The 72,089-nt window shown below is 30.5% G+C and overlaps 1 protein-coding gene, 1 long non-coding RNA gene, 1 other non-coding gene and 1 pseudogene across 3 annotated transcripts; 1 reads left to right on the top strand and 3 right to left on the bottom strand.

Moving 5' to 3' along the window:
* Positions 1-5,998: 5,998 nt before the first annotated feature.
* On the bottom strand, positions 5,999-6,130 carry LOC119369990 (U6atac minor spliceosomal RNA). Its single transcript, XR_005177533.1, has one exon. It is a non-coding gene; the product is annotated as a U6atac minor spliceosomal RNA (small nuclear RNA).
* Positions 6,131-7,133: 1,003 nt separating this feature from the next.
* Positions 7,134-10,713, bottom strand: DHAR (glutathione S-transferase DHAR2-like). Its single transcript, NM_001308749.1, is given in 6 exon segments — positions 7,134-7,365; positions 8,699-8,839; positions 8,929-9,046; positions 9,649-9,792; positions 10,399-10,489; positions 10,631-10,713. Coding segments are annotated over 6 exon segments (639 nt in total). The 5' UTR covers positions 10,689-10,713; the 3' UTR covers positions 7,134-7,278.
* A 27,274-nt stretch (positions 10,714-37,987) lies between these two features.
* LOC149495740 (uncharacterized) lies at positions 37,988-40,262 on the bottom strand. Its single transcript, XR_016321107.1, has 2 exons — positions 39,684-40,262; positions 37,988-39,062 (listed from the first exon to the last, which is right to left on the bottom strand). It is a non-coding gene; the product is annotated as an uncharacterized LOC149495740 (long non-coding RNA).
* A 1,420-nt stretch (positions 40,263-41,682) lies between these two features.
* Positions 41,683-45,318, top strand: LOC149495741 (WAT1-related protein At1g25270-like; annotated as a pseudogene).
* Positions 45,319-72,089: the final 26,771 nt, after the last annotated feature.

The raw sequence follows: 72,089 nt of genomic DNA on the forward strand, positions 1-72,089 counted from the left end.
ATATTTTACATATAAAAACTAAAAAGTCCAAAAACTATTGCTATTAGTATGGAAAAGTGTGCAATATTATAAAAATTTACAAGTTTAAGTGCATGATAGGTTATTCACAAAATTTAAAGTGTCATAATGTTAAAGTTGCATAGTTTATGGATAAATTTATATATTTAGATTGTATTGTAGAAGGCCTAATGCACGAAATCACCTTGAACTTTTCCTCTTATTGCAATTTTACCGCATTTTGACTTTTGTGTCAATTTTAACATAATTGTGACCTTTTGTCACAATAACACTGTAAAACTCAATTAGGGTTTCGATTTATTATTAAAAAATATTATGTGGGATCCATTTAAGAGCTTTGATTAACTTAACTCAAGCTTAATTTATCAAGCTATTCACAAAAATAGCAACACCAAAGTGGGTGAATAATTCTCAAATGGTTTTGTTTATTGCAAAGTGAGAAGTGAGATTTGAAATTAATGCTCTTATCCTCAAGGATTTTTCCATGGTTGTTTTTGTTGTCATTTGTTTTGTTGTCCTTAGAGAGAAAAGAATATTATAGAATTGCTTAAAATATAATAAAGAGAGAGCCCTAGATTCTAAGGAACCTTAAGTAAAATTAACTCATGGTAAGAGTGGGCAAAAATAATTTTATATACTAAATTCAAACCTCAATTTTGATTTAGAGTACAATTGCAAAACAATATCATAATCGGAATAAAATTGATATAAAAATTAAAATAGAGTGAAATTGCAATAAAATGTACCCTTTATTTGGAAAAGCGAGGAAGGAAAATATTAGAAGAAGAAAAATAATAAGAAATTATTAACTTTCTTTCTATATTTATTTTTCACCCTTGTGTTTGAATACAATGAAGGAAAGAAAATAAATTTATTTTTCTTTGTTAGAAAAGAACAAAATTTTGGAGAAAAGAAAATATTATTATTAAAAATTGACAATTATGTCCTCACTTAAATAATAATTTATTAATTAACTAGAGCATTTGAGTAATTTAATGAAAATAAGTCGAATTTTCAGCTTTCCTCCATTATTTTCTCTCCAAATTAGAGATCCAAAACATGTAGATCAAGATGAAAAATAAGTGAAATATTACTTCTTTTTCTTCAATATTTTCTTCCCCTTTCCCAAACAAAAGAATTACCTTTTGCTAGATATTTTTCATAACTATTTTTTCTTTCTTCAAAAAAAATACTCTAGTAAATGCATTAGGCCATTGTAGATTGAGCTTGATGACATGTCGGATAGTTATTGGCTTAGAAATGAAAGTAAGATTAATAATAAGCCTAGTACTTTTGTCCTTTACTTAATTAGTCCTATTTGATTTCGCATGAGACAAACTACCAAAAGACATAGAAGAGCAAAGATGAAGCCCAGTTGGCTTGCTACCTGAAACATGTTTCCATCAACCATGGTCAGCTCAATCTACATCTCATTAGATGTAAAAACCAAAAAAAAATATATATATATTGCACCAAACAGAAATTACTTATTTTATAAATTAAATTAATTAATATTTCATAAGATTACATATAATATTCTGGCCTAGTTGGAGCCTCAATACCTATGCTTTGCCGGCCTATGTACAAACATTTAACTTATTTTTTCCTCTGTGTGGGAAAGAAGGACAATAATTAAGAAAGAAAACGTTTCACCGGCACTCATATATTTAGAATTTCTTCAACGTAGAAAGAAAATTAGCTTTAAAAAAATGAAAATTTCATCATTTCTCTATTATTTTCCTTCCTATCTTTTCTAAACAAAGCCATAGGGAGAATGACATTTGGATGTGCTTTTTTTTTTTTACTTCGAAAAATTTTATGTAATTTTCTAATATTTGAGATCAAACTCTACTTATATTTTTTGTCCCCTAGATTTTGTTTGGGTGAGAGTATTTATTTTGCAGGAAGAAAAATATCTAAGAAAAGGTGTTTTCTTTTTTGTTTGGAAAAATGGAAGAAAATATTGAAAAAAAAATGTAATATTTCACTCATTTTGGACTTGTTTAATTTGAAGAGAAAATAATGGAAGAAATTAAGAAATTCACTTATTTTTTTATTGAATTACTAATACTCCAAATTATTGAACAAACTTTTTATCTATTTCGTTTATACGCCATTATTTAAAAATAAATGAGAGTATTTTAAATGATAACATTTTCTTTCCTCGAAAGCTACATTTAGTTCAACGTAAACAACTATGTAATGGGATGAAGATTACATTAGACAGTTGATTTTTGTGTTTGGATGAATTTTTTTTTTCTTACTCTATGATACAAGAAATATTACAATTGTACTTTATCATTACCTAAATTAATGGAATAGACATTCCATCCAAAAATATATATAATTGTTATTGCATTACAATCTCTCAAAAATTAAAATCTAACCAAACTCAACCTCAAATTCAACCGTTTACCACCACCACCTCCATCACTACTGCCGCCGCCGCCACCACCACCACCACTACCACTACCACTCCACCATAACCACCAACTCAATCTACACTCCACACCCACCAATACATCATCACCACCACTTCAACCAACACTCCACCACCACTATCACCACAACACCACCACCATTCCAACTACTACTCCACAACCACTGCCATCACCACTTCCACCATTCCAACTACTCCACAACCACTTCTATCATCACTGCCATCATATCATTATTAATACAAAATAAATATTTGAAACAAAAGCTATTAATTTGGCAAATAAATAAAGCCTAACATGTCTATTAATCCATATCCACTGGTGATACATAACAACCTAAATTATAGTTTAAAGATTCCATATGATTATGAATTAAAAAAAAAAAAAAAGAAAAGAATGACACTATATATATATATATATGTCTCTCTCATTTGTTAGCTTAAATTTTGAAATTGCGTATGAATGTTTCTAATAGTGTAAGACTACATTTGGCGGTGAAATAGAATGAAATGGAAAATGAAACCACCAGTATTCGGACCCATTACTAGAGACCGTCTAATCCGGCTTGGGGATTAGTCACAGTTAAAGCTCATCACCCCTCCCTGCAGGTGCATTTAGTAGGAATCGAACCCGAGAGCTTTTATTAGAGAAACAACTGTTCTCATAAGCTGAGATATACATGATATTTATATTTGAAAAGTCAAAGTGGTGTGAATTAACTTTTCAGTGCATAATTTATCAGTGTAATTAATATCCATTCATCATTAATGTTCTGATTTAGTAATTAGGCATGGAATGTGTCTGCTTTACTAAATCAAATTAGTTCTCTTAATTTTAGCTATTAATCATTTGAATGAAATTCCAAATCTAATTTACTAATTTCATTCTACCTTGCGCAAGGATTTATTAATCAATACTAATAGAGAACATTTAGAATATTTTTCCTGATTTACCTAAGGTTATGAATCCTCTCTTAATTATAGAAGTATCTCTATACAGTTCCTACTATATCCAATTAATCATTGCTTATTATTCATGAATGAATGAATTTGAGTAGTTATGACATGTTGCTAGACAGTGTACTTAACTTTCAAGTATTAATTAATTAATTTAATTTATGTTTTGTTGCCAACATATTTGGAACCTAAAAAGTCACATACATAAGAACGAATATGAGAAAGTGAAAACGAGAAATCGAATTGTGATATTAAAGACAAAACTTATTATCAAGTATTCACTTGATTGATTTATGTCTAAAATTATTAAGATAAATTTTAGATTAAACAAACCTAATATTTTGATTATGATTTATTTATTTAAATAGTTAAATAAATAAATATAATTGATTAAACTGAATCTTATTACTATATGTATTATGTTTTATTTATTATGATTTATTTATTTAAATTGTTTAAATAAATAAATAGGCACATATATATTTTAGTTATAATTTATTTATTTAAAAGATTTGAATAAATAATTATAATTTATTTATTTATGACCTAGGGTTTGATATATAAGATTTAAGAGATGGTCTAACAGATAGTTCTTGCTTATATCTATAAAACTAAACATAGAGTGTAAGATAGCTAGCATCATCATACTCTTTAATCTCTCAATCCTTTAAAATAATTTTAGATTTTTTCAATTGTTCATTCGTGTGGATATTACTAGAGGTCGAACACTTGGACGAATTGTGGTTTGTGACAACCTAGCCACGTAGATTTAAGTTTCAAACAATCAACAAAAGAGATATTCTTCTAAACAATTTTATTGCTTTAATCGTTTAAACGGATCCCTGTTGGAACAATTATTTTATTATAATTATCTTATTTCACTGCGTATTTTTCATATTGAATCCCAATAGTATTGACCTCGATTTATATATATATATATATAGACACATAACAATATTATAAGTAACTACAATAGATCCACTAGGAAGAAAATGGAAATAAAAACGAAAAAGAAAGGAAAACACCTCTATTTATAGTGTTCAATGGGTAGCGCTTATACTAATGTTTATAATTTGAGAAAGCGAGTTAAATTATGCATAAGCTAACAGTTTTAGTCTTTAGGTCAATTAAATGTAATGTTTGGTTAAAGCTAAAAATCCTTTTTTTTTTTTTTTTTTTTTTTGCCTCTTTTTATGGATAAGGATGTTAAGCACTCGACTAATCTGAATTTTTGCAAAGTAAGGCTACGAAGGGGGTAAAACGCTACTTCCCGAGTTTTAACAGTGCTTTATATTCAAGCCTCGAATTCGATACCTCTTGTTAAAGAAGAAAGAATCATTGTTATCCATCTCATCCTTTAATGGTATCCTTTATATTCTTAATATAAAAAAAAATCTATATTTTAGATGATAAAAATTATTTATAGGTTTCAAAAACTAATTGAAATTAGAGATTTTACAATTTTTGAGAGGGTAAGGTAATTTTTGTTTTTATAATATAAAAATATATTTTATTACTTAAGATATATAAATTATTGTTTAGCAGAAATTAGGTAAAAAAATTTTAAAGGAGCTAGTGGTCACCTTAAACTTTTAGCAAAAAAATAAATGAAAAAAAAGGCTGAATTTCATCAAAAATTTAAATAAGTCCTAATATATCACAATACCTCAAAGTCAAACTTTATGGGTATTTTCAATTTCACCTTATTTTAACATTTCTGTCAATTTTACTCTATTTTGACTTTTTGTAGCAATAGCACCATCAATAATTAAGGATTGAATTGCAAATAAAAAATATTTCTATTATTTTTTAAAAAATTAATAATAAATATAAAATTTTAAATTTTTTTTGATATCAAATTATACCAGGCACATTTATAGATTTTGAAATACGATATTTAATACATATATAATTAAAATAATTAAAAAATTATTTATTTATTTTTAATTAAATGATTAATAATTTTAGTATACTATCAATCTAAAGATTACAAACATTAAGATTTTTTTCATCCTTAAATATAGGTAATATAAAAAAACACATAATTAAAATTTACTTTTTATTAATTTAATTTTTAACAATGCTTGGTGATTTTTCGGTCAGTAATAGAAATCTATTTTATTAAATTATTAATTAGCATATTTATTTCAAAAATTAAAAATTTAATGTGAAATTATTTTTTAGACTAAAGAAATTATTTTCAAATATTTTATTTTCTAATTTTTATCATAGTCGAATGATGATTTTAAAAAAATGATAAAAAATATTTTTATTTGCGATTCCATCCTTAATTGCAACTAAGGGTGTTATTGTTACAAAAAGTCCAAATTAGGATAAATTGACAAAATTACAAAAGCTTATAAAATTCAGGGTACATCAATATATCATGTCTTTAAGTAAAAATCTATGGCCACGAAGTCCGATGAATATTTTCTTCTTGTTTTTCACTTATTTAATGAAATTTTATTTGTTTTCACATTAACAGAAATAAATATAAAAAAAAATATTATTTTTATTATTTTCTTTTATTTTTCCCTTAACGAACTACAAAATTAGGCGTGCAAACGAGGCCGGTAAAAGTGAGTAAAAAAAATTGGGTTACAGATCCACCAATAATGGTGGGAAGCCATAACCGAACGTGTTAATAACAGGTAAGCCCAAAGGCTGTTCCCATCCCTGTCACGGGCGATGCCAACCATCCCTCCTTTGGATGAACACAGCGGCCTCTGCCAAGATAGAATTATTTAAAACCTTAGGATCACATTTATATATTGCCGATGTGGGTTTTAAAAATAGTTAGTTTGGGTCCAAGAAAAGAAGCTTATGCCAACTTCCCTCTGAAGCTACTTTAAGTCTTAATTTTGCTAATGTGGACCGATTAGCTAACTGTGCTCATTCCTTCTATAGCTCAAACCACAATTTTTGCACACGAGATGTTAAGCACTCTTTTCTCCCATTAATTGGGCTTTAGTTCGATTTTAAACACACAACCAGTGTTATTAAACCTCATTCCGGACATTAACCCAACAAAATAATCGAGTGAAAAATTCACTAATTTAACCCATGGATCATTAGTTCAACATAAAAATATTAGTTAAAGAATCGAACCGGCCAGTTCAAACACGCTATAGCCAATTTACTATGGCTCTCTTTCTAAATGGTTCAAAAGTAAAACCGCCTCTGTTTAAAATCCAACTCAACAATTTTCCATATCAACCCGCTGGTCCGGTCTGAGTTTAATAATTATGCTAAACAACTTTAGACCATCCTAAATAATACATCAACAATTTTACATATCAACCCGCTCGTCAGGTCTGAGTTTAATAATTATGCTAAACAACTTTAGACCATCCTAAATAATACATAAATATCAACCTTAAAACCTCTTGATTCAAGTAGATCACTCTCACAGTATGGATCCCATCACAATAGGAGAAACAAGAGGGGGAAAGGCAGCTATTGCTAATTAATACTCTCTCCGCCCATCGCCCATTTTATTTGCTTGTTTTTTATTTTTTAGATATCCCTGTTTGCAAAATTTCTAAATTTATATATCTAAACAATTATTTTTCCCATAATAACCTCTACGATTGCTTATTAAATGTACTTTTATTAATATTTTAATGAGGGTAAAAAAAAGAAAAATAATTTTTGTTAAATTCTTAATATGCATGTTTTTGTCAAACCATACAAATAAATCATGACGGAAGGAATAGTAAATACCAGAACTAGTTTATATTATATTATATTATATCATATTAGATAACAAAACCACTATCATCCATCATCTGAGTCTCACATCTCATACATAATTCTCAACCACAGTTCATAGCTAGAGTTCAATATATTCATAACTTGGAACTACTTCATGCATTGACCTTTGGTGCCCAGCCTGCAACCACATGTTCTGGCGAAGCCTTGGTCTTCTGAAAAGATTCGAGGGAGAACAGTGCCTGCAAAACAAGATAACAAATATTGTTTATCCATTACTGAATTCTAACTACTAGTTTGCTTTCACTTACTTCTCATGCAAATTGATTATCAAGTCTGCAGTCATATATGTGGAGAAAAAAGTTCTTATCATTCACAACTTAACAAACACCCCATTCCTATATCCACAACCTGAAATGGATCGAAATTTTAGTAATCCAAACACGGAATGGTGAAAACTATTTCTAGCCATGCTTCAATTAATTGGACCTTATCCGCCAGCATCATGAGGATTTCCCACATTCCTATATAACTACTAATTTTCATGTGTGATGTACAAAGCACATTATTCAACTCCCCCACGTCCACTGCATCATGGGCTCATAAGAGTAACACCCCATTGCACAGATAAAAAATTATCCTAAAGACAATTGGACATTCGAACAAAAACTGAGTACAATTCCAAAACTTTTTGAGTTACTATCAAACTTCATTCATGCTTTCCCTATGTCTGCTTATGAAACTCAATAGCTTGAGTCTACATAAATCCTAACGCCTACTGTTTAGATGCAGTTTTTCTGTACAAAAAGTGATAAATGAACTGCCTCCATTTGACAAACTGATTCATTTCCTAAACACTTTATTACAAACCTTAATAATGTAACTTTCAAACTTAATGAAACAACTTCATAAGCTACGTTAGTAACATTGGCATGTTACAAGGCCTTTCTCAAAGCAAAAAATGAACAGAATGCACCTAGCATTAACACATATTGACAGACCCACACCACAGTACCATAAAAGAAATCAACATGGATCACTAAACAAAAGAAGGCTTTGATAAAACATAGACACAAATTTAAGGCAGAATGAAAGGAGTACAAAAGGGAGAAAGAATAGGAAGGGCATTGGGTTGTGGCGCTGTGCCGTTTTATGTAAATTTATCTCGAGTTTGGAGCAGCTAGTCCAATGGATGTAGCCACTGAAATATGGCCATTGAGAACGAAAATATGGTTAACACAACTCCCATTGTATTTAAATCACCTACATCACAAACTAAATAAGAAAGGGAAAAGAGAGATAAAATCTCCTAGTAATTTCTTGGCTTCTCATTATTGGCATAGAATGGACAAAAGCAGAAACAAAAAATAACATATCATATGCCTTAAAGCAAATGGGAGCTCCCAAACTTCAATTTTGGGATGACTTGTCAAAACAGAATGATTCATGTGTCTGAATATACGATACCGCAGAAATTTAATTCTGCCAATCAACTTATTCAAGACTTCAAGTCAAAAATTAAACAGAAAAATCAAATTTTAACGCACATGTGATGTTAACATAATAGCCAGGTACCTTCTTGTAGCTGTGGAAATGAGTCAAGTTTTCGGGGACAGTCCACTTCTTAAAATGGCCAAGAGCAACATCAAGGTGGTACAACTTTGGTGCCAGGCTCAAATCAACCGCGCTGATCTTTTCCCCAGCAATGAATGGACCCTGATTCAATTTTCCAATAAATTAGTTTGTACTTTGAAGCGAAAAGATTTAGAATCAGAATCCAGAATTGATTCATTTTTTGTTCATACATGTGCCTTAAGATGCTCATCCAATGCCTTCAATTCCTCAAGCAAAGCCTGCTCAGATTCATCATTGGAATCCTTGCTCTTCAAGAATTTGACAAAAGATGAGAATATCTTTGAACCTCTGCAGTCTCACAGTGATTGATCGCAAGAATATGGATTCAGAAAACCTTTAAATTCAAAGCAACCTCACATACGAACATGCACAAAATCACAAACATGAACAAAGACACAAACACGTGTTTTTGCACACATAAAACATGTCCCAGAAAATCCATCCTTCAAAAAGGGAGATTAAGATAAAAGTTAAAAATGCATTTAAATTTTAGTCTGAAGAAATGATAACAGATAGAAAGCTAGTATCTTCAAGCTTTTTATGATAAAATGAATGTGAATACAAAGGAAACTGACAGAAATCTTTTATTGTGCACACAAACTTCTCAATGACCAATTCTCCTTGCAGCATAAAAAGAGATGAGAAAGCACCAAATAAATAAGCAGAACGTAAGAAAAATAACTATATACTAGTAGTTAAAAGTATTTATAGACGATAATACAATCTACATCCCACCATTTCTTCAAGCAAAACCCCCACATTTTACAGCCAAACACCAAATCATTGAGTAAAAAACATAAAAAGAAGAAAAAAAAAATCCAATCTCCAGACAGATTATCATATTAAATTACCGGAAATAAAACACATATGGGTAGATAAAGCATACTTACACAGAAGCAAAGTCTGGAGGAGTAACAAGAGATGGGTCAGGATATTTCTCCTCTAAAATCCCAACAATAACATCAGAATCTGGCACCCATTTGTCATCAATTTTCGCAACTGGCACCTTCCCTTCGGGGCTTATTTCCAAAAACCTACAAAAATAATACCAGTCATCATCTGGATATCGCATAAAATCACAAAAATTCATTAAAAAAGTACCCTTCTTTTAAAGAAATGTGTATTGAATTTGCTTTTCATAGGCCTCCACCTTATATTCTAGCATTAGATTTTCATTAATTTTGGTAAAACAGGTTAAAAGTCAAATCTACAAAAATATGGTTTACCGAAATGAAATCCCTCCCTTTTCCCCTGTGCTCGAACAGTGATTTTTAAAGAAAAATGAGGTGTTTTGAATTTTAGTTTAATACTTCTTCAAGTCAACAACCATATAAGCCGCTTTCTTGGTTCTTCAAAAGCAAACCATCAGTTTCCTTCAATTTAGAAAAATCACATTTCCTCAAGTTAGAAAAATCCGCATATACGGATAACCAATTTGCCAAAACAACAGGAAAGAGAAGGCCTTAAAATTGTACAAGTAGCTAGTGTAATCAGATATACAATCCTCCATTTGCACAATCACGTCAAAGAAGCATTAAACCAACAAAAGATTAAAAAAAAAAAAAGAATAAAAGTTAGATAATTTATTAATTTAAATATACAGAGCAAAAAAAGAAAAACAAAACGGTTGATTGTGATACCATTGAGGCTTGTCACTGAGATTGATCAAGTGCATCTTGTAGGTAAGTTTCTTCTCTTCCAAAGTCAAGAGAACTCTTTGGCAAAATGGGCCTGAAAAACACAACATCAAAAAAAAGAATGAAAAAGCCAACATTTGATCAATACACATATGAATAAATAATATCAAACGCACATATGTATATATAGAGCGAGACAAAGAGCGGGACAACGAGCGAGAAAGGGAGAGCATACAATCTCCAAGAACATCAGGAGCACCAGCAGCAGCCTTGACACAGATCTCCAGAGCCATTTCCTCGGAAAATTTTGCTTGGAATCTAGGGCGTTCTTGATTGGGGGAAGAAATGAAGCATGTAGAAGAGACGGTCCCTGCTCCCTATTTATTTCTGCAGTTACTGTGGTTCGGTTTGGTTCGTTTTAAAAGCTTTGTTGAACCAAATTTAAAGTGGTGGTTTATAAAAAATTCAAATCAAATTAAACCATAAAAGATACTCGATGGAACCAAATTCATAAAGCCCAATTGCTTTAATTTGGTTAAATTTGGAAGTTTGGCAGTGGTTTGTAAACTTCAAATGTGATAATTTAAATATCAAAACAACAACGGAGGAAAAAATTGTTAAAAACAATTAAATAATATGAAAAATAAATATACGGGTGCGTTGTTCAAATTACAAAGATGTTGCTTCTATTTCATAATACTTGTAACATGTCGACATGCCCTTTAAGAAAATTAAATTTATCTATGTTATAATAAATTATTAAGCAAATTGACTATATTACTCTTATTTAATACTAATTCTTTAAGAAAATCATTAAATTGAAGTAATAATTATTGACTATATACAAATGATAAATATGGAAAAAAAATATATTTATTATTCCATGGAACCACAATGTGACAAGTATTCTAGAACAAATTATTTTCTCAAAAGTATTATTGATTTCTTAAAAAATAAAGAAAATTAATTTTTCATTCAATACAAAAATTATAATTAAAAAATGAATTACGTTTAATTATTTTATTCAATTTTTTCATATTTTATAACATTTCACAAAAAAATTCTACAACTCAGTTGTATTAGAACTATATTCAATTAATTTTTAATACAAACAAGTTCAAGTAAATTAAGATTTTAAATTTTAAATTTAAATATAATTAGTATAATTAATTAATTCATTTATAATCTATCTATCTACCTACATTATATATATATATATATATATATATATATATATATATATATATATATATATATATATATATATAATTATTTTTTAAAAACGACTTTAAGATTTTGTAATGTTTTTATATTTATTTTTTATTTTTCAAATAATTTTTCTCTTTTCTAATATTTAAAATTTTTACATAATTTTTATTAGTTAAAAATATAAAAGTTATTATTTTATTTCTTTTAGTAAATAGCTAGTCTTTTTTAAATCTATTGTAAAAGTTGGAGTGTTAGTTGTATTTCAGCAAACTCTGTATCGTTGCCAAGTGGTAAGGAAAAATTAACTCTTATTACTTAATAAAATAATTATTAACGAAATATTTTTCACAGGTTTTGACATTTTTCGTTGAAACCTCTTCGATAACAATGTTAAATGGGATGAAAATGAACATAGTCCGAATGTTAACCACATTCTTAGTATCACATATTTCAATATGGATATATTATGAATAATATTAATTGGCACTTTAATTAAGAAAGAGTCAATTCGTGTAGATAGAGACTCCCAAGAACTCATTAATTATAGGATTTTCAGCTGAAAGTGGAGGGAATGGTGAGCAAACGGCAATAATTTTTAATTTTTTAAACTTTCCCAAACTAACTCTTTTTGTTTGAAATTTGAATTTTCCTCATTTTCATAAAGTTTTGAATATTTTCAATTAAATGTGCGCAAATATAACGAAAATATGTAGTCAAAATTTTTGATACTCTCAGTGTCTCCTCAACTTCTATAATATTCCTTCATATAAATTTGAAACATAACAAAAACATGTGATTGCATTCATAAGCTTTTTCAAACAAAGCATAGAAAGAGGGGAACTATAATTCTTGCATCATGAATCTACCATTTTCATTTGATCTTAATGAGTTTCCAACCAATTTACCCACACATTCTCAAGATATGTACATAACTTTCCAACTACCAAATTTGAACTCCTTACCTAATGAAGAAGAAAGCATTGTGGTTTTCCTAAAATGAGTCATTTCCAAAATATTCTTGCAGGCAATGCAAAAAAAAGAAATAAAAAGAAAAATATACTTGATGATTTAAAGGCAGATAATAAGGTATTGTTAAAGGCTGTCATCCAGTCCATTCCTACATACACTATGAGTTATTTTTTGATGCCAAAGAATATCTGCAATAAAATTGAATCTTTAATGGCTTAGTTTTTGTGGTGTCGAAAAGGAAATAAGAGAAAAATTTACTAGGCTCAATGGAAAAAAGTATGTCTATTAGAAAAAGAGGGCAGTATGAGCTTTAGAAATTTACACTATTCTATATATGGCCATGCTAGCTAGACTATGCTAGAGACTAGCTATGGTTGATAGCTCTTTGCTGGCTAGGTTCTTGAAAGCTAAATATTACCCAACTAAATTTTTGTTGGAAGTTAAAATAAGAACATGACCTAATTATGCTTCGCAAAGTCTTATGGAAGTCCGGTGAATCATCCAAAAAGGGACTAGATGGCTTATTAGGGATGTTAGTACTATTTGAATTTGGAAAGACAATTGGCTGCCAAACCAATAAAAATATATACTACAATCTACTCTAATAATCTTGGATAAGAAAGCTACGATTAATGAGCTCTTTGATGTCAACATTAGTGGTTGGAATACTTATATTATAAACACCATCTTTGTTCCACATGAGGCAACTCTAATATGTAGCATTCCATTATGCTTTAGAAGGGATACATATATGCTAGCATGGCCGGCTACTAAGAACACTTTCTTTTCAATTCGCTCAGCTTATCATCTTGCTTTTCATTCTGTTGTTGCTTCTAATTTTGCAAGATCTTTGGAGACAAACGATGATTCCTTTTGGAATGTTCTTTGCAAAAAACAAGTCCTAACAAAGGTGAAGCACTTCAGGTTTCATGCCTGCAATGACCAAATGCCTTCTAAAGTTAATCTACTAAAGTAGTAGGTAGAGATTGAACCGATATGTGAATGTTGTGGAGATCATGAGGAAACATTGACTCCCGTGTTGCTTCAATGATTAGAATTTTAGAGAATCTAGCTAGTAACCCCTTGCACCTCCAACTTCATGGTACTCTCAACTGTATAAGGATTGGATTAAGTCTTTAACGTTGATTTTTTTGCTGAACAAATGCAGTTTTATTTTATGTTTGCTTGGTTTAACATTTGCACTAGATGAGGTGCTAGCTTAAGATGTTAACTTACCTTAAACAAATCCCACATTGATTAAGCACAAGGTGAAAGTAATGTATATAAGAACGGACAAGTTCTTAGACTAGCAAGGGGCCTTTTGGGCTATCAAGTTGGTTCTAGCCCAAGAACAAATCATGCGAACCTGAGTGGGTTTGGCCCAAAGCGGACAATATCTTACTAGGCTTAAGCTGCCACACTTAGTCTACTAGAATGAGTTTGGAAACCAATCACAAAGGATTAAAGCTCCTAGGCTTGATTGAGAAAATGTTAAATGGTAGCCACCTTTGCAGATTTCTTTAAAGTTAATTGTGATGCACTTGTCGGTGAGAATTGGATTTGTGGCCTTGGAATGGTGGTTAGAGATTCCTTCGGTGAAATCATATTGCTAACTCCTCTAAATATATGTTTTTTCTATTGCCAACTGAAGTTGAAGTAGAAGCAGAAGCTGCCCACTTTGTCATTGTCAAGTCCACTGAGCTGGGTTTCCACTCCTTAACGCTCGAAATAGATTGTTTGTCTTTGGTGAATAGTCTGAAAACTCAGTTTTTTCCTTACAATGAACTAGGCACAAGAATACTCTCTAGCAACTAGTCAATGCTCTAATTTTCTTATTTCTCATGTGTATAGGGATAGGGCTGAGCAAAAAGTCGGTTGGTTCAAATCGAACTGAAGCCACAAAATATAAATCAAAATTTCTTTACAATAAATCGAACCAGACTGAAATTTGTATATGAATCGAATCGAATCGAATCGAACTAGTTGATTTGATCTATTTTTGTCGGTTTTTATGATTTTGGTTCGATTCTAAGCCCAACCACCGAATATTTGTGTAACCAAATTGAACCAAGCAATAAATTCAGTTCAAACTGAATAAACCGACCAACCGAATCTCTTTTGGACATCAGATCGAACCAAACTAAATGAGTCGGTTTGGTAGGTAATTTTCCTCATCCCTATATAGGGATGGTAATAAGGTAGCTCATTCACTTACAAAATTAGCTCTCTCTTTCGATGTGGAGTAATTTTTTATGGAGGAGCAATTTTAGATAAAGGAGGTACCTTTGTTTATCTTGTCTCTTGCCCTTGACGATAGCTCTTTTTTGCTTCAATATAAGTTTGATTGTGTCACGCCCCGACTCTAATCACCAGAGGAATTGTCCGCTTTGGTGTAGTCCACGGACACCCTACCCCGTCGTGTAGTCCCCGCACGCCCTACACCTCACGGTTTTGTCCCAATAAAATAATATCATTTTAAGATTCGAAAATTTTGGGGCGTTACAGATTGTTTTTCTAAAAAAAAAAAATAGTTCATTTAATTTTTTAATTTATTTTTTTATATTTTAAATAATAATTGAATTGAATTATTATTTAATGAATTTGCATGACTATTTTTAGGAATAAAATCTAATTTATCCCCTTAAACTTTTTATTGAGAAATAAAAACTACAAAATCCACCTTTTAACTTGATATATCCCTTGAATTAATAATTTACATTTAATTTGCTTAAAAAGCTCAATTTCATACGAAAATTTAAATAAATTTATATTCTTTTAAAAATTACACCTAAAATATAAAATTAGGGATAAATTGAGTCAAAATGTTAATTTATAGCTTTTTTATTTCTAAGTTTCCGTTTGGAATAAATTAATTCCACAAAATTTTATAGAATTCATTTCAAATTTCAATAAAATTAGATCTGTGTAACTCAAATTTTTATCAAAATTGGTAAAATTTCTAACTGAATTTCACAAAATAAAACCATTGAAATTCATATTAACAAAACTACCCCTCATTATAGAGTTAACTATTTCCTTTTGTTTTTATTTCTTTTTTTTTTTTTTGGAAATTCCAAACTGATATCGTAGTTATTCGTACTACGAATCTACAGTAAGTCCTATGAACAATTGTTTCTAAATATAATTAAAAACATTAATAACCTTAAATATTTTTCTAGTTTCTAAATTAATTATGAAAGTGAACAAGGTTTTTTAAACCAATTAAAGATAACTATTATGATGAATGTTATAACTTATTTTTTTATAGATATAAATTAATTAATTAGGGTGAAATCTGAGTGTATCTATTTATATGAAATTTATTATTTATATTTTAGTAAGAAAACAACAAAAGTTATTATAGTGCATATAATAAATATAGTTAGTGTTTATTATTTATTTTTATTAAATTATTATGTTAACAGTATTTTAAAAAATAAAGACAAATGAATTTTTGTTTAAAAATTTATTTCAAACATAACTTTATAAAATTCAATTAAATTATATATTTTAGCATACCCAATATAAGAAATTCATTTACAAATAAATTCTACTTAAAATTCATTTTCCATTCATAATTCGTTTTTCCAAACATAGTGTAAATAACTTAGTTAAAAAAGACAACTTTTATTTCAATCAATATATATATATATATATATATATATATATATATATATATATATATAAAGCAAGCTTTTTTTTCTAGCAATGTTGACATGTGGCATATTCCTCCAATTAGGCTTCCACTTGGCATGGTTTGATTTGATTGCTTAATTTATAAATGTATTGGCTTGTTTTGGTTTGGATTTATTTTGAATTAATATTTTTGGTTTGATTAGATTATTCATTGTATTAATGTATTGGTTTAGTTTGGATTTATTTTGAGTTAGTGTTTTTGATTTAGTTTGATTTGATTATTTAATGTATTGATTTAGTTTGGATTTATTTTGAATTAGTGTTTTGGTTTGGTTTGAGTTGATTTGGTTATTTAATGTATTATGGTTTTAAGTAATTATTATTAATTATTAGTTTTTAAAAAATGATAAAGTTTAATAGCAGTGAATTATTCAATTAATGTATTAATGTATTGCTTTATAACAAATCTTTACTCACAAATTTGTGAAGTAACAAGCATTTCCTCTAAAAACCGTAAATGTATCTTTAATTTTTTATATCTAAACGTTTCTATTTATTATTTTTTTGTAAATAGTGTAGTAATACACTTTTTTAATTTTAAATTATTTATCCTCAAGAAATACTTTAGCTTTTTTAGAAATACTATATATAAATTGTATCATTATATTTTTTTGTATTATTCACAAAGATATATTGGTCCTTACTTTTAACTATATTATTCATTTTTTAAAAATTTAGAATTTTCTATATTTCAACTATTTCCACTAACGTGGTTAGTATTTCTTACTCAAAATTTTGTTTCTCCAGTAAACAATCAAATCAATATATATATATATATATCAAGCAGAATTTTTCTTGGTATTGCCACGTAAGGTTTCAAATTAATGGCATGTGTATGACTTAATTGTTTATTTTTATATTTATTTGAAAATAAATTAATTTATGATTGAATTAAACCGTTTTAAATGTAATTCATTAATATAACATTAGAGAATTAATAGTGTGTTAAGTAACAATTTATATAACTTTTAATGATATAAATAAATTATATAATTTATAAAATTTAATGATATTGGCAGTTATTATTTTATATTAAAAATTAAAAATTTTTGTATTAAATTAAATTATGTTAAATATAATTGATTAATTATCGTATTAATAATATGATAAGTTGAAGATTTATACAACTCTTAATTATTTAAAATAAATCATTTATTCATGAATTTTAATAAAATAACGAGTTAATTCTTTTTTAATTAATTTTAAAATAAATCAAATTAATAAATTTTACCACTTTTCATTTTACTTTTGTTTTTAATTTATCTCTATAAATTTCAATATTTTTAATTCATATTTCTAAATACATTACTGGTTTTCACTTTAATAATAAAAAATTATGATATATTTTTTTTACCATTACTATATCTTTATAATATTTTTTAATAACATAATAAAAAGAAATTTATTTAAAAATATATAAATTATATATATATTCTCTCAAGTTTATTTTATTTTTACTTTTTTTTTAACCGTGCTATGCACGACTTAATAACAATAGCGTATTTTATTTTTCATTGATTTGTGTGAAAGAATCTTCCAGAAAAGGTACATATAATAATGGTCCCTACCAATACCATAAAAGAAATTTCGAGCACATCTCATTGTCATGTCTTATAATAATCCATCACTCAATTTATTGCGCGCCCACAAATGTCTCCGACTAATTGACAGTACCATTTTTGTTTTTCCTATATCTTTCTTTTTTAAAAAAACGTGGGAAAAAATAATTTTAAATATATTCTATCATTATTATTATGTAAATAGGATCCGGTAAAATTGATTGAACCAACTCAGTTGATTTGATTTGATTTAATTTTTTAAAAATAAAAAAAATTAGACCGCACATTATTTCAATGCAATAAATAAATTAATCAAACAAAAAAAAAAAAAAAAGCAAATCATATCCAATCACTTAAGTTTGATATTACAGATTCAAAAAAAAAATTTGATATTACAGATAATCAATTTGGTACAATTTTTATGTGAAAAATTAATTACTAGATTTGTACTGGATTAAACTTTATTTGTTTTTTTATTACTGATTACTGTCCAATCGTAAAGAATGTGATACCTCGCTCAACTAAAAACTTATATTATTAGATTTGACGGCTTAAACTTTATTTCTAGGAAGGAAGAAAAGGGAGAAAAATAGATTTATCTCTTCACAATGCACTTATTTTATTCTTATGTCTAGAAATACAAAAGAAAAATAGTGGAAAAAAAAATAAAGAGATTATATATATATATATATATATATATAATAAAAGAGAAAAAAAAATCATTTTCTCTTCCCTTTATTTTCTCGCTTTACTTTGTTTCTTTTCTTATATATTTATCTAAAAGCAGAATTAGACTCTAAAAATTGGGAATCAAAAATAAAAATGAGAAAGAAAATTCTAAATTGTGAGAAAATAAGCACAAATTTTAAAATATTGTGCTTTAATTACAGTTTTGGGAGAAAAATGTACAAAAATATATATGGAGAAAAGAAATTTTTGAATGTTTGGATCCAATATGCATATTTAAAAAAAAAAGAAATAAAAATCACTTACTTATTCATGAATTGCCTATTTTCTAAAAAAATAAATAAAAATTAAATGGTGATATTTTATATGTTGTAAAGCTTTTAAGAGGTCATAACAACTTATACAATGTAATTCCAAATAGGGCTAAGCATAATTCGAAAAAAATTATTAATTTGGTTCTGTTCAATCTAATATTTTAAATAATTAGATTGTATTTCTGTTTTAATATAAAAATAAATTATTTATTCCAGTTTTATAAAATGTAAAAATAAGAATAAATCTACTCAAAAATAGTTAAAATTAAATTGAACTAATTTGATTCAATTTTATATATTATTTAGTTGAATTCAATTTCACACTATTCAGTTTAATTTGATTAATATCTTGAAAAATTTTAATATATTAAATTTATATTTTATTCAATTAAATTATTTCAACAAATTGACCATTGCATTCCTATAAGTCCCTACACGTATGTCTGGATCACCCTTTCTCCATTTCTAACAATAATTTTTCTTTGAATGGTTGCCATCTGAAAAGATTTTAAAGAATAAAAAAAATAATAAAGAATAAATAAATAAACCTTTTCTTTATGGGTGGGGACTCAAGATTCAAGAATAAAAGAAAGATTTTAGGAGACTTCACATCAATCAACAGTATAATGAGTGATGAGAGAAAAGACAACAAACTACCAAGCAAAAAGTTGGTGCTCAATGATTTTTGTTTTTCCTTTTTTTTTTTTTTTTTTTTTTTTTTTTTTTTTTTTTTTTTTTTTTTTTTTTCAATCTCTCCCCGCTTTAGCAGAAGCAAAGTCAAGGAGCCAACAAAAAAGAAAAAAAAAAATCTAATACCTAATTTAAGGATTCAAATTAGGACAAATTGACAAACAAACAACATTTTAACTAGATTTTATGCACATGTTATTATTTAATAAAGGACAAATAATTATTTTTTTATTCTAAGGAGGAAATCAATTAAGCTTTTAAGAAACAATACCAGATCAAATTATCGTGACCACATCAGCATTTAGATAAATTATACTCTTAGAAGTTGGTTCCCTTGCAAAAACTATAAATCAAAATGACTCATCAACGCTTCATTTGCCAAGCAATCTGCTACTGAGTTGCCTTCCTTGAAAATCTTCACCAGCTTCACTTGCCATTGCTTGTGTAAGAAGCAACTACACTCCTTGGTTAAATTATGGAGATGAAGTGAAACAGCCGAACACCTATTCATCGTATCTATAGCAGCTTGGTAATCATACTATATTATCAATTTCTTCTATCCCTGATTCCATGCAATCACAAGAGCCTGATATACACTCTATATTTCTGCCTCAAAGGATAAATAATTATTTTAATCTCTAAAACGTAACCATAAGTATAAATTTATTCATTTGATTTACAGTCTGTTCGGTAAATGAGTTGTTTTGATAGCTGGTAATTATTTTACTAGCTGTTAATTATCTTACCGGCTTTTCATAAAATGCTAAAAGCTAAATATTATATGAGTTAATTTTTTATCAAACGCTACCTTCTATACTATATATAAATATGGGAATAAGAGAAATAATGAATTTTCGATAGTACCCTTAATGAAATTTAGAAGTGCTAAAATAGGTTAAGACTTTGTTTATTTTGTTATGCTTTCAATTTTTTATTTTATAAAAGGCAATTCCTGATGACAAAAATAAATAGATTACTTTAATTCTTAATTTATGTTTCTCGATAATTAATTATATTTATGTACTTACAATTTTTAATTGGGTTATTATCAATTTTTCTCTTTATTGCTTTGAATAGAAGCTTATTCAAATTTTATCGATATGAACTTAAAAAACACTATAGATTATATAATATAAAAATATGTAACACTATTACGTTTATTTTATTATTTGAATATAATAAAAAGATATTTTAAAAAAATCAATTATGAATCTAATATGTCCAATTAAATATAAAATAGTTTTATGTCAAATTTACATCATACATTCATGGTTAGAATTATTGTTGAGCTCTCAGAATTTGACGTGTAGTAAATTGTGAATTTGGCCTTCTTTGGAGTAAATTTGGAGTATATTAGATCCAGGATAATCATATTAGGATAAAAATTATGAATCATGTATTATCTGTTAGTTAGAATTTATTTAAGAGTCTAATATTATTATTTTAATATATTTTATTATTGTATGTTAATAGTAGTACCTTTATAAGGCATAATATATTAAATGAAAAACTTGAGGTCTCTTTATTATTTAAATATAAAGTTACTTTACATTTTATGGGGTGAAAATATAATATGCCTTCTGTAGATTGTCTGCATTCCATGTCCGAGGTAGCTCGGCTCCTTCAATCTTCCTAAGTTTATTTGTGCTTGCGCTTCTCCTCTTTAGGAGATCTACGGTGCTGAACTTTGTAGGCTTCGTCTAGTTTTATCTATTTGTGGGCTCATGCCATGAGTTCGACAAAACTCAGAGGTGGGTTTATACTCAGACTTTCAAATAACTTATTATAGTTGCAGTTCTTGGCCATGGCACTAATAGTACCTCATCATTCAAATTTTCCACTTGCATTGCCATCCTCTGAAACTTAGAGAAATATTGCCTTAGAGTCTCTCCCTCTTCTCTTTTCAAGTCAATTAGGCCGGTTGATATTTTTCTAGATGGTACACTTGTTATAAACCGAGCCTGGAACACCATGGCTAGTTGTGAGAATGATTGAATAGAATCTGTTCTAAGTGTTTGATACCACTCATGAGCTGCTCTTTTTAGTGTGGTTGGAAAACTTTACACATGAGGTCCTTCGAGTTGGTTTGAAGATACATCATGGTTCGGAAGGTCGTTGGGTCACTTCGGGGATCTGTAGATCCATCATATGGTTAGAAGGTTGAAAATTTGAATTTTGGGGAAAATGCTGCACCAAAATATTGGCTGACAATGGTGAGTCCTGCCGAAGTCCATAATCTCCTGCTTCTCCTATGTTTCGACATTCTCTAACCAGCTCTTTGACAAGGGGCGATTATGCTAGGGTTTGCTTCCAACTCCACCTCCTGGAACCGTTCAAATATTGGATGGCATTGTGACTTAGGTGATGGCGGAGGTATATTGTGCTCTCGGTAGGGAAGGTTTGCTGGTCTGTCTTGCCGTATTAGTTCGTCGTTGGGATGTGGATTCTCCAAGAGGTGCTTTAGCACAGTGTGAACTGGGAGCAGGCTTGGGCTAGGGCTGCTGCCACTTGAGGATTAGTTGTTGGTGGAGGAGCTAATATGGTTTGCATAACTGCTTAGACATGGCCACCGCCTTGGCCTTTCATGGTAGGATGATCACCTGAATCATTAGCCATAGCTTTCAAGAGTGAAAGGGATCGGGTTTTTAGGGTGTGAATGTGTATTCAATGCTCACCGCACCAATTGTTAAGCTCTCAGAATTTAAGATATAGTAAATCATGAATTGACCCTCTTTGGAGTAAATTTGGGGTATATTTACTGGATCCAAGATAATCGCATTAGGATAATGATTACAAATTCTATATTATCTGTTAGTTAGAGTTTATCTAAGAGTCTAGTATTATTATTTTGATATATTTTATTATTATATGTTAACACTAATTATTGTCAATCATTAATATATTAATTTTATTTTTTTATCAATTCGATATTAATGTTATTCTTTGTGCCAGCAATGTTATCCTTTAACAATTGTAATTAATTTTTTAAATTCTCTAAACTCTGTGTTTATGAAATGTTATAATTTTCCACTCAAAAAAAAATTACAATTTTAAGTCTAACAATTGATATATTCAAAGTTTAACTTATACTCACTCTCAGGTTCAATTTAGTTCTTATTATAATTATAAATATTTATTTTTAATAAAAAATTATTATTTTTGTTAAGAACTTATTTTTAATAATAAAATTAAATTTTTATTCAATTTTTGAATATGTTAATATCTTTATTTAATAGAATATGAATATAAGAAAAACCAAATTATATTAAATATTTTATTCAATTATTAAATATTTTTATTATTTTATTTATATTTTATTAATTATTATTTTAATTTTTTATGAAAATTAAAATTATGATTAAATATAATTCTTGATAATAAAAAATATAATAAAATGACGCCTACCTAGGGTTGTGCATTTTCAATGCCATCCCAAAATATCAGGATGTAAAAAATAAAGTCTCAATCCCGTCCCAATAGATATGTAGTCCCGTCCTATCCCGTTTCATTTTTTGGGACGGAATGGACGGAAATTCGGGTTTATGGGACAGGACAGAATGGGTCGGGTTTGGTTGGATCGAAAATCGATGGGAATTTTTCATATTCTTACTAAATTATTTTTCATCAAAAAATATAAAAATTACTATATTCATCAATTACAATCAAACAAAATTAATTTATATAAATTAGAGTTAAAAAAATAAATAAATCAAATGATTAATTCAATAATTGATGATCTACTACTAAAGTTATAATAGAAGATATTTAAGTAGTTATTTTCTAGTTAATAAAAGTGTTAAATATAATAGAATAAAATAATGCAAAAATTATATACAATTTAATTTTATATGTATTTTATGAATTTTAACTCGTCATTATTTTTGTCACTATTGTGTTTAAGCTGATTTAAATTCAATATTAAGTAATTTAATCTTGAATATCATTTGAAAAATAACTAATGATAGCATTATGTATAACCATTAATCCAACAATCAGATTAATTGAATTTAATATTTTCTATTGTATTGATTAATTTTTCCATTTTTTATTTAATAAAAAAAAATTATTAAAAAAAATTTACTAAATATATACTATGGTTTCCTCTGTGTTGAAAATTATGTTTAATTACTTGATTTATTTTATATTTAAAAAAATGCATATTATTTTTCGTATTATTATTACTTTATTAGTAATTGGTATCATAAAAAAAACTAAAGTAAAAAAGATGAAATGATTTTTAGGGGCATAATTTGAAATTCATACAAAAAATACAACTAGAATTTTAAAGAAAAAATGGGACAGGAATTCTCAATTTTCGGGTTGGGACGAGATGGACAAAACTTGGATTGGTACGGGTTGGTTTTAATCAAAGAACTAGTTCTGTTCCATAAATACTTCCGAGATGGGAATGTGAATTAATATCCAATTTTTCTCGAGATAAAAAATTCGGGACGATTTTTGAAAATAGGTCGGGATTCTCGCAGTCCCATGCACACCTCTATGCCTACCTATTTATACTATATATAAATGTGAGAATATGAGAGAAATAATGAGATTTCTGATAACACCCGTAATGAAATTTGAAAACTTAAAATAATATTACTCATAGTCAATTAAAAAATTATATTTTATTAGTTAATTAGATATAATTTATAAAATTATTTTATTTTTTAAATAAATATACATATAGAAAATTCAAAATTCAAAATGTCAATTTTTATCTTTTCTAAATTTTTTTTTAATAGATGTATATGATAAAGAGCCATTTAAAAATTTTTATATTTTATTTTTTAAATTTTGATTCTATTTTGATTATAGTTTAAAATATTTTATTTATGACAGAGATAAAAATAAAAAAAAATTTATTAATATTTTTTTATGTTTGAATAATTTGATTGTATTTATTCTAATAATAAATTTTTAAATAGATTATATATAATATTTTATAGAAGAGAGATAAAAAAGTGTACTTTAATATAATTTTATATAATATTTAAAAAACATCGATGGTATATTTTGAAGGATAGAATGTTCCTTTCATGTAATCTTTTTTATTAATTAATTAATTTTTTATTTATTTTGAATTTACAATTTTGAATAATAGAGAAATAAAATACTTGAATAAACTCATTAATTGAACAATATTAGATCCTGTCATCCTTTCCCATGGAGAAGGGGGAGTTTTTTAATATAATTTTTTTTCTTGTTATATATTGAATTTTGAAAAATGTTTTATTCTTAATAATAATTTTTTATTTTTTATTTTCTTTTTCATTTTTGAATTAATTTGTAATTATTATCACTTTAGTTTAATAAGAGATATATATTTCCCTTGCAATAAACCTATTACCATTTGATGGTTAAGCATTTTTAATTTTCTTAATATGTTTATCTTATATTCTAAATCTTTTTACTTGTAAGAAAATAGTGTTTGTGAAATTGAGAAAAAAACTACAGCTATATATTTCTATTTGGGTCACTTCATAATATAAAAATAAAATTTAGTATATGAGAAATAGCATTACAAGCAGGTTGTACGGTAAAACAAATTAACCAAGTATATTTATTTTAATCTAAGCAAAAACTTATATTTTGATATTATATAGATAAAAAAATGAGGAATATAAAAAATGAAAATATAAACAAATTAACCAAGTATAATCAATGTTTAATGCAAGTCAAAAGACTAATACCCTTTAAATAATTCAAAAACTATATTATCGAACGCTATAAAAAATAGCATTGAGTATAAACTCTATTATTGAATACAGTTTTAATAAATACTCCTTGTTCCATTAAGCTTGATACTTTGTTTTAATTTTTAGTTCCGTTAAGATGACTTTTTAAGAAAATCAAAGATAGTATAATTATTTTATTTTAACTTTAATGTCGTTTATATATTTTTATTAAACTTTATCTTAATTAATTGAATATTAATTAAAAAGACTAATATACTCAATTACTTGTATTATTGTCAGCACTTATAATAAATTTTAAAGCCAGCTCACAATCGAGGACAGTGTAATCTATTATAAAGTCAATTAAAGACATTACACCCACTAAAGGAAGAAATCCAAAAGGGAAAAAGAATACAAATTCATCCCTTACCACTAGGCCAGGAGATTATTTGCACTCGCAGAGTGCATTCAACTTTTCTCTGGATGTGGGATTTAAAAACGATGAATTCACTCATACCATCATAAAATATAAACAAAATATACATAAGTTGACTCCTTTATATATTTCAAAAAATTTGTTGATCGCTCGATAATTAATTTTTTTTGAGAACAAACTAAGCATGAAAAATTCATTAGATTTGAATAAACTTTTGGTTCTTCAATAAATATTCACATAAGGATTAAATTTTCTTTTTTCGCATCATTATTGATCGAGATGATCTAACCGATCATGCCAAATAATAAAGTATTTGGATTTATAAACTTTTGATTTACAACCATATAAAATATATTGTAATGAATAATTTTGGAATAATGCATTATGCATATAATTCATTCCTCTAAATAGTAATCTTGCTCTATCGGAGCCTTTAAATATTTTTTTACTGTCAAAGCCAAATTTGTCTTTCAATATTTTGGTGTACAACGTGTACATAATCAATATTCATATATGCCACATTTATTTGTACCACTTCTAATGGTAAGATTTATTCTTTATTACTTATGTGGCTACCATAATTACTAAGATTATTATTTCAACTATGATCTTATTAATATTCTCAATGACATGTATATCTTTATCATTATTCACGTGCCCGCCCAATATTATATATTATTGCATTCACTTCATGGAATACATCAAATCTAATTGGTGAACCTCATTATTTTCATAAACAGTACTATATGCTATTCCATTCATTTCAGGGAATGGAGCAAAATCTAGTTTGGTGGCCTTATGATTTTTATTAAGATCTCTTTACTTTGTATAATGATAAAAAGGATATGAAAAAAAATTCAAAACATATCTTAAAATTTTTTCTCTCGATATTGCTACTTTAGGAGCATATTTGAGGTATAAATCATAAATAGTATTGGCAATAACAAATATATCTTAATTGTATTTGAGAATAGATGAATCAATTCTCAAAATTTTTACTACATGGATAATATATGCCAATATATAACAGTAATAAAATAATCTAGATGAATAGTATATGTCAATATATAACAATAATAATAATAATAATAATAATAATAATAATAATAATAATAATAATAATAACTTTAATGTCGTAAAATTATAATAACTTACAGTTTTAGTCTTGTAACGATAAATGTATCTATCCATGATGAACTTTTGATCATAATACATTCCTTTCAAATCGTTCCAAAGAACAAGTGCGTGTGTAATTATCAAATCTTCAATAAAAGAAAATAATTATCTTTGCAATATTTTGATTAGATTCTTAATTTCTATCCTTGATTGTGTTTCCAAAATCCATTACGCTCAAATATATTCTATCACCTTATATTCATGATAAATAATTCTTGCCCAAAATACTAACAACCAATAAATTCAAGATATTTAATATCATGGAAGTCATTATAACATAGTTATATTAGACAATAGGAATTTAATTATATAAAAAAATAACTAACTAAATAATAATAGATCTTATCGGCAATTTAAATTAAATAAATTCAAAATTCAATAAAATTTAAGATGTAAATGTAACAAGAACAATATTATTTTTATAATTGACAAACCAATTGTCAAGATTTATTCCCACATAAATATATATACCATATATTATAAAACTTATAAATATAGTGAATATTGTGGTGTACTATAGCATGAGATCATAATTTCAATCTGTAATTGTCACGAGTACTACAGCGTACTTGATAAGAACAATATTACAATTTACATACCCAAATACAATCGGCATGCTTTGTAAGAAAGAATAAAAACACAAATTGAATATGAAAGCGTTTAAATAAAAGTACATGAATATACCATATTTGTGAGTGTTGGGCCTTGCAAAGAATCAAGAGAAAATTGACGCAGCGGAAAAATAGAAATGGGACACACAGAAATTTACGTGGTTCACCCTCAACTGTTTAAGGCTACGTCCACGGGACAAACTCCAAATAATTCTTCCACTATTAAAAATAGTAGGTACACAATACAAAAATAGTGGCACACAAAGTGTTTCCAAAAACACCCCATAATAATTTGCTCACTATTTTTCTCTCCTCTAGTTTTAGGAAACCCTTCCTAAAACTAGATAACCTCTCTCTCTCTCTATATTTTTTTTTCTCTCGTTTCTAGTGTGTTGTGTAGAGGTGCATCTGCCTCTATTTATAGGCGAGGATACGAGAGAGGTAATGTGAGAGCCGTGTGTAAGTTACACACGGCTTTCCGTTTATGTCATGGTTGGTTGCCAACTTTTGAATAACTTTCGCTGCCAACTTTGATTCCTTCTAAAAAAAATGTGTGTTTTATTTTTTCAAATGTATGTGGGTCCCACATGTCGGAGGGACCCCACAATAATTCTCCCCCTCCCGATGACATGGTGGGATTCTCCATTCTTGGCGCTTTGACACACAGCTCAGACTTCTCCTTTTGCCTCAGTTATTGACAGAGCAACACATTTCTGTAATCTTGACTGCCACGACACGGCTCCCCCTGCAAATGTGATCGGATATCATGAAAATCCATTTCACTATAGTCCAATGTTCCTTTCCAGGATTTGAAAGAAACCGACTCACTACTCCAACTGAGTGAGCAATATCTGGCCGTGTACAAACCATGCCATACATTAAGCTTCCAACTGCTGAAGCATATGGAATCTTTTCCATCTCTTCCTTCTCTCCATCGGTAGAAGGGCACTATTTAGAACTTAATTTAAAGTGATTAGTAAGAGGACAACTAACCGCTTTTGCGTTCCCCATTCTAAACCTTTGAAGTACTTTCACAATGTACTTCTCCTGTGACAACCATAATTTATTGGCTCTTCGATCTTCATGCCAAGAATTTGCTTTGTTGGTCCCAAGTCTTTCATAGCAAAAGACTTACTTAGCTGTTTCTTCAAGCTATTAATTCTGACCAACAGTCACCATATCAACCACATAGAGCAAAAACAATGTAGTCATCATCAGAGAATAGAAACTCAGTGATCTGAAGTACTGTAGCCATGCTCCCCCATAACAGACTCAAACTTCTTGTACCACTGTCTTAGTGCCTACTTCAAGCCATACAAGCTCTTCTTCAGTTTGCAAACACAATCCTCTTTTTCTACGAAACCCTCTGACTGCTCCATGTATATTTCTTTTTCCAAATCTCCATGTAGGAAGGTAGTGTTTCCATTCATTTGCTCGATTTCCAGTTCAAAAACTGGCGGCCGTTCCGAGCACTTTTTGAATGGATGTCATTTCACAATTGGTGAAAAGATCAAAATCAATACCCTTTCTTTGATTTTTTTTTTTTTTGAATCCTTTCGCAACCAGTCTCTTTGAATCGTGGTTGGGAGCTGTGTTCTTCCTCCTTGATCCTGAACACCCACTTGTTCTTCAAAGCTTTCTTGCATTTAGGCAACTTCACCAGCTCAAATGTTTCATCCTCATGCAAGGACTTCATTTCATCTTGCATGGCTTCAATCCAGTTCCTCTTGTGTTCATTTCCATAGCATCTTCAAAGCTTTCAGGTTCTCCCCCGTCAGTCGTCAGTACATACTCATTGACTGGATATCTAGTATATGGTTATCAGACTCTACTAGATCTTCTTAATGTTTGAGAACCTTCCGGTGCTGGTGGTTGAATATGAACACCATAATCATCATCTGGTTCATTTTCATTAGGAACTTCTGGATTTTCTAATTCTGGCACTTGTTCTTATGGAACATTTTCTTCATCTCCAATTTGTCTGTGTTCTATTGGAGGGACTCTCTGTATGTCTGTTGAGTCTTCACTAGATCTATTGGCACTCTACTTCAATATCTTCAATAGTCTGATCTTCAACAAATACAGCATCACGATTTCTGATAATTGTCTTCTGGATTGGGTTATAAAACCTATAGCCACATTGGTCTTGGCCATAGCTAATGAATACATACCGTCTAGTCTTGACATCAAGCTTAGACCGTTCATCCTTCGGGACATGTACGAAGGCTTTGCAACCAAACACCCGCAAATGATCATAGGAAACATCCTTTCCTAACCATACTCTCTCTGGAGTATCATACTGTAGAGGGAAACAGAGTGAACGGCGAACTACTGTGAGTAACGCTTTACCCCAAATCTTTTAGACAACTTTGCATATGAGAGTAAACATCTGACTCTTTCCATCAAAGTTCTGTTCATCCTCTCAGCGAAACCGTTCAGTTGCGACGTCTTGGGAGGTGTTGTTTGATGACGAATGATATGCTTTTTACAAAAAGCATCAAATGGCCCAGTGTATTCTCCACTATTATCTGTCTTGATACACTTCAGCTTCTTGCCTGTCTGTCGCTCAACCAGGTTTAGAATGGTCATCGATAAATGTCACAAAATATCGATTTCCACCATATGACATCGTCAATGGTCCACACAAATCTGAATGAATCAGATCTAATACATTCTTCATTCTAGAAGGAGGGGTAATCTTGAAAGCTACTCTATTTAGCTTTCCCGCCATACAATCAGGGCACTTGTCTAGGTGAACTTCATCCGATCCAGGTAGTATGTTCCTTCTTGCCAAAGTTTTCTTACTCATGTGACGTAGTCGTTTATGCCACAATTCAACAGTATTATCATTCTCTGCTACACTCAAAGTGTCTTGGGAGAGTTTCGCATATATCACGTACAACTTTTGGTCTTTAGCTGCCACAAATGAACCTTTTGTGAGCTTCCACTGACCATTTCTGAAGGTGCTCCAGAAACCTTCATCATCAAATCTACCAACCGAGATTTGTACGCATGCTCGAAAACCCATTCCTCATCAGTCTTGTCTTCCGGTTTAGTTCAAGTAAACACAGGCAAATGCATTTTGATTACCATAAGGAGATCTCTCATTTCTCCATATATGGTAATTTCCGCCATTTAGACTAATCATTTTGTTTGTCCATTTTGACTTGCGCAGAAAATCATCACCAACATAAACCGTATACGTGAACAGTAGTATACGTGAATAGTGATCATGAAGAGTAACAGTATACTCAAATAGTAACTGTATGCATGAATAGTAACTGTACACGTGATTAGGACTATGCGTGAATAATGCTGGGACGGATTCAGCAACAGTAATGCTAATAGTACTGTTCACCATCAACTTTGAGTTACTATTTTACTATTCATCACTAAGTCGATTCTGCAACGTCTTTCTGAGCGGACAGCACCAATGGACTCGTCGTAATTTTCTCTTCGTTATGGTATATTTATTTTCAAAACATATCCACGGATCCGGTACCGTTATTTGACCGGCTGGACCTGCCGAAACCTTCAGCTCTGATACCACTTGTTAGGCCTCGCAAAGAATCAAGAGAAAATTGATGCAGCGGAAAAATAGAAATGAGACACCCAGAAATTTACGTGGTTCACCCTCAACTGTTTAGGGCTACGTCCACGGGACAAACTCCGAATAATTCTTCCACTATTAAAAATAGTAGGTACATAAAGAGAGTAATACAAAAATAGTAGCACACAAAGTGTTTCCAAAAACACCCATAATAATTTCTTCACTATTTTTCTCTCCTCTAGTTTTAAAAAACCCTTCCTACATTTTTTTTCTCTCGTTTCTGGTGTGTTCTGTAGAGGTGCATCTGCCTCTATTTATAGGCGAGAATACAAGAGAGGTAATGTGAGAGCCGTGTGTGAGTTACACACTGCTCTCCATATATATCATGGTTGGTTGCCAACTTTTGAATAACTTTCGCTGCCAACTTTGATTCTTTCTAAAAAAACATGTTTTATTTTTTCAGATGTATGTGGGTCCCACATGTCGGAGGGACCCCACAACAGTGAGAGGTTGGAGTAAATTAAAACAACATGATAATAAATAAATAATTTAATGTCAAATCCGAAAAGAAAATTAAAACTGCTTTTGTACCAAATTTAACTTTTTCTTTTCTAATCATAGTTGAAAATCCAACTTTAGTAACTGTGTTTGAAATTGAAAGCAAAATTCTTGTAAGGTTAGCGCACTGATTGGAATTTAATTTTATGTTGTATATTATAATCAATCAAATATAAAATGCAAGATTTTATATATATATATATATATATATATATATATATATATATATATATATATATATATATATGGAAAAAGACGTATAAAAAAAATACCTTTCAAAAGTAAACAAGCTTGAATATGCAAATCTTAACTTAGATTGTTGCAAACCATAAGTTATCGTCTCTTTTTAATTTGATCAAAGAAGCGGTAGAATAAAGAAGAGGAATAGAGAGCAAAATATGAGAGTACGAGAGTGTTTTTATTATTGATAAGAAGCCCATATATATAGTTATATAAATGGAATAATAATAGAGTTTTACGTAAATAAAGAAGATAAAATTTGTAATAATTAAAAATATAGGCTTTTAGCCTGCGTAGGACATCTACTTATTTCATAACATTTTCATTTTTATTACTCGATGACAGATATAGAAAATGTGTATTGTTTTTGGGCTTAAAGGCCCATAATGAATATAGGTAAAGATTAAAGACCTAAAATAAGGCTTCACCCGGCCTGAAATTTGAACTAGTCCTGATGGTTTATAAGCATATAAATTGGGCCTATTTTAAAAAATCTCATATCAATCCCTTTTTGACCTTTTCGGTAATGACAATTTAGTCCTTTAAATTTATCATAATCACAGCCTCATCCTTCTTAGTTGGTAAATATGCATATTAATTCATGAGGTTTGACTTCGTTAAACTATTTAATCTTCGGTCCAAAAAGTGTTATATTTGCTATCAAGTGAGGAACTAAATAGTAAATTAATACTCATATGTGGAACAACATAGTACGTTATATTCAATGTAAATGACCAAATAGTTAAATATTTCAAGGTATTAACTCTATAAAATAGTTAATAGCTATTATTATTGTACAAATATTAATTATTATATATTGATACAGAATCTTTATTCATTAATACATGTATATAGAAACCTACTGCAATAGGTTACTTAACCTGTTACTCCATTTTTTATCTATCCTAACTTTATCTTTTCTTTCTCCTTATCTATCTTCTATCCTATAAAGTATTATATAAAATATTATCTAATAATAAATATAAAATTATCGAGAAAAAAAATTAGAATTCAAATTCATGTATATAAAATTTTTTCCTTCTAGTGTTATTAATTTTTTTAAAAAATAAAATTAGTGCTTATCATTTGGATTATGTATATAAAATATCATATGAGAGCATTTTTATATGTATAAAGAATAGGTAAATTATTACAAGCATAAATTTCTTTTAATTAAGAAACTTGTAAAAGTATATTAATTAAAAATTCTACATTCCAACTTACAGATTGAATGTTATAAATTCATGATACATAGAAATTTACATTATATAAATTCTAAACTAAATAAATTTTATTGAAAGGCTAGATGAGTACATAATTTTTTTTTTTTAAATGTAAAACATAATTTACAATGAAAATAAGATTGATCAAGTTGAAACCTAAAGATTAATGAATTTTAAAATAATTATTTTTATATACAGACGTGTAATTTTGATATTTTTAAAAATTAAATAAATATTTTTTATGACTAAATATACAATATGGATTATTTTTTTAAAAATGTAAATGAATTTAGAATAACAATTGATTAGTTAAACACTTAAACTACAAAGTAGAAGTAATAATGTACAAATTTTTATAGGTTAATTTATAATTTGATATTATATAAGGGTAGAGATTTATAAGTCAAGCATTGGAGTTATATAATTTAATTTTTTAATTAAAAATATTATATTAAAAAATAATGAGATGTCATGTATATATGATATAATTTAAGTCACATGATACATGATAAATGTTTTAACAATAAGAAAATAAAAATTTATAATTATTTATTAAAAATTTAAATAATTTATTTTGATTAAATAAATTTAAAGTATTAGACAATTATTTATATTTGAATTTTTATGTTGTATAGAATTGTAGTTATGTTGAAAATATTTTTTTAATTTACACAATTAAATAGATTTTTATATTTTAATAATAAAAAACTAAATGCTTTAGTTTTGATAATCCATTGTATAGGTAACAAGTCATTTGGTCAATTTCAAATCTAATGCTCTATGTCTAACTAGTTTAAATCTATGTCTAATTAGTACAAAAATTTTTAAATCTATACTGCAGTTTTATCCATAGTTAATATCAAAAAACTATCGTTGTTGTTAGTATGAAATGTATTTAAAATTATCAAATTTTATAGTTTTAGGAGCATAATAGGTTTTTCATAATTAATAGTGCCACAAGGTTTTTTTATGTAGAGTACAAGAGTTAATTTATACATTTAGCCATCTGTTAATTTATAGATAATAAAATTTGGTTTAATTAGAATTTCTTATAATTGAACTTATAAGAAAAACCAATACAAACTTTTTTTTTTTTAAATATGAAAAATTGAAATTTCATTGAATTTCAAAAAATTTATTAATTTTATTTGTATAAAAAATCCTAAGGGAAAATCATCTGATGATGCATTTTTTTTTTTCTAAATAAGAAATTTTGAAGAAGGATAATGGAAATCTCATCTCAAAGCCTTGGAATTTTGCAGACAAAGAAGGGTGGCAATTCTGGTCACGTTTTTGTCATCTCTTAAGTTCTACACAATGATAGTAATTAGGCACTATTCCGCAATATCATATTAAAATACTTTTAGCATTTTGATTATGTCAAAGTTCTATTTCTATTATTATAACTAGATGAAGGCTCGCACGTTGTGAGGGTTATTTTATTATTGTACATTATATTAGAATTTTTTTTATTTTACATATAAAAATAAATATTTATAAAAAAATAAATCCTATAACTTTATAGACATGAAAAGAAACAAATAAAAAATTATATAAGATATAAGTATAAACTAAAATAGAATAAGTGCAACAATAAACGTTAGTTAAATTGTTTTTACAAATAAGCTAAGAGCCAAAGAATAAAAAAATACAATAATAATAAAGATATATAGATATAAACAAAGAAAATTATTATAAATAAATGGACATAAAAATAAAATTAAACTTCCAATTTAAAACTAAAAATATTAAAAATTTAAATTTAAATATAGATTTTTTAAATAAATAATAATTTAAAAATTTAAATTGAAAAAAATATATCTTAAGTGATCTTATAGAAAAAGCAAAAATTCAAAATTTAAAATTAAAAATACATATGTATATATATATATATATATATAATTATAAATGAATATTAATTTTAAAATACAATATTTAGATTTAAAATTAAAATTTAAATGATAAATATCATTTTAAATATATTTATCATTTATCAAGCACTTTCCAACGCCAATTGCATCTCATTTTCTGCGTGGTTAATAATTCAGGCGAAAATGAGTGCAAATTTTACGTGTCCTTACTCAAGCATTGCTTTGATGGCTTCAATGGCTGTAATTCAACAAGTTATCTTTATCCTTTGCATTGAAAGAGATTTGCGTCAATGGAAATTGGGCTGGATCTGTTAAATAACATTAGCTGTTTTAATAGCTTTTAACTGTTAGTTATCAGCTTTTAGCTAATAGCTGTTTATACAGTGGTTAAAATTTAGAAGTATTCCTTATGATGCTCTTGTTGATTTGGAGCAGGAGTTGCGTACTCAATATGAAAATATTCTGGATGAGGAGGAGATGTACTGGCATCAGCAATCAAGAAGTAAGTGGATTTCATATGGTGGTAGAAATACTAAATTTTTTTCACACCTTGTCTGATGGTAATTGGTGCTCAGATGGGAAGGAGCTTATGGACTTGGCTATTGAGTTCTTTTTAGCTTTGTTTATGGACTTGGCTATTGAGTTCTTTTTAGCTTTGTTTAAGGAAGATCAGCTTGTCTTTCCTTCTCGTAATAGTCCAAATTGGTTCCCACAACTTAGTGAGTCTATGATTGAGGAGATAGGGGGGATTTTACAGATGAGGAGGTGAAGGTAGCTTTATTTCAAATGGGTGCTAATAAGGCCCTTGGTATTGATAGTTTCAATGCGTTCTTTTTTCAGAAAAATTGGTCTATCCTAGGGTGTGATATTTGCGATTTCATTAAACGTTTATCTAAAGAGGAGGCTTCCTTTGAGACTCTCAATCGCACTTTGTTGGTTCTCATCTCCAAAATTGATACCCCAACAGAGTTCAAGCATTTCAGACACATTAACTTGTGTAACACAGTATATAAAATCCTCACTAAGGTGATTGCTAACAGGTCAAAACCTTGCATGAGTATTCTTGGGAGCGATGCTCAATCCAATTTTGTTTCTGGCTAGCAAATATCGGATAGTGTTATTTTGAACCTTATATGAGTTTGGACCCAGTAGACACTATATTGCAGTGTTGTTAAATTTGGTCCCGGCTAAAATATCATGTGAATGAGTTATTGGTTTAACCAATTGGTCAATAGTTCAATTAGCGTGCCATAAAATATTAATAAAATATATCAATTAAATAATTATAATATAATAAAAATAATTAAAAAATATAAAAAAATCGGTCTAAGTCAATAAGGTTTGTGTGGATCGACCACTTCAATCACGGATCAACCAGTTCAATTTGGTTTTCGTCCTTAAATAGTTCAAAAATAAAATCAAACCGGTTTTAAAGTTGATTTACTGATTTTTTGAATTGACTAACCGGATCGAACTGAGTTCAATAAGTACGCTATATTGAATCTTTTAGAATTTTGTTTTTGTTAAATTTGGTTAATTGCCTCTCTTCTCTTTTAACCCCTTGACTTTTGGTTAAAAGTTTACTCCCCTTAGTTTTATATTCTAGCTTCATCCTATAAGATAGTTCATATGATGGCGCCACATCAAAATTCAGAATCCAAAATAATTCTTTTAAAATAAATTTTGGAAAATAAAACAAAACGATGGAAAATTTCTTTATGTTTTCACTTTTTTGTACTCTTCATCATTTGAAATTCGATTATTTTTCTTGTTTCATTTCTTAATATATTTTACTTCATTCGTTCTTTTTATATAGATAGATTTTTCTTTTTTGATGTTCTTTTTATATAGATAAACTTTCCTTTTTTAGTAACATCGGAAAAAAGCCAATGTGAAAACCTCATATTACTTTTGTCTTATTATTTATGAAAGTTTTATTACGAGAGATTATCAAGGTAATGTCAGACAAAAGTGCATATAAGCATTAAATGTGAAAGAAATTTGATAATATAGTTGTTATTCTTTAAATTTAAGTTAGAAAAATAAATATGGTCCAATTAAGAAAATTATGCTCTGATTGAGATGGAATTTGAGTTTTAAAATTATACAAAATTTAGAAATGAAGCATAATTAAGAGTTATGATTCTATACTATGGGCCATTTTTTGTGAAGCTACTCTATATTTAAATTCTTTGACAGTTGCTCAAGTATGTTGGAAGATTATTTGAGCACGAAATACTCATTTTTTTTAATACAACTTATACAAAGAGAGATCAATAATAAGTTTCCTCAAATCCTATATCATAACTATTTTTTTTTTTTTTTGTACTCAGTTTGATTTTGGATCCAATTTATTATCTATGCGCACATTTTATAGGACATACTATTGAACTTGTCCAAATTTGTGAGCAGTCTAGTTTATAAATTGGGTCTAATTTTTTAAGAAAGCCAATGTATTTACTAAAATTTCAACTAAGGATGCAGAATTGAATTTCAAATATTTGAATTTTTATTGCTTAATCAAATCTCTTAATATACCATTTTTTTTTTAGAAAGACAATGCATTTATTTCGTTATTCAAACAAGAAATATTATTAAAGACAATTTTACATTTAGGAGGAGTTAAAATGATACTAAGGGTATATTAAGAAAAAATAAAAAAATAGTTAATTACACTGATTTCTTTATGATAGTGAAAATGTAATTGTGCATATATAAAAGGAACGGAGTAGGATTTTCCTGTGATGTATATTCACATCAAGTGATTTTGTCCAATTACAAAATAATAGTTGCAAATAGATAATATTTTATAATATTTACTAATAATTTGTAAGAATTTTTTGTTTTTTAAAAAGTTTATGAACTACCGAATAATAGCTCCAGCTGTAATACTTCGTAATACTTTATAATAATTTTTAAAAGATAGTTTTTTTTTTTGGAAAATTTAATGGTTTATAAATGTCACGACCCATTTTCATGGACCGAACCGGTACTAGGACCTGGGTGGGCTTAAGGCCCCCGAAGCCCGTAGTAAGCTTGTATTACTTAAAACTCGCATTCCATTCACAATTGTGGATTCAGGCCCAATAACTTATTTCACAAATATATTTAAAGTACAATCCATATAGTAAATGTCTAAACTCTATTTATTCATTTACAACCCAGTTGGAATACAATTGCGGAACTCTACTCCATAATTCACTATCCTTTGCATTTACATATTCAATACAATGATTATTGCTCATATCAATCCGTATCTCGTTTGTTCGATTGGACTCCAGGATTCTTCTTTCCATCTATTATCTAGGGAGGTTGGAGGGGGGTGAGTACAAGACTCAATGAGTAGGATTAGATAACCCTCTCACTCCACACAATCATACAAATGCTAAAAAAAATTTTATTTGGTCATTCGTTTAATTATATGATCATGCAGTTTATCACACAAATGACAATACAACAGCAACTACAATTATTATCACCTTCATGTAATCATATCACGTGGAAATTAGTCAGTGGAGTCACCGAAACACGATAAGCCGTCCTCACACATGGCTCATCCACTCACATGTGCACCAGGGAGCCAATCCCCATTCTGGCTGGCCGGTATAATACTCACACGACCGGTCCTCTCATTATTTTGCTAATCTCTCTCTTTTCTTTTTTCTTTTTCTTTATATATATATATATATATATATACACCAACAGGAGGCAACCCGGTCGTCTCGATCAAATAGAGATCCTTAGGCGCTCAAAACAGAAGGCCACCCTGCGAGTTGCGATCAGATCTAAATTATCAGGTGCGCCCAAATAAAGAAGCCAACCTGTGGTTAACGGTAACAGGAACGGTAACAGTAGGTGCACATGGGGGCACCAATCTCCCATTTACCCGGCTAATCATAATCAGGATCCATATAACGGTAACGGTCTCACAAATCCATGGTGACCCACTTCATCCCAATTCCACATAAACAAGGCACAACAATATCACAGCACAAGTAATCAAGCAATATTTAATATCAACAAATAGTGCATCATAATATGGCGATAATGCATGATAACATTTAGCCGTGAATGCATGAATGCAGGCGGATGAGGCGAATTATCTAACATTACTCACATTTTTTGTTGTCCTTAAAAGGACTGCCTTTCTTATTGTGCGCTTCCAACCTTTGTCTTCACATTCCGACACTTTATAAATATCTATATAATAAGAAAATTCTAAATAAGAATTCTAATTTGGGAAATGCAGTTTACATTCATTTATTTGTTTTCGTTATCCGTCGGTTTATTAACTTATCAAACTAAACTGTATATCTATAGTGTATCTTTATTTGATTTATTTCTTCTAATTTATTCTTTAAATAAAACGTCTAGTTATTCAGTAAGTAATATTTTATGATAATCAAAATATTAATATTACTAATAATAATAATAATCTTATTACTAATGATAATACTATTGATCATATATTATTCATAACTATAATAATATATTAATTTATTAAACTATATATAAATTCATTATTCTTGTTTATTTATTTATTTGTTTATATCAAAATTAATGTAATTAATCTTACTTAACGATATTTACGTATTAATTTGATTGATATCTTAGAATTTAAGCATTTCTATTTTTGGTGAAAACCTTTATTATCCATTAACTACCTAGAAGTCCAATTTATAATCGATGTTCATATACTTCAATTATCTGTATCTAAATTCATAAATCTCCAATTTTGACTAATTCAATTAATCTTATACTCAACTAATTAATAAATCCAAGTTTTGAAAGTTATACTGAAAACGAGCAACTAGGCCTTACAATGTACCAATCAAAAATCGAATTTGATTTTCGTGATCCGCGTGAAGAGGAGATTATTCTGCCTCTCGGAGTCTCGCTGGAGACTCGCCGGACCGCCGCCGTCGCCGCCGTGCACGGTGGCAGGAAAAATCATCCTTGCCCAGAAATTTGCAACGATCACACCATTCAACTCAATTTTTCGTCAGGAGTCCGATTTTGGCATCAGTTGCTCGTGATCAGTCCTCCATCCGGCAGAATCGAGCCCGACAGTAGCTTGTGCCACCATTCGTGGTGGATTTCACCATTTTTCATCAGACGCTTGATTCAACGGCGGAAAGAGGTTCACACGAAGGAGATGAGACGATCGACGCTGCTTCTTCAAGTTGCAGCCACCGCAAACGGCGTGGGTTGCCGGTATCGCGCGACAGTCAGCTCCAGTCGCGATCTTCATCGATTCTGGCCTCCCTTCTGCAAAACGACACCACCAACGAACTCCTCTCGTCAAGAGGATGAAGAAAGAAGGTCCAATTGCTGGAAACCGTGACCGGTGGCCGGAGATCGTAGAGAGCAAAGGGAGAGGGTGTTGTCGCGCGAGGAAGAATAAGGAGAGGAAGGAAGGAAAGAAAAGAAAGAAAAAGAAAAGAATGAAAGGAAAGTGGGCTGGGCCACTTCGGTTCGATTCGAACCGGTTTGGTCCGATTTAGCGGTTTGGCCTTATTTTCTTTTTTTTTTTGAGTTTTTCGCTCGGTTTTCCGATCATTCGTGTGGTTTTCTACAAATTAAATTAATTTTTGAGTCCGGTTCAATTTATGTTGATTGTTTAATTCGGTTTCGTAAGATTTTTCCCATTTACTCAATATTAATACAAATAGTAACAGTAATGATATTTGATTTTAGTTTATATACCAATTACATACATAAACATATATTTAAAATCAATTAATAATTTGTATCCCATTTTACTTCATCAAAATTTTAAGCGTTGTCCAATCGAAAATTCTGAATAATCCATTTTTTGGGCTTGGGCTCAATTCAAATTTGGGCTCAAGTTAGAATTGCTCGGTCTTAACAACCCATACTATCAAAAATTTGAATTGTTGATTTAATAAAAATTTCTAAGTTTTGAAAATAAAAATTCGGGATATTTCAATAAAATAATAGGTTTAATTATCAGTAATTTGTAATATTTTCAACTTTATAAAAGTATTCTTTTTTTTTTTTATAAAAGTTATTGATTTATAAAATAATAGTTCAGATAATAATTCTGCAATAAAAAATTGGAATAGACACAAATAGTAAAATTACTATCCTTGATAGGTACGGATACATATTAATTGGTCTCTTGAAACCGACTATCCATTACCCACTGTATTAAGGGTCTGTTTGGTAATAGTAGTTGTTGTAGTAGATGTTAGTTGTTAGTTATTAGTTATTAGCGGTTTATATAGTGATTTAAAGGAAAATTGTTTGGTAAAAATAGATATTTGATTAGCTGTTATAATTAAAATAATAAAAAAATGACATTAGAATGTTGATTTAAAATTTAAAATTATAGATATAGAACTGAAATGGACTAATTAATAAAAAATAAGATGATATATATAATAAGTGTTTTTCTTTCTTTTTTAAATTATTATCATATTTTTTATATTAATTTTTTTTTCTATAGCAAAATATTATTTCTTATAAAATTAAAATGAAAAAATGACGAAAATCTTTTTTCTAATTGTTTTTTTATTTTGACAACACGCTCTTATCCTTGTTTTAAGACAATAGAAATTAAATAATCAAATAATTAAAATGACATATATTTCTTTGAGATTTGAGAAAGAAAAATTAAATAAATAACAAGATTACCAAATTCAAAGGAATATTATAGCAAGTAGAATACCTAAATTTTAAGCCTTAAGAAAAGGAAAAAAAAAAGGATAACAATGTCAAAAAAAAAAAAAAAAAAAAATCCAAAACGCTAAACGTTAAGAGATTTAACGTTTGATTAAATGCTTTCTAACCTCTAACAATGGTTACAAATATTAAGTTCTCAAACAATCTAATTGATAGACATAGTGTTTTGACTCTGGTCAAAACACCAAAAGCTCTCTCAAACGTTGTTGCCAAACAGGCTCTAAATGGATTTAATAATAGGCTTTTTATTGATGAGGAGTGTGACACCGACGGCTCGATCCCTGAAGATTAAACGGTGGATACCACATTCTAGCTAACAAATCAAATCTAAAACATAAGATGTGAATATTTTTTTTTTTTTCCACATTTCAATCACACACTCAACATCATGAAATACATAACTCATCCAATAAAAGTAAGGAAATCAAAAGCACACCCACCGTAAGTGGTTCGGCCAAATCAAGAGGAAGGTGAACAAAAGAATTTCTTATGAAATCAAGCATATTACCACATTCAATACACTCCCAAAAACACGATCAAATATCCAGTACACATTAAATTAGCCAAAATCATCAAAACCCCCAAATTTACTCATACAACTCTTAAAAAAAAAGTCAAATTTAAAGAAATTGAAAGAGGATGTAGAATTATTGAGCACTAACCTTAAATAACCCATCCTTAGCAAGCTTAAATTCTCCACAAGCTCAAACCTTAGCTCTTTCCTTCTTTAAGTTACAAGATTACTTATAAACTTTACTTGTTTAGATAGTACATAACTTATACATGATTTATCTCAATTCATATGTCCGCGAAGCCATTTAACACTCGGAAAGTTTTACATGCCTCAAATCTAAACAATTATGATAAAATCCTCATATTCATATATTATTCTAAATCTCATATAGCATATCATAAAAATTCATGAGCTTATAAATAATAATTAGATTTTATTAACACTTATTACATACGAGAATCATGCTTAAGGATTCACGGAGACTCTCAAACCTCAAATGAGCCTTGAAAAGTCATTATAATTTCCTAGATAGATATGAAGATTCATATTATATATGCATATCACATATTCCATCACGAAGTCCCATAATCATAAATATATATAACAATTATATTCACTAATCAAAGTTACATTTTAAGGCTTATATCCAAAAACTCAATTTTCATGAAAAACACATTATTTGGAGAATTCGTCTTTTTTTCAAAAATCAAGAAGTTTAAAAATTATACTTTAAAATAAATTCAACTCTTTCAAGTGTGAAGTCTTAGTACTCATCTCCAAGCATTTTAAACAACCTCAATTCATAAATAGTTCTTTGAAAAGTATTTTAAATAGATGTTATAAGGAGTAAAAAGTATCACAAGGAGTTACAACTTTATTGCTTTGGATCGAACAATGGGTGTTACAAGGAGTAAAAAAGTATTTTAAATGGATTTCATTTGACCTTCATTTAGAAGGATATTTAAACAAGTTTGGAATGTGTTATGCATAGTAAATTTTAAAGGAGCTCAGTTACCTATACTTCAAATTCTGTAGATACTCGCATTGCTTTCATCCATGTCTATTTTATCTCTTTCTATGTAATAGTATGAAAAATAATATATTAAATAAAAAATTCTATCAATAGATAAATATAATTTTTCAATAATATAATAAAAACAACAATGTGCTTTTCATAGAAAATATTCTCCTATATATATTTATTTATTTTTAATTATGAAAATTTTGTGAATCTTAATTAGGTTGCAGAAAATGGGACTAAGAGCCCTAGAAGGGAAAGCAAAGGTGATGGGTACAATACTAGGAATAGGTGGAGCTATGCTACTAACATTTTTCAAAGGGGCAGAAATTCACTTATGGTCGACACATATCAATCTGATGAAGCTTGTTAGGCCTCATGGAGGACACGTGGCAGCATCAGATAGCACTAGAGTATTAGGCAGTATATTGGCTATAGTCAATTGCCTCTTATTTTCCATCTTGTTAATAATTCAGGGAAAAATGAGTGCAAAATTTCCATGCCCTTACTCAAGCACTGCATTGATGGTTTCGATGGCTGCAATTCAAGAAGTTGCCTTTACCTTTTGCGTTGAGAGAGATTGGAGACAATGGAAATTGGGCTGGAATATAAGGCTCTTCTCTGCCGCCTGTTCGGTACGTCTTTGCATATTTATACAGAAAAATTCGTAGTTCGATTTTGATGTTTCTAAAATAAAGGGTCACCCAATTTTTTTTTTTTTAAAAAATAAAGCTCGTGACCCACTCAGAAAAACATATTTGTAAATTCTAGAAATAATTTTTTGCACACCGTTTTTGTTTTTCTTTTTCATGGAAACTATTTTTATAGGTCAAAACATGCAGGTCTATATTACAGGTGGAATAACTTTAGAGTTGATATCTGAAAAATGAAAGTGAAAATGTAAAACATTTAGGGTGAGCTTACTTACAGAAAATAGTTTTTTATTTTTTATTTTCTATTTTCTAAGAAAACGGTTTTCTTAGAAAATGAAAACTATAAAATAGAAAAATAGAAAATGCATTCACTTAGTAACAATAAAAAATCATATTTTAAGTTAAAAACTTCACAAATATTATTTATAACCTTCATAATTAAAAAAATAAAATACTTTAAAATAAATTTAGAAATTTCTTATTTAAAAAATTTTAAATTTTTATTATTGATTATTTATAATAACAACATCAATTTTTATCATTTTGTAGTTTTATAAAAAAAAATAAAGGATATAATATATTTGTAATAATGAAATTAATTATATATTAAAGCATAATATAATTTTTTATGTTATTTAAATATTTTTATTTTTTCAATGAAAATATTTTATAGAAAAAATTGTTTATATATTATAATTTTTAATTATGAAAATATCATTTTTTAAATAAAAAATATGTTTTTTTTTTGGTTATAAAGGAAAACTCTGGAAAATAACTTGAAATTGTTTTCCAAACTTTAGTTAATTTTTAGAAAATTAAAAAACTCATATAGAAAACTGACCGCAAAAAACTCTATTTTCTACAAGTAAACACAATCTTAAGAGTTTATGTCTTTACAGCTCCCTGTGGTAGGTCTATATATAGATATATAAGAAAGTTCTTAATTGAGTTTTGATGCTCTTAAAAATAAAAGGAAACTAAGTTGAGGAAACATTTTATATTTGTGGGTTTCAGAAAAAGTTGATATAAGTGCTTTTTCTGCTTTCTAACTGACTATTTCCATGGTTCAAATCAAACCATAATCTTTAGGTTATAAGTGAAATAATTTTATTGTTTATGTCTAAAAAATAAAAATGAAAATGTAAAACATTGACTACATCATATTTATTAGATAATTAGATCATTCTCATCATTCTTTTTTGCGATGCTTTGGGTGCAGGGATTCCTAGTGCATGGTGTGATGATAACTTTGACGATATGGTGTGTGCACATAAAAGGTCCATTATAGGCATATTTTTTACCCTCTAATGCATGTGTTTTCTGCCTTAGAGGGATCTTTGATTGTGTGCGGATCATATGCAGCATTATGGGGTAAAGACACGGAGACAAAGAAAATGTCTCAACTCATTCCACTCAATCTCAAAGGAAACACAAACCATGCCAACTACAAATAGCATTAGCAATACCCAAAATAGTGAAAATTGCAAAGATGTATCAGAAAAGAGTACATGGAATAAAAGAAGAAAATGCCCAAGAAGGGACTTAAATGCAGGTGGTAGCAATTAGCATATATTTGGTAGAGATGGAAGCATTTCTCCCATCAATTTGTAATTCTTCTTCTTTTTTTTTTTTTTTTTTTAATTTTTGTATAACTTACACGTTCTGTTTTTCTTTTAAAAAATTACAGCAAGTCATGGCCAATTAGATAAAATTTTTTCTCTTAAATTTTATGTCAATTACATTTAAATTTTTTATGCGTTGGATAACCAAAAAGTTTGGTGTTCAACAAATTTAATTTCCATTGCCTAATAGGTTTTCACTTTTGAGTGGTTTTCTTTTTAAATTTTCTTTGGCTAACGAAAGAAAAAGAAAATTAAAAAAGGGAGTCTAAAGAAGAAGAGAAAGAGAAAGGAAGTTTAAAGAACTCCGAAGAAGCGCATTTCAACTTCCACATATCTGTTATCTATGTTGCACTCTACTTAATAGTTACAATACTTGAAGAAGCATGAGCCATTACTGTGTTGCGGAATGGCTTGTGGGCGCAGACAAAACCATAGAGAACTTATTAGCGACGCCAGCAAGCCACCTAACTCCTCCATCTCTGTCTCTACGCTGAAATCAAGGCTAGGTATGCAATTTCATGATTGGAGGATGCCCTAATTCATCTCCTAGACAATAAAAAGAAAGAGATATTAGAGCTGTGAAATCTGACATTTCGATTTCGAACTAAACCAAATCATAAAAAAAAAAAAAAAATAGTATTGCAATTTTTCTTAAATCAAACTACAATTGAACTTTATTTTGAATCGAACCAAACTAAACCAGTTGGTTTGGTTCAATTTTCAGCAAAAATAACTTTTTTATATGTAAATGAAAATCCAACACTGAAGTATAATTTTAATGAAAATGAACTAGAATCGTATCGGTTCAGTTTTTCTATTTTAAGCCCACTTTGCCTAGCTTCTAAGAGCAACTTATATAAAAACTGGTCCTAAAATGAAATGTGAATGTATAGGAACAAACAGAAACGAAAATGGAAACTGAAATTGAAACATAATGGAGTGTTAGATCGGCCAAATTATCGCCACCTCTATAGTTTGAATGAAAAATTAATTCCATGGTTTGCTGACATAGTGAATTATCTTGCTACAGGTTCACTTTTGCAGGAATTATCTAGATCTAAAAAGGACAAAATTAAGAGAGAGGCTAGATACTATGTGTGGGACGATCCTTATCTATGGAAGTTTTGCTCTTACCAGATTATCAAGAGGTGTGACAGATATAGAAATTCAGGCAGTGCTGTGATTCTGTCACTCCTATGCATATGGAGGCCACTTTGGACATAATGGGACTGCTCGTAAAGTGCTAGACTATAGTTTGTTTTGGTCTGCAATATTTTGCGACTCATACATATTTTGCAAAACTTTGTGAGAATTGCCAACAAACTGGGAATTTGGGATGGAAGGATCAAATGCCGCTCACCCCTATACTGATATGTGAAATATTTGATGTATGAGGCATTGATTTTGTGGGTCCGTTAACATCACCTTATTGAAATTTATATACGTGGGTTCCGTTATATATGGCCCAACCCAAGAGATGAGTGAATTGAATTTTTTAAAAATTGACTTTCAAAACATAAAATCAAGATTCTGTTGCAGTGGAATTAGAAAGTGTTTGTGAGAGTCAGTTATCAAGTTTAGAACTTTCTCACAATGTTGTTGCAAAATTAGAAAGACTCTGTGAAGAGTAGTTATTACGTATAGAACTACTTCACAAAACTAATGCAAGATTAAAAAATTGATTAAAACTCAAATTGTGAATTCTACTAAATATAAGAGGACAGATTAGAACTTGGTAAAATCACAGTACAGAAATCCAGAGTTCTAAGGTTTCACAAAGATAAAACTTTTTTACATTTAGAAACGGAAACTCATTAACAACTTTGTATTTCTGAAATGATTAACTCAGCAACACTTCAGAAAATAAAAGAAGATAAACTCAGAGATTTATAGTGGTTCAGCACAAACTCACCTGCATCCATTCCCCAAAACTCATCTTTGTTGGCTCAAGGGTCAATTTCTAAATCTTGGATTTTGATGATTAATACAAAAAAAATAAATTTAAAATTATGTTATGTGTGCCAATTTTATTTTATGTAGAATTTATTTGGAAAGAAATCATACAAGGCAAGTCCTACTTTGGGTGTGAAGATTTCGAAAATCCTAGTAAGCTAGGTATTTAGGATATTTTGTAGGATAGAGAGAAAATCCATATATGAGCACAAAAATCTATTTCTCTCAAAAATATTTTTCGGAAAATTAGTTTTCTTCAAATAATTTATTTTCGAAAATATTTTTTTAAATCGAAAAGATTTATTTTCCTAAAACTAAAGAGATTTCTTCTCTTAATGTTTTTGGTAATACAAATGACTCTCTTTTCGGAAATATATTTTGAAAAATCTAATATACTTAAATTAATTCTCTTACTTTAAAAACGAAGGAGAATCTCTTTCGGTTTTAGTAAGAGCATTCTTCCGCAATAATATCTTTCCAAAATAAACGCTGTCGAAAATCTTTTCTAAAGGAAAGTGAAAATCGGGTTTTATTCTCTTACCAAAAAGGATAAAATAAATTCTTTTTGGTAACAAAGATTTTCATATCTTCTAAATAAAGAAAGAAGATATTCTGTTTTCAATCTCTTTCCAAAGGCGACAGCTTCTTAGTTTCCTATATAAAGGAACGTTCACGTCTTAAACATTTGGTAAAGTAAGAGTTTTTGTTTTAAGAGCACACTCTCATTGAACGAATCTTTATCTCTCAAAACTTACTCTCTACCCCCATTTTCTTTTCATCTCTATACTTAACGTTTTCTACATTTAAAGTGAAAAGAATTTTTATAATTACTTTTGAAAAACAATTCTGTGTTCTAATCGATCTTCTAATCTGATAAAATTATTTTTCCTAAGCTTATATGGGCGTTTCTTTCTGTCTATTTAGAATCTGTATTCTATAGTAGACAGGCTCTTTATTTGTTGAACTTTTGTGTGTAATAGCTTAGGTTAGAAGCTATTGAGATAGAGGTTATCAAGTGACCTTCTCCATGTGTGGGATAGTAATGTCTTGAATCGAGTTTTCTGTACTCTACCAAAAACAGAAAGGGTTGAGGTTAACTAGAACCTTTGGAAAATCTAGTGGGACAAAAGGGTAGATCTAGGTTTTTGATCTATTGCCTTGTACTGTTAGTTTGTCTCTTACCCTTTAAAAGAGATAACTTAGTTGAGGATCTCAAGATGCGTCTTGGGGAGTGCATGTAGGCCAGTTAGTGCCGAACCACTATAATTCTCGGTGTTGATCTCTTTATTTCTGAAGTTTGCTTGATACTGTCTCTATAACATTTTTGTTTTATCTTTAGAAACGCTAAAATTGTTAATAATTCAGATGTTCTAAAATGGCAATAAGTCTTATTTATTCTGAACATTAGAACTCTGGTATTCTAATAAAGTGAATATACAATGTTCTAACTGTTGTTCTATTCCCAGTATTATTCACTGATTGGGTTTCTGATTTATTTTCTAAACTTTATGAGGATGTTCTAATCCTGATAACTTTCCATCATAAAGTTATTTCTGATAATTGATTAAGGCTCTGTGAAGAAGTTATGAATTTAATAACTGTCTTTCACATAGCTTTATATAGTTTTTCAAACTTTATGAGGAAGTTCTAATATCGATAACTTTCCTTCATAAAGTAGCTCTGATAGTGTATAAGTCAGTGTAAAGCTGTTCTAATCAATAGCTGCACTTTGCACAAACTTTCTATCTTTTGCAATTAGAATATTGTGAGGTGATTCTAATCTATATTCTATTCTCACAAAGTTCTGTGTGTTTTCCGCTGCATTTAGAATTCTAATTCTTGTTTAGAATTTCTAAAATTTATTTCAGTTTTTACAAAACCCAATTCACCCCCCTCTTGGGTTATGCCATATATATTCGGGACCCGCAATATGGTATCAGAGCCTTGGCTCTTGACTTACTGAAGCTTAACCGCTTAAGAGATAAGATCCCATGGCAACCCCACTTCCTCTTTCTTCTTTAGAAGGACAATCTATTTCTAGACCTCCTTTGTTCAATGGCTCTAATTACTCTTACTGGAAAACTAGAATGGAGAATTTCATGAAATCAGTTGATATAAACTGCTGGAGAAATGTTATCACTGGTCCCCGTATTCCCATGAAAACTGTAGGAGATGAGCTAGTTAGAAAGACAGAAGAAGAATATACCGATGCTGATTGGAATGACATTGCTGTAAATGCAAAAGCCATTAATATTCTTCATTGTGCTTTAGATGCAACTGAATACAACAAAGAGTCTGGATGTAAATATGCGACAGAGGTATGGGAAAAACTTAAAGTGACCTATGAGGGTACAGATAGGGTAAAATAATCCAGAATAAATATCCTTTGCAGAGAATATGAAATGTTTAGTATGAAAGAAGGGGAAACTATTGCAGAATTAAATTCTAGATTTACTAATATAGTTAATCCTTTGAGAACCATTGGAAAGGAAATTTCAGAAGATGAGCTTGTTAAGAAAATCCTTAGAATTCTACTTAGAAAATGGGATTCTATCGGAACTGTCATGAATTACAAAGAGACTCCCGTCACTTATGATTATCTTATAGGAGCTCTTGTTTCAGAAGAAATGAAATCTTCCTTGTCAACTTAAGATAAGAACAAGAAAGGAATGGCTTTGAGGGTAGATTCTAGTGAAGAAAGTTCTTTTGATCTTGATAGTGATGATTTAGCACTTATTGCTAAAAGGTTTAAAAAGTTCTATCGAAAGGGTGGAAGGCCACAGAAAAAGTTTAATAAAAAGAACTTTCCATCTAAAAATAGTAACTTGCCTAAGAAAGAACCTTCTGAAGTGGTTTGTTATGAATGCAACAAACCTAGACATATCAAGCCTAATTGTCCTAAACTGAAAAAGAAGTCAACGAAAGAGAAGCTGAACCAGGCTTTCGTAGTTGCTTAGAGTGATTCAGATGATTCTAATCCTGAAAGCCATGATGATCAAGAAGAAATTGCTAATATCTGTCTAATGGCTACTATCGACTCTGAATCTAAAGAAATCAGCACTCTCACTTCAACACAGAAAGCTGGAATCAACGAAACAAATGCAACGATCCATGAGAATGATGAAAGCACTGTAAGTATTTCTGAACCCGAATCAGAAAGTGATCTTCTAAATACTTACAATAATCTTTGCAATGAGTTTGAAAAACTTGTTAGAAAGCATAAAGTTCTAAAGAAAGATTTCAGAAAATTAAAATCTGAAAGTAATCATTTAAAAGATGCTTTTTATCAAGAAGTTACATGCAAAGACCTCATTATAGAAATCAAAGATCTTAAAAGTTGTAATAATCGATTTTCTGAAAATCTGACATATCTTGAAGAAAAATGCAAAAATCTGAATTCTGAAAATGAATCCTTGAAAATTGAGATTAGAATTCTAAAATCAATTTCAGAATCATTTTCTAAAGAGAAGACAAGTTCTAATAGCATTTCTAAACTGAATTGTGTTTCTAATCAGAAAAATGTTGTTTCTAATGTTGTAACTTTAGAACATCAAGTTTCAACAAAAAGAAGAATCATAGTGCACCTGTTACCACTAACCCTTCAGGACCCAACATGAGTTGGGTACCTAAATCTGCTTGATCTTTTCAGGTGTGCCTAAGGAGCAAGTTGAAAACAGAGATGTGGTACATGGACAGCGCTTGCTTTAGGCATATGACTGGTGACAAAAAGAAGTTCACCAGATTAGAAAAGAAAAAGGGAGGTACAGTAAGCTTTGGAGACAAAGCAAAAGGTAAAATCGTTGGTATTGGTGTGGTAAGTTCTAATCCTTCGATAGAAGATGTATGCTTAGTAGAAGGATTACATTATAACTTGTTAAGTGTGAGTCAGATTTGTGATAAAAATAGAAGAGTGATCTTTGAACCTTCTCATTGTGAAGTTCAGAACATGCATGATAATAAAACCTTGTTCGTTGGAAAAAGGTTTGGAAATATATACCTAGTAGATCTCTCTGATATGCATAACCAGGATATATGTTTAGTTTCTATTGATAATTCTAGTTGGTTATGGCATAGAAGACTTGGACATGCAAGCATGCACCTTATTTCTAAACTGTCTAAGAAAGATTTGGTTTATGGTTTGCCAAAGTTGAAATTTGAAAAAGATCACATTTGTGATGCTTGTCAAATGGGCAAACAAACCAGAACTTCTTTTAAATCTAAGGGCATGGTTTCTACTTCTAGACCTTTAGAATTGCTGCACCTTGATTTATTTGGTCCAATTACTCCTTCTAGTCTTGGAGGAAAATTCTATGCATTTGTTATTGTAGATGATTACTCAAGATTCACCTGGACACTCTTCCTTAGAAATAAGGATGAGTCATATGACATGTTTGTTCATCTATGCAAGAAAATACAAAATGAGAAAGGATACAACATCACGGCAATTAGAAGTGATCATGGAGGAGAATTTGAAAATCAGAAATTCAATGCTTTTTGCAACGAGACAGGAATCTTCCATAACTTCTCAGCACCTAGAACACCTCAACAAAATGGAGTGGTGGAACGCAAGAATAGAACACTTCAAGAGATGGCCAGAACCATGCTAAGTGATTCTAAACTACTAAAGTATTTCTGGGCAGAAGCAGTCAACACTGCCTGTTATATTATAAACAGGGCTTTAGTAAGATCTGAACTTAAAAAGACTCTATATGAGCTATACAAAGGTAGAAAACCGAATATCGGTTATTTTCATATCTTTGGGTGCAAATGCTTTATTCTACATAACAAGAAAAATCATCTTGCTAAATTTGATGCAAAATCTTATGAAGGGATTTTTCTGGGATATTCTAATAATAGTAAAGCATATAGAGTATTTAATAAAAAGACTCTAGTTGTAGAAGAATCTATTCATGTTGTGTTTGATGAAACTGACTCTACTTCTAGAACATTAGAAAGTGATGATGTTGTAGATTCTAATCCTGAGAAGCAGAATGAGCAATCAGAACAACTAGAACAGCCAGAAAGCGATCAGAACATCAATAATCAGGCTGAACCAGAATTAGAACATGAAGATCAGAACATAGTTGAAAGCCAAATGCCAGAAACAGAAAATGAAGATTCTCAATTACCAAAAGAATGGCGATTTCATAAGTATCATCCCCAGGAAGACATAATGGATAACCCCTCAGAAAGGATGATGACTAGAGCTCAACTTAGAAGATATTTTGGTAATGTTGCTTCGTTTTTCAATTAGAACCTAAAAATTTAGAAGATGCTTAAAATGATGAAAGTTGGATTCTTGCTATGCAAGAAGAGCTAAATCAATTTGAGATAAACCAAGTTTGGAAACTTGTTTCTAGACCTAAAAACCATTCTGTTATTGGAACAAAATGGGTGTTTAGAAATAAGCTTGATGAACAAGGTAATGTTGTGAGAAATAAAGCAAGATTAGTGGCTCAAGGGTACAACCAAGAAGAAGGCATCGATTTTGATGAAACCTTTGCTCCGGTTGCTAGACTTGAGGCCATTAGAATGCTTTGTGCATTTGCATGCTTTAAAAACTTCATGTTGTATCAAATGGATGTGAAAAGTGCTTTTCTAAACGGTTTTCTAAATGAAGAGGTGTATGTAGAACAACCTCCAGGATTTGAGATTTTTGATAAACCTAATCATGTTTACAAACTTACTAAAGCTCTTTATGGTTTAAAGCAAGCTCCTAGAGCTTGGTATGAAAGATTGAGTAAGTTTTTATTAGAAAATGGTTTTTCAAGAGGAAAGGTTGATACAACACTATTTATTAAAAACAAAGCACATGATATTCTAGTTGTACAAATATATGTTGAGGACATAATCTTTGGTTCTACTAACAACCTTCTTTGTAAGGAATTTTCTAAGATTATGCAGGGTGAGTTCGAAATGAGTATGATGGGAGAATTAAATTTCTTCCTAGGGCTTCAAATCAAACAATGTGAGAATGGAATTTTCATTAATCAAGCAAAATATACTAGAGAGTTGTTGAAACGATTCAAAATGGAAAATGCCAAGGTATGTAGTACTCCAATGAGTCCATCGTCAAAATTAGAAAAAGATGAAAAAGGCAAAGACGTGGATATCAAGCTGTTTAGAAGTATGATTGGTTCTTTGCTATATCTAACGGCAAGCAGACCAGACATACATTTTAGTGTTTGTCTATGTGCTAGATTTCAATCGTGTCCCAAAGAATCTCATTTAATTGCTGTGAAGAGAATACTAAGATATCTTTGTGGAACTTCTAATCTGGGTCTGTGGGATTCTAAAGATGATACATTTGATCTTGTTGGGTATAGTGATTCTGATTTTGCAGGTAGGAGGGTAGATAGAAAAAGCATGTCTGGGACTTGTCAATTTCTGGGTAGCGCCCTTGTATCATGGTTTAGCAAGAAACAGACATCTGTTGCTCTTTCTACTGCAGAAGCAGAATATGTTGCTGCTGGAAGTTGCGTTGCACAAGTTCTATGGATCAAACAACAATTTGCAGATTATGGACTGAAATTAGAAACAGTGCCTATCAAATGTGATAACATAAGCGCCATCAATTTATCCAAGAATCCAGTTCAGCATTCTAGAACCAAGCATATAGAACTCAGACATCACTTCATACGTGATCATGTACAAAAAGGTGATATCGTGATTGAGTTCATTCCCACAGAAAAACAATTGGCAGATATCTTTACAAAACCTTTGAATGAAAGTCAATTCTGCTCAATTAGAAGAGAGCTTGGTATGTTAGTTCTAAACTCGTAACTTTAGAACTCTGTAAGTATGTTCTAAACTGCTTTCTAATTTCGAAAATAGAAGATTTGCTATGTTCTAATTTTTATTCTGTGTGAAAACTGATTTGTGTCTAAAAACGCACATTGTTCTGATATGACTTTCTAAAGTCATTATCAGAATCTTACTTTAGACCAAACAATTATTTTATTGTGTTTGTTTTTATTATGTTTTTGTGTCTTTAGTGCTTTGGTGGTTTTAGGGTTTTATTTTTTGTTTTATTTATTTTGTTTCTTTTGTCTTATTTGCCGTTTTGAATTCCATTTAAAAACTGTTCTTTATTTCTTTCTTCCGCCACTTAAGCGTCTTTATTCTATGTTAACTGCTTAGTATTCTCTTTATCGTCTCTTTGCTAACTGAAACCCTAAGTTGTTTTTTTTGAGTTTCAAAATCTGCAACAATGGCCGAATCCAGTTCAAACTCTTCATCCGACTCTCTTACCGAGCAAGAGCTTCAACTTCTGAGGAAGCTCTCAAAGAAATATGAACAAAAGGAGTCGAAGGAGAAAAAGGCAGAAGAGAAAACTAAGAAAAGAAAAATCGAAACGGGTACTTCACAGAAACAGGTAGCGAAAGTTCATGATAAAGGTAAGTCAGTTCTCTCAACTTACCCTCTCATGCGTTCTTATGTGATTGACTAGAAGTTCTTTGGTGGTGATAAGTTTAATTTTAAGGAGCTTTTTGAGTTCCAAGGCTGGATGAACTTTTTGTCTTTGAATGTACTGTGTTATGAGAGTTTAGTGAAGGAATTTTATGGCTCGTTAAAAGTTAGTGGGACAGAGGCGATCTCTGTCAAACTTCAGGGTGAGACCAGAGAGTTATCGTATGATGATTTTGGGAAAATTTTTGGTGTACCAAATGCTGGGTCCAGGGTGACCAAAATTAAGGATGTGTCTAGGGTTAGCGACTACAAAAAGGAAGTTTTTGTGAAAAAGATAGTGAAAAAGTTGTCTGCAGACAAACAGGGCTCGATAGAATGCTCTAACTTGACAGAAAGCATGAAATGGTTGTACAAGCTCATTGTACATTATATCTATCCCAAGAGCGCTTCATTGACATATGTGAATCAAGTAGAGCTATGTATAATGTGGCACATTGTTGAGAGAAAACCCCTCAATTTATGTCACATTATTTTTGATAAGCTGTAGAACAATCCCAAGAAGCTACCCTACGGGATGATTCTTACCCCAGTTTTTGAGTTTCTGAATGTTAATTTGGATGAACATGTTGGTAGTTCTATTTCCAAATTGGATAGCGGGTCCTTGAAGATGAAAGATGAGGAAGAAGAGAAGGAAAAGCAAGAAAAAGAAGGAGGAGAAGAGAAAGAGAAAGAAAAAGAAAAGAGAGAAAAAGAAGAAAAGGAGGAGAAAGAGAAGGAAGAGAAGAGAAAAGAAGAAATTGAAAAACAAAAGAAAGTAAAAAGAGAAGCTGAAAAGAAGAAAGAAAAAGTAAAAGTGAAGTTAGAAGAAACAGTAAAAGAAGAGAGGAAATCAGAAGAGAAAGAAGAGGAAAAGAAGTCAGCAGAAAAGGCAGAAGAAGAGGAAGAAGGAACACAGGAAGAGGAATTAGAAGAGGAGAGAAAAGAATAAACAGAAAAGGAAAGCACTGCAGAGAAAGAAGAATCAGAAAAAGAATCAGAAAAGAAAGAAGAGCCGGAGAAGTCAGAAAAGGGGAAGAAAGTGGAAGAAGGCAGTGATGCTGAAACTGAGAAGCTAGAAATTAGCGATGAAGAAAAGACAACTGAGGATAAGACGGAACAAGAGTCTGAGTTGTTGTCGGCTCAAAGAAGCAGGGAAATTATGCTGGGGAGAATAGAAAAGGAACTCATAGAGGAGCACAACAAGGAAATTAATGAGGCAATACAGCAGTGTCAAACTATTATTGAACAGAATCAATCACTTATCAAAACCTTGGAGAAAATGAAGGATGTAAACACGAGGAAGTTAGCCACTCTCAAAGTGAAAGGGACAACCTACATCCCCTCCTCAGAAAAGCCAAAGAATGTGAAGCATACTGCTGGCAAGCACAGGACTCATGGAAAGAAGCCTCCACTACACCCTTCTTCTAAAAGGCCAGAGAGTTCTTCTGAAACTGCTCCAGCTCAGAACCTGAGGAGTTCTAAGAGACTTAGAATTGGGTCTAAGCTTCTTTGATCCGTTTTCTATATGTTGTGAACAATTTTTTTTTTCTTTGCTTTATCTTTGTAGGATTATATTTGTTGAGCTGTTTATTTTCTCTTAAATTTTGCTGTGATTTTGTCTAACCCTTTTATATGATGACAAAAAAGGGGAGAACAGGTATTTTGGTGATGTTTTGAACACTATTGGTACGTACTTAGCAACCAAAGTACTTATATAGTGGTTATCTGTGTGCTAATATTTTCTAATCTGTATGTTTATCATTTTCTATATGGTCTATGTTGGTGAGCTACATGATAAGCTATGTGATTTTAGAACTTACTTAAGATTCTTATTCTAACGACTATTTTGCAGATTGAATATAAGATCTTTGGTTCTATTTCTAAACATCAGCTTTTATTCTTTTGCTCTGACCATATGTTCTGTTTATTAAAACTTAGAACATTTTGTCTATCTTTGTTAGTTCTAATGTTTATATACATATGCTCTAATTATTAGAACTTAGAATACCTTGCCTATGTTTTGCTAGTTCTAAAATCAGTTTCTAAAAAGGCCTCCCTAGTTCTAATTTTCATAAAACAGTTTTATTGCATCTATTCAGGGGAAGCAAAATACATGTTCTAATTTGCTTCATATTAAAAATCTTTTGGCATGATTAGAACTTATATGCATAAAATTCAGGGGGAGCACATGTTTTTATGTTTGCTAAATTTATTGGTTTTGTCATCATCAAAAAGGGGGAGATTGTTGGCTCAAGGGTCAATTTCTAAATCTCGGATTTTGATGATTAATACAAAACAAATAAATTTAAAATTATGTTGTGTGTGCTAATTTTATTTTATGCAGAATTTATTTGGAAAGAAATCATACAAGGCAAGTCCTACTTTGGGTGTGAAGATTTCGAAGATCCTAGTAAACTAGGTATTTAGGATATTTTGTAGGATAGAGAGAAAATCCATATATGAGCACAAAAATCTATTTCTCTCAAAAATATTTTTCGGAAAATTAGTTTTCTTCAAATAATTTATTTTTGAAAATATTCCTTTAAATCGAAAAGATTTATTTTCCTAAAACTAAAGAGATTTCTTCTCTTAATGTTTTTGGTAATACAAATGACTCTCTTTTCGGAAATATATTTTGAAAAATCTAATATACTTAAATTAATTCTCTTACTTTAAAAACGAAGGAGAATCTCTTTCGGTTTTAGTAAGAGCATTCTTCCGCAATAATATCTTTCCAAAATAAACGCTGTCGAAAATCTTTTCTAAAGGAAAGTGAAAATCGGGTTTTATTCTCTTACTAAAAAGGATAAAATAAATTCTTTTTGGTAACAAAGATTTTCATATCTTCTAAATAAAGAAAGAAGATATTCTGTTTTCAATCTCTTTCCAAAGGCGACAGCTTCTTAGTTTCCTATATAAAGGAACGTTCACGTCTTAAACATTTGGTAAAGTAAGAGTTTTTGTTTTAAGAGCACTCTCTCATTGAACGAATCTTTATCTCTCAAAACTTATTCTTTACTCCCATTTTCTTTTCATCTCTATACTTAACGTTTTCTACATTTAAAGTGAAAAGAATTTTTACAATTACTTTTGAAAAATAATTCTGTGTTCTAATCGATCTTCTAATCTAATAAAATTGTTTTTCCTGTGCTTATATGGACGTTTCTTTCTGTCTATTTAGAATCTGTATTTTATTGTAGACAGGCTCTTTATTTGTTAAACTTTTGTGTGTAATAGTTTAGGTTAGAAGCTATTGAGATAGAGGTTATCAAGTGACCTTCTCCATGTGTGGGATAGTAATGTCTTGAATCGAGTTTTCTGTACTCTACCAAAAACAGAAAGGGTTGAGGTTAACTAGAACCTTTGGAAAATCTGGTAGGACAAAAGGGTAGATCTAGGTTTTTGATCTATTGCCTTGTACTGTTGGTTTGTCTCTTACCCTTTAAAAGAGATAACTTAGTTGAGGATCTCAAGATGCGTCTTGGGGAGTGGATGTAGGCAAGTTAGTGCCGAACCACTATAATTCTCAGTGTTGATCTCTTTATTTCTGAAGTTTGCTTGATACTGTCTCTATAACATTTTTGTTTTATCTTTAGAAATGCTAAATTGTTAATAATTCAGATGTTCTAAAATGGCAATAAGTCTTATCTATTCTGAACATTAGAACTCTAGTATTCTAATAAAGTGAATATACAATGTTCTAACTGTTGTTCTATTTCCAGTATTATTCACTGATTGGGTTTCTGATTTATTTTCTAAACTTTATAAGAATGTTCTAATCCTGATAACTTTCCATCATAAAGTTATTTCTGATAATGGATTAAGGCTCTGTGAAGAAGTTCTGAATTTAATAAATGTCTTTCACATAGCTTTATATAGTTTTTCAAACTTTATGAGGAAGTTCTAATATCGATAACTTTCCTTCATAAAGTAGCTCTGATAGTGTATAAGTCAGTGTAAAGCTGTTCTAATCAATAGCTGCACTTTGCACAGACTTTCTATCTTTTGCAATTAGAACATTGTGAGGTGATTCTAATCTATATTCTATTCTCACAAAGTTCTGCGTTTTTTCCGCTGCACTTAGAATTCTAATTCTTGTTTAGAATTTCTAAAATATATTTCAGTTTTTACAAAACTCAATTCACCTCCCTCTTGGGTTGTGCCATATATATTCGGGACTCACAATAGTCAAATTGCTCCAAAGAGTAAACCCGACAAAAAAGGGGAACTGTAAGGATTTCCTCCCAGTTTCCATGACAAACCGTCTAATGGGCCCGTCAGGATCAACTCCGTCCTTCGGATCTTTCCCATGGCGCTCGGAAGGGGGCTCACAACAACCATTGTTAATGACCCCAAAGGACTTTGAGGCAATTGCATCCCAAGTTCTCTGGTGCACTTGGATGAAGATTCAAACTCCTCCTTAGCAGAAGACTTGCTAGTAAGAGATTGAATGACGGGTGAGTCCATAACATCAATAATCTCTTTTTCCAGTGACCTTTTCCATGAAAATATTCATGGTTTGGAGCAGTTTTACCATCACTTGGTTTTTCTTCCTCTATTCTTCAAGCATAGAGGAATAAAAGTTAATGACAACAACATCATTAGAAACAAAAATCATTTTACCTAGATGTTTGTTGAGGTCATCAGCTGAGGTACTTGCAGTTCCTATGGAATTTTGCGAAGGAGACTTCCTCACGAGTAGTGGCTCCTTTTATAGTGCTTCCAAGGCCTACTTCTGTAGGTCCTCTTTCTGAATTTAGAGACCCGATAATAGTTTCTTCATCAATAACAAAATGAGTTTTGCAAACCATGATGGATTTCTCTCAAAACTCAAGTAAAAGATGGTTGAGATGCACAATAGCATCCCATTAGACATGCCACTAAAGATTATTGGTGCCGAAGAAAAATGAGCAATGAATCAAGCGGGTTGGCTAACAGCTTGAATGGAATTTGCTGGTAAACCAGATGTGTGTTGTACACTAATTGTAAAATTGAATGCGCTTAATCCGACTTCTAGATTGTGTATTGAATCTACGGATATACGCTCCAACGGTGCGATTAAAGTAAATGGAGAAAATGAAATTATAAAAGAGACCTTTGGTTGCTTATAAAATAAAGGGAATTTAATTGCTTTTATCGAAAAGAGAGCTTGTAATCATATGAAAAGTAAATAGACTATACTTTTGAAAAACAAAGACAAGACTTGTAAAAGTAACGCTTATAAAATAAAGGGAATTTAATTGCTTTTATTGAAAAGAGCGCTTATAATCATATGAAAGTAAATAGACAATACTTTTGAAAAACAAAGACAAGACTTAAACTAGTAAATTGATTAACTAGATGTAGAGTTGATTTATTTGGTTGAATCCGTAAGAAAATTTGGCTGTCTCTCTATTGCTCCTTTTTATGATTTTAACAAGAAGTTAGTAAAAGATTCACTGAAACGAGTTTCTATCCACCTTTGATATGTGAATAACCGTTTGAGTGTCGTTGATTTGCTCAACTGCAGTCCACTTCCTCTGTATCTTTTTCTTTTTAATTGATTAAATACATAAAATAATATAAATGTGCTACGACTAAATAAATACTCAATTAAAATAATTTAACCTAAGCCCAGTCCTAAAACTATAGAGCTTATATCTAAAAAATCACAAAATGGGTTCAACAATTAGTATTTGTATTACTTAAATGTTCACACTATAAATATTTTCATCTTATGGTTATTTATAATCTATAATCTATTATATATAAAAAAAGTATGAAATGGGGGGACATTGAGTTCTTAAAATGCTCCTATTAAGTTTATGGATTGACAAAAACATCATTGAGGGCTCTAATTTTATTAGTTGAAAAATAAAAGTTGCTTAATTTTGATCGCTTATATTAATTTTCTATTTGAATCTAAATTCTAATCTAATTCTAAATAGGCAAGTTATATACAGTATAGATTATAGATTTTTTATTCAATTTTGGAAATCTTAAAATAAATAGGATAATAATTAACTTTAACTATTTACTGATAAAATATTTTATTTTTAATTATTTTTAATAATTTTAATGTTATATGATAAGGCCATAAATGAAAACTAAAAATTTCTTTATTCAATTTAAGTATGTATTACATACTTTCTATATTATTATATATTTCTTTGCTTTCTTTTACTTTTTTTTTTTAGAATGAAAATTGTATTCATAAAAGCTTAAGAAGCCTCAGCTAATACAATATTAAGAACGCTAGAGGGGCAGTCCTCTATCCAAATATGCTCAACAGAGTTCAAAGTCAAAGCATTCTTAGCAAGACCATGAGCCACAGAATTGCACTCTCTAACAGCATGATGGCAACTAAACATAGTAAACAAGTCAGCGAGTTCTCTCATATTTAGCAACCTTTTACGCATCTCAGTAACTGGAGAAAGATCAATCGGTGAGCCAATCAGTTTCAAGCATGACTTTCTGAATTCCTGAGTCCACTGCACACTGCATTGCCCAGTAAACTGCTTCTATCTCTGCTTCCTCCGCCGATAGTGAGTCTCAAATTTTATGCATCCCAGTTGCCATAACCAGACCCAACCTATCCCGCACCATAAATCTCATCACAATCTCTCCATCCGGACCTAGCGCTGCATTTGTATTGACTTTTTAAATGTCCACAGGTGGTGGAGTCCATTTCTAAAGCTAACGAACTATAGGAACTTCCAGCATCACAAAATCACGAGCCTGATAACCAGCAATCACCTTGAGGCTAAGAAGAACCAACTGATCAATCGGCATGAGAGTTTTTTTATGCCGCCACCTATTCCTTCCATACCATATTGCCATGTGGTAGCAAATAAAATTTCTACCTGTTGTAGCTGATAGATATCCGACTTATTATCATAGAGCCCCGAAGAAAATGACAGAATAGGATTTGGAACTTCAATACGTAGAGGGCTAAGTTTCCATATTTGTTGTGCAAATAGACACTTCACTAGAACATGTTCTACCGTTTCTCTAGCATCACCACACATAATGCAAGTAGCGTCAAGATCAATACCTCTCTTCTACAGAGCATCACAGATAGGAATCTAGGAAGAACATGCTCAAAAGATAAAATTATTATCTTCGGAGGGAGAGGCTGCTTCCACAAAGATTTCTAGTACTGTTGCAGCGAATTTGAAGAAGAAGAGGATTGAAACAGGTCTAGGTTTAACTACTGAAAACAATAATGATAAGCCGTTTGACGAAAAAAATGTCATTCCGCGATAATGACCATATACGCTAATCCTCCCTCCTTCTCACACTCAATAGAATATTAATAATCTATTCTGCTTCATGACCCAAAAAGATAGAGTTTATGGCGTCAACATTCCAACAGGTAGACTGAGTATCTTCAATTCTGAAACACAGGCATGATCTGCTAGAATATTTGGTGGAGAAAATACTTTATGGCCTGTTTACTTCAGTAACCACCGATCCTACCAAATTCGAATGCTTCTTCCATCTCCCACCACCCACCTCGAACCTCCTTCAACATTCCATCGAGCTTTAGAATGCTTCTTCAGATAAAACTTGGTTTATACCCCACCGGTGCCTCCATAAAACTTCTATTCGGATAATATCGAGCTTTGAAAAACTTAGCTTTCATTGATTCCATATTGAACTAACCTCCAGCACTGTTTAGAAAGCATAGCTAAATTAAAAGTGCGGAGATCTCTAAAGCCCAATCCTCCCATATGTTTTGCCAAACATAATTTCTTCCATTTTGCCCAATGTATTCGCCTTTCATCATTCCTTTGACCCCACCAGAACCTTGCCATCATACTCTCAATCTGTGAACAAATATCTATTGGCAACAAAAAACAAGTAATCGCATATGTAGGGATAGCCTGAATGACTGACTTCCACAATAACTCTTTTCCTGCTCTTGAAAGGGATAGCTCTTTCCATCCTTTGAGTTTTTTCGTAACTCGATCAATTAAGTTGCTAAACATCTATTTTTCTCCTTCCAATGACTGCAAGAAGAGCCAGGTATTTATTGTGCTGCTCAGTAGCACGAACTTCCAACACCCTCCGAATATTGTGCTGGACTGTTTCGGGTACATTTCGACTGAATGAAATTTTAGATTTTTCCAAAAATTTTGGCCCGAGTCTCTATCATAATCTCCAAGAATTTTTCTAACTGTTGTCGCTTGCTCGACCGAAGCTCACCTGAAAATAAGACCATCGTATTTAGTTTTTTTCTAAACATGCTCGTATTATTATTTTAAAATGACTATATTTGAACTTAGATAATTGATCAATATTATGTCTAATGATAATAATTTTTTTTTTACTCTAAAATAAATATAAAGATTGAGAAAATCTTTAATTTTATAGCTTGAAATTGAATTTCAGTTGAAATAATATAAAGCTTATAAAAGATATTATTTTATCTCATAATAAAAAAAATGTTTGATTTCTATATTGATGTTGAGGATAAAATGATGGAATTTAATCAGAATTTAAAAAATTAGTCTCAAATTCTTATTTTATTTTGATAATTTCATAGATTTTTCTTTATCCGTTAACTGAGAATAGGTATATATTTTAGAGTTGGATATTACTAGATGAAAAATTTTGAAAGTCTCAATATTGCAATAGTCATATTTGCTTATGAATGCTAATTAAGATTTACACTTCTTATGAGATGGAGTTTTAAATTGTTTTATCTCAATGTAGTTTGGAGAAAAGAAGTTTTCATATTACAAAATAAATATTTCTTCAGTTTCTCTTTTGATATTAATTAGTATTTGAAGAATATTAATTAATTTGTAACATGAGGTCTTACAATTAAATCTTATATTTTTTCAGATTTTTTAGTTAGACACAGAGTATTTGTGATAGACAATGATAAGTTTTTGATTTCTTATCATGATAAGTGAAATCACTTTATAATCACAAAATATATATTGAATATAAGTTATATTGGTTATAAAGTATGATACATGCATGAGTATGTATACAACTCTTTTATACTATTTCTCATTCAAAAGATAATCCTTTGGGATTGCATAATAGTTATTATAAAATTATATGTTTTTTTTAAAAAATATTAAACTCTTTATTATTACTTGATGGATATGAAATGAAAGATAATTTTGGATATATCTCCATAAAAACAATAAAATTTATTTCATAAAAGAATTATAATATGGACTCTACTTGTTCTATTTTACCATGTATCGTGTGCCTTAAGAGAATAATAGTTTTATCTTTTACATAAAGAGATATTTATAAGTGCATTTAAATTGATGATATCTTGAAATCTATGAAATGATGTATTGTGATAGCATGTAACTATTGTTTTGCATATAATATAGAAGTCTACGTTAGTTATTGAATATATGCGCAATATATATCTCAATGTTTATTAATAACTAAGAATATGAAGCAAATATTAAAGTATATTTTGTAGATTCATAAACCAAGAGGCTAATAAAACTTAATGTACTTGAATCTTGGTATTCTGGTTAATGGGAGTTTTGATTGTAATCAATGTTATTTTGACTCCTTTACAGATATATGCTTGAACCCTTTTGTTGATAATTTTATTTGGATTTTGAAGTGTTGTTTTAATGATCAGCGTTTTATTTTTGGAATATGCATGATGCATGTTAATTGATTTTATAAATAGCTATTTAAATAATGCAAACTAAAGAAATTCTTAAGCTGTTCTTAAGTGTAAATTGTTTTGTTACTATGAAGGCTTTTGGTTGAAACATTATAGTTTGCAAGTTATTAACATTCTGCAGATGGAATTGAAGGTTTAAGTTGCACTTAACTATGTGTTATTATTGAATGAGCTTCTTGGTGAAGCATAAATCAAGCTTATTATTGAAGGAGTTTCACTTAATTATGATTGTTTGTCGTTTAAACGGTTTTCTTGGTGAAACATGAATGTAGTCTCATGAGAGACTAAAAGTAGGATAAAGTTGAAATTAACACATTTGATCACATGATGGTATTAGTTTTTATACTACACTAAACACATTTAGTTCATATAAGTAAATAACTAATATTGTAATCATGGATGTATCTTATATCTTTAAATGATACAATGATCACCATAGTTCAATGTTAGTTGTTTATTTGACTAAATTGTTACGCTTGGAACATTCTTTAGACTATGTTATTTGAAATTTGTGGACACATAAAGGTTTTTTCCCTTCTTAGCTAACCTAAGAGTCATTTTCTAAACAAAATATTTTATTTTAAACTAATAGTCAATTTGCATCCAAGCAGGAGAACGTTAGAAATTTTATTTCTATTGGGCTTATAGACTGTATTTTATTTCGGTTTATAAAACATATGGTTAAACTTAATAGTCCAAAAGGTCTAATTTAAAGCCCATTATTACAGAGTGATCATTAATAGACTAGTTAAATTTGTTTGGTTAATCCTAATTTGGATTCGGATTGTATATCCTATTAAGGTTATGATGTGAGACCCTAATAGTTTTCCATATATATAGACTATATCCTCTCTCTTTTCTAGTTTACGCTGTCAAGATAATTAAATTATTCTCCACCCATTGGGAGCTTGTTAGACATAGAGAGGATGTTCTAACCCATTCCACAAACAATTGTGCGTGGTTGTTTTAATTTCTTTCTAATTATTGTTAAGCACTCAAGATTGCATCAATGGAAGCCAACAAAATAACTCGTAAGTTATTTTATTATTTTATATGATATCAATTATATATGAGTATCTTTGGCATTTAAAATCTACATTGTTTTCTTTTTGCATGATAAAATATGGTAATGGCTTCAAATTTGAAAAAAATTATTGCTTTCTCATATGGGCAAAGAAGTTTGGTTGAAATCTGTCATACATGCCATTCCATTCCCACATATACGATGAGCATTTTCCTACTCCAAAAGGCCTTATTTGAAATTAGAACGACCCATGAACAGATTTTGTTAGGGAAGTAGTGGTAAGGAAAATTCGGGTACCCATTGAAGGAGTTAGGAAGCCTTGTGTTGTCCTAAATTGTTCGGTGGTTTAAATTTTCAAAACCTACAACTTTGGCAACTTCTTACAAGTCCTGATTCCTTAGTTGCCAGTATATATAAGGCTCGTTATTTCCCTTTCCCATGTTGCTAAACTCGGAGTTAGACGCTAACTTGAGCTCTGTTTGGAGTAGTATCAAGTTGCCTCTTTCTCTGACTACTGCTAGAGTGGTGAAGAAAGTTGGGGATGGTTTTTCTATTAATATCTGGAATGATCCATGGCTAGTCAATATAGATAACCTAAAGATATGTTTAGTGATTATTCCTTCAGACAGTAATTTTTATTGTGTGAAATCCTTGATTAATGAAGATGGCTTATCTGGTGCCATGATGTGCTAGATTAGTATTTCGAGGAAAGAGGATTCTGCGGATACCTCTTATTGTTCATGATCATATGGATGAATGGCTCTAGCTGGATGAAAAGTCTGGTTCTATTTTATCAAAAACGCATCTAGGAGGCTGAGGTCTGTTTGTTCTGAATTAACACTAGAGTTTATGATGTTGTTTTGGCATAATTTATGGGCTCTCAACATTCCACCTAAGGTTAATAATCTTATTTAGCATATTTGTAATGATTTCATTCCTATCAAGTCATTGTTACTTGCTTAATCCATAGAGCAAAACCTGAATCTTTGATCCATGTATTTGTTGATTGTTTTTATGCTAGGGAATGTTGGGGTTACGCTTTTCCAAGAGCTCTTGATATCTTTGCTATAACAATTTGATATATATGAGAGCTTGGTTATTAAATACTTTTGAGGTTCATAGCCTTACTGATATTCAAACCTGTTGTTTGACACTATAAGCAATTTGACAACATAAGAATGATCTAACGTCGAATGGGAAGGATACGGTTGCTTCTCAGTTGATTGCTTTGGTGTCATCTTGGTTTCTTCGATGGAAGGAGACCCAACTAAAGCAAGTCCCTGTTGTCTCTACATAGCATTGAATCTACAATATGGGTAAAGCCTCCTTTGGGTTTCCTAAAATGCAATACTAATCCTGCTTTAAATGAGTCATCTTGGTTGTTGGGTATTGGTTGGATATTGTGGGATGCTATGGGTCAGTTCATTACTGCTTATCAATAGTGTTTCAAATGGCAAAAATGCTGCAATAGCATCGTGACAAGAAATTATTGACATGATTAAATATGTATCCGGTTGAAGCTTAATTTTTTAGAGCAGCATGAATTGGGTGAAAAGTATAGGATTGCAACATGTCATCTTTAAATATGATTCTCTTTTGCTTATTCGAGTAGTAAACAAGAACAGAAGCAGGATTCAATACTTGAGGGTAGGAGAATTTAAATAACCATAGAATAAAATTAGTCTATATATGAAATATAATTACTATTCATTATAAAATAATCTCAAAGTGCATTATATCTATAATATATAACATATAAAAAGAACAAATCGCGAAAATCATCTATGAGTGAATCTACTAAAAATGTTTCAGCAATTTCTTTTTCAATGTATAGTAGCAAATAGTTAGAGAGAAATTCAACTTCAATCTTGTTACAAAGCTTATCTTAATTATAATCATCGTTGAAAAGGATCGTTTCATAATAACTATGGAACTGGAAGAGTAAGAATAATAGTTGCTACTCCATATACAAGAGGATCAATCTCAAATTTCCTTATTTTCACCAACCATTGACACATGTTAGGGATAAGGTTAGTTCAGTTGTTGTTATCTATATCACTGTAATTCTGTTAGTACAGCTGTCTATCTTAGCTGTATAGTTATCTACAGAGTGTGAAATACTGTATATAAAGACCTTTTCTATTAATGAGAAATCAAGTCTTCTCCTAATCGTTTATGGTATCAGCGCCATATTAGGTTTAACAACCATGAGTACATCAAGTATCGAAGAAAGTTCTACCACTCCTTCTGATTCTTCGACAACCCCTGCTCTTGTTTCTTCTTCCTTTACTTTTGTTCTTGCCTCTTTTTCGAATGTTCCTAACGTAAGTAATCAACTTACGATTAAATTGACCTCAGTAATTATATTCTTTGGAAAACCCTACTTTTGCCGATTTTGAGGGTTTACAATCTTGAGAAACATATTGATTCAACTTTTACTCCACCACCACCTGTTATTGATAATTCCCGAATCCGGCGTTTACTACTTGGTATCTAGAGGATTAGATCATTCTGGCTGGATAAATTCATCCTTAACTGAACCGCTGCTGAATAATGTTGTTGGAGTTAAATCTGCCGTCGAAGCTTGGAAGAACCTGGAGGTGTCGTTTGCAGCTGGATCCAGGACACAAGTTCGGCACTTAAAAAGTGCTATTCATCACCTCGAACGAAATAACGAGTCTATTGAAACCTATTTGCAACGTGCCAAATCTTTGTTTAATCAATTGCATGCACTTCAAAGCTCAATCTCAGAAGATGACTTTATTGGCGCTATTCTTGACGGCCTTGGACCTGATTATCATCCATTCACTAGATCTATTGAGGCACGATTACAACCAATCACATATGAAGATCTTCGTGGTTTGTTGCTGGCAGAGGAACAACAACTTAAGAAACAAGAGGCTGCTACTACTGTCACCGTACCTGCCACTGCACTTTACAGTAATCGTGAAACTACTTCTCGACAGAATAATAATTCTTCTAGAGGTAGAGGAGGTCGAAGTCAGACACAGCATGGTGGACGTTCTTGTAATGGTTCTAACAGAAATTCAAGGACTTCGAGTTCAGGGGGTCCTGTTGTTTGCTACAATTGCAATGGTACTGGGCACATGTCTCGCCAGTGTCCAAGCCCACAAATTCGCCACAGGTTCATCACACCTCTCCTTATTCCTCACAAGCTCAACCCTGGATTGTTGATTCTGGGGCAACACATCATCTTACTGGATCAATGAATAATCTCTCTCTTGAACCTGACTATCATGGACCGGATGAGGTTACTGTAACCAATGGTAATACAATTCCCATATCTCATATTGGTAGCACTGTGTTATGTGACAACTCTAAATTTCGCTTAAATAATGTTCTTTATTCTTCGCAATCACCCTTTAGCTTACTGTCTGTGAATACTTTTTCTCGTGATAATTAGGTCTCACTTGAGTTCTTTCCTGATTTCTTTCTTGTTAAGGATATCCGCACAAGGAGAGTGCTTCACAAAAGTCCGGTTGATCGTGGTCTCTACAAATTCTTTCCGTCACCTCACCCTCCTGTTTTAGTTAATCATGTTTCTTTTTCTTGTTGGCATTCTCGACTGGGACATGCCCACGATCGAGCAGTTATTTCTACATTAAAGTTGAATAATGTTTCGTTTGATTCTCATAAAAATTCTTTATGTTCAGCTTGTTGTGTTTCCAAGTCACATAGATTGCCATATTCCTTATCTAATTTACTGCTTCTGCTCCTTTAGAGCTCATATGTTCTGATGTTTGGGGTCCTTCCCCTGTTATCTCTGCCAATGGTAACAGGTATTATGTCTTGTTTTATGAACACTATAGCAAATACTCGTGGATTTATTGCTTGAAAAATAAATCTGATGTATTTCAAACTTTTGTGAAATTTCGGGCGTTTGTTGAACAATTCTTTGTTAAGAAAATTAAGATGTTTCAATGTGATTGGGGTGGGGAATTTAGGCCGTTAGCTCCTTTTCTTCGTGAGAATGGTATTTCCTTGTGGTTGTCTTGTCCTCACACACCCACAGCAAAATGGGTGTGCTGAGAGAAAGCATAGGCATATTTTTGAAACCGCTTTAGCGTTATTAAATCATGCTTCTGTACCGTTGAAATATTGGGGCTTTGCTTTTGAACTGTTGTGTATGCGATTAATAGAGTTGTCACATCTTTGTTACCAAATTGCTCACCATTTGAGAAGTTGTTTCAGAAAAAGCCGAATATATATGAACTCAGAACTTTTGGCTGCATTTGTTATCCACTAACAAGACCTTATAATAAGAACAAGCTTGAGAACATGTCAATTAAATGTTTGTTTGTTGGATACAGCACTATTCACAAAGGATACAAATGCTTGGATGTCTCCTCACACAGGTTGTACATTTCACATGATGTGGTGTTTGATGAGAAACAATTTTATTTTTCCCAAGTGCAGGTGCCAACAACTACAATTTCTCATCAACGATCTGTTCCACCTGCAAACTCAAGTCCTGGAATACTTGGCCCTCCGCCACCACCGCTGGATAACACAGCTAGAATTTTCCCACCTGCTGCGATTTCAGCTATACAGCGAAGTCATGAAACAGGTACTGGTTCTGTTTTTGAACTAGTAAATGATAATATGGGGTTGGTTGATGTTTCTGATTCCACTCGGCAACCTGAAATTGAGCATTCAGCAGCTCCACTTACTGTTATTTCGCAACCAGAATCTGGAAGTGATGATTCTCCATTATTAGTTGCTCCTTTGCAACCGTCGGCGGTAACTAATGTACACCCTATGCTGACTCGGTCTAAGACAGGTCATTTAAGACCAAGAGTCTTAGCAGCTGTGGTACCTCGTCGGCCACACAGTGTTACAGAAGCAAAGAAGTATCGAGAATAGCGAGAAGCCATGGATTCTGAGCTTAATTCTTTATTACAACTTGGGACTTGGGAATTGTGAATACTCAAATTTTGAGGCTCAAAAAGCCAGTTTTCCCGGACTGCGAATAATAAAATTTGCTACAGTGTCTGTTTTCCCGGACTGCAAACAGTCCGGCTGGATCGAAGGCCATTTTGGAAGTTCACCGAAAGTATGCCAATATGGTACTTAAAACGTCCGGAATGTCGCGAGGATCACGAAACAGGTCCCGGAATATTTTTCGGAGGTCCGAAACTCCTGAAAACTCCTATGGAGTGAAAGGCCCAAGGGGCCGCCGCCGGACAGCGGCGGCACCTGCAGCCGGCCTCCGGCGGCACCTGCCGCCCTAGGCCCGTTTTTGGCATATAAATAGCCACTTACCTCTTCATTTTTGGCCACTCCTGTCTGTGTTGACGGACGATCTTTCTCCCTCATGCTTTTGCAATTCTTTTACCGCTTTTTGCATTTTTAATTCAGTCTTTATTTTTTTTTTATGTGTTGTGATACTTGGCCACTAAAATTAAACAAATTCTAATTAATTAATTAATATTCCCCAAGCGAGGAGCTTAATCCGGAGTTAAGAAGCGGTCGTCGATTAAATCAGGTACTTAAACGAAACTCTGTCCATTTAATTTTAACACTTCATGCATGCTTCTCTTCTACTCCTAATAATTCTATAACTGCATAAATGCATTCATATCATATTTAGACAAATAAACTGCCTCAATCAAATATGATTAAGCTTAAATACCTGGTTAATTAATAATCGTGGTATTAATGCTAAATCCGACAATATTGGCTAAAAAGCCTAGTTAATTAATAACTACGGTTTAATTACCTTTATTTCGAACAGTCCGGCTTAAGTCCAATTAATCAATAATTGTGGCTAAAAAGCCTAATCAATCACGATTTGGCAACAAATTGCCTACAATTAAATCAACCACATTTTGGCAACGAATTGCCCACGGTTCAATCAATTTTTGGCAAAACAAATTGCCTATAAATTAGATTAACCACTGTCTAGCGACAAATCGCTTAAATCGAACTTTTTGGCAAATGCCTTAAATTAATCAATCTTTTGGCCAAAGGCCTTAAAATCAATCGATTCTGGCGACAATCGCCCAATCAACACTTTTGGCAAACAAATTGCCTAAATCAACTCATTTTGGCTAAAGGCCTTAAAATCAATCAATTCTGGCGACAATCGCCCAATCAACACTTTTGGCAAACAAATTGCCTAAATCAACTCATTTTGGCTAAAGGCCTTAAAATCAATCAATTCTGGCGACAATCGCCCAATCAACACTTTTGGCAAACAAATTGCCTAAATCAACTCATTTTGGCTAAAAGCCTTAAAATCAATCAATTTCAGCGACAATCGCCCAATCAACACTTTCGGCAAACAAATTGCCTAAATCACAACACTTTTGGCAAACTAATTGCCTAAATCAACCATTTTTGGTTAAAAGGCTTAAAATCAATCATTTTGGCGACAAATCGCCCGACAAAATCAATTTCGGCAATAATAAGCCCGAACATCAATTTTGGCAATAATAAGCCCAAATATCAAGTTTGGCGACAAATCGCCCGACAACCATTTTTGGCACAAATGCCTTAAAACCAACATTTTTGGCGACGAACGCCTAATCGAATCAATCGATCCTTTGGCAAAATGCCTAAATAAACATGCACAAAGCATACACACACTCATGCATTAAGCATACACCTTCAAAGCCCT

The sequence above is a fragment of the Jatropha curcas genome, chromosome 6, assembly GCF_041381405.1.
Source record: "Jatropha curcas cultivar XTBG-Jc1 chromosome 6, XTBG_Jcur_1.0, whole genome shotgun sequence".
Lineage (NCBI taxonomy): Eukaryota > Viridiplantae > Streptophyta > Magnoliopsida > Malpighiales > Euphorbiaceae > Jatropha > Jatropha curcas.